Consider the following 72,089-nt stretch of genomic DNA (forward strand, 5'->3'; position numbering starts at 1 on the left):
GAAATAATTTGGGGTTAGTTTATTAACAACACCTGCCCTGCCCCAACTGACAATAATGAATTAGGGGCTAATTATTGTGTCACTGAATTTGAAGTTCCAGCCTGGCACCTGCTTGTCTGCTCCCTTAGCTGTAAATCAGGACCTTTGTGGCATACAGTTAAGGTCAGAGCAGGGTCACACAATAGTTGCAAGCAGGCAACCGAATTCTGGAGGGCCCCCTCAGGAAGCACAACAGGGAATCATTACAAATCATGAGATTGACCTTTTGCACCTGCTCATTTGTTTTGCTTTTGCAAAAATCGTTTTTCGGTAATTTCGCGCTATTTGCGAGGCTCGGCGTCGTGCGAAACCGACCACGGAAGCCGCCAATTCGTGCGAATGAGCTTTATATTTTTTTTGCGGCGTGTTATTTCGCAAGTTTTTTTGCAGTATTCACGAGCCGCTTGCAGCGCAACACGCGAATTTACCCCAAGGTTGAGTACGGGCGCGGCCATTTTGTTTGCGTGACGTATTTCCGTTTCCGGCCGCTATGTATAATCTCGCGAAGTAAGCGCATTGCGAGTACAAGTTCGCACGAGATCGCGAGGAAAATCGCGTGCAAACTTACTTTCGCGCTCGTGAACGGGCGGCCATCTTGTTTTTCATTCATTTCCTGTGTCTGGGCATGGTGTTTATCCTCTTGCTATCTTTGCCATCCTTTGCTTGTTTTCAAATTTTCGAACGATTTTGCTTCTTATCTATCCCTCTCTTTTCCTAGCTGTATATTTTTGTCTTTTCTGCTATTTTTGTTTACTTTTAAACTACTTTTTTAAAATCTTTTCTTTTCTTCTTCCCTATCCTATTCTTTCTTAATTTTCTACTTCCTACCTTACCTGCCCAGACCATGGTGAAGCCAGGCGCCGTGAAGCTGCCCAGGCACTTGAGGGCCGCAGCGGAGGCGGGGAGGAGGAGTCCTGGACCCCGTGCCAGGACAGCATGCGGGCGATTGAGGGGGGAGCAGGTGACGCGACGGGAGATCTTCAGCCCGGAGGAAGTGGGCGCGCTGGTCTACTTCGTCCAGCGCCGCCTGCCCAGGACCATCGCAGGAGGCGGCAGGATCGCGGCCGGCGGCTACAACATCCGGGAGCGCCGGAAGCAGTGGCAGAAGGTGTGCTGGACCATGTCCCAACTCTCCGGGGTCCAGCGCACCTACAGCCAGGCCACCCACCGCTGGACGGACCTCCTGGACCGGGAGCGCGACCTGCTGGACCAGCTCGGCTTGGAGATCAACGGGCTTGGTGAGTAGTAGTAGCTATTTCATCACTCACTACTATGTTTTCTCCTGCTCTGTGTTGTTGTATTGCAAATATTTGTTTTTTACATGGAGCAAGCCAATAATGCTGCTGACGAATACATTGTAGTTAAATTATATTTCAAAATCTTCTGTGCATTCCAGGTGCACTGCTCTCCTTCTCAGTGGCGTTGCTACTATGCTTATTTGTTTTCTATTTTGTGGTCTCATTGGCCTGAGTAACTATTATGTATGAGTGCACTTTACAGAACTGCGTAATGCTAGACACTAGGGGGCAGATTACATTTACAAGCCCCTTGCGCCACGTTTACGTTGCCTTGCATGATGCAACAGCGGCGTAAACGTGGCGCATCCCTGCGAGTCATTTACAGCGTGACGCATCTAGGGAGATGCGTCACGTTATAAAGCCATGGGCCTGCTCCACAATGGGTGCGTTCCTAGTACGCAGGGTGGGCGGTCCGGCGGCTGTGCGCCTCGCAAAAGTGCCTGCGTGAAATCTACAAGATTTAACGCAGGCACTTCTGCGACGCTGCTACGTCAATTCAATTCCTTATGCCTGATTGAAGCAGGCGTAAGGACTGACACAGCATGTTAAGTATTGGGTGGCCCTGAGCATTACTGGAGTTGCATTGCGTTGGCGACGTGACTCCAGCGATGCGCCGCTCTTACGTGACGAGATGCGTCACGCAAGTGCCTACCCTTGCGCCAGGGCGCGCCGCATTGTAAATGAGGCGCATCTGCCGTGTTGCAAGGGTAGTTTTGCGTGACGCATTTGATCTGGTGCATCTCTGGAGATGCGCCAGAACGCGTAAGTAAGTATGCCCCTAAGGGGCAGATTTGCAATTACCGTCGCATCCCTGCAAAGTAGCAGGGATGCGCCAGTAATTGTGCGGCCCGCTACCACCACCAAACATGGTGCGCCGTATTTGCAATGCGGAGCACCATGGGCCCAAAAAGTCACCGAAGCTTTACTGCTGGAGTTGCGTCGCGATGGCGCAGCTCCAGCAATGCTCTGGGGTACCCTATCTCCCCAATGCTGGGTAAAGCCGTACGTCTGCTTCAAGCAGGTGCAGGGTTTGTGTGACGCATCATTGTCCTAAAGGTGACTGATTGAAATTTTGTAGATTTGCCTCAGCCACTTTTAGGATGTGTTCCAGTGCAGGAATGCCCTCCCTTGCGCCGGAACGCCCCCTGATGGCGCAGGGCTTTATAACGGGATGCATCTCCGAAATGCCTCACGTTGTTATAATATTATACGCCGCACCATGGCGCCTCTTTTGTTTAGCTGCTGCATCACAAAAGTCACGCAAGAACGGAGCAAAAGAGCCGCAAGTGGCTTAAATCTGCCCCTTCCTTTGTACCCCTGAAAATAAGAAAAATAGTGGCGGTGGATTGATAGTTTGACTATTTAAATGACTGGTTATGTAGCAGGCAACTGTTAGTGTTGTCACTGATCTGACTGAAATCAAAATGGAGTTTGTCTGTCACTTTGCGTCTTGCCTGCGGACTGCTGCCTGCCAGTCCTAGGTGAACCTTTCAGTACTTTGTTTAGTGAGTTACGTGACTTTCGAAGTCGCAGGTCCGCAAATCAATGAAAACTAACCCTAATCAATATAATTTCGCGGAAATATTTTGTTATTGTTGTTTTGAAATGTTTGATTTGGTTGACATTGACAAGCAACAATCATCCATGTTTTCTGTTCTTTCTTTCATGTTGTACGTCAGCTCCCCCCAGGGGCGAGGGGACACAGGAGCAGCAGGCGGCGGCGGATGCTGTTGAACAGGGCCAGGATCGGGCAGGCGAGGGCTCCTTTGCTGGCCCAGTAAGTTTTCATTTTAGACTAGTACCTATTTTTCCTAGCGTTCCTCATTTGATTTTTTCAAAATCGTCTTTGATCTTCTTGTAGACTGTATCTAAATTCTTATCCTGCCTCTACTATGACTCCCTGTGGTATTACTAGATTATTCTTATTAGTCTGTCTGTGTAGCTAACTAAGATTGCACAGTTGGCGAAACTCCCATTCTAGTCAGCAATAGCTCTATCAACTTAGTGCAGTCCTCTGGGATTGTCCATAATGTCTTTTGAAGTGTTCTATCTGCTTTGAAAATTCCCAACTATAAAATGTGAATGACCACCAAGAAAGAATAAGATACTACCTTTTGGTTTGGATAGGAGGACAATCCATACCACTGCTGTTGCGGGGACAATTCTTCTGCAGAAACAGAACTATGGACAATAAATAGTGCATTGCTTATCAATTATAATAGGCTCTGTTAGAGTTTCCACATACCTCTGTGATAACAGACTTTGAACCCCCAATGTCCTTACTGACTGACTACATAGTGTGGCACAGTCATTTACCTCCCAAATTCATCGATGATTGATCCCCAATGATGATTATCCAGCGTAGCTCAAGAGTACGGAGTCAGAGTCAAGAAGTGTCAGAGGCACGGACTCATGCTTGCAAAAATTGCAAAACCTTTCGCTCAGTCACTCTAGTCTGGACCAAAAAACGATGGGTCCAATTCACACAATGAACTTAAGACTCAATACTAAACTTACTACTATTTTGGTATTCACAGAATGCACTTACTACTTTTGGCATACACAGAATGCACTTACTACTTTTGGTATTCACAGAATGAACTTACTAATTTTGGTATTCACAGAAGTTAGGATTTTGTCCTAAGTTTGTCTTAAGACAAACTTAAGACAGACTTAAGACAGACTTAAGTTAGGATGTTGTCTTAAGTCCGTCTTAAGTCTGTCTTAAGTCAGTCTTAAGTTTGTCTTAAGTCTGTCTTAAGTCTGTCTTAAGTCTGCCTTAAGACAAACTTAAGACAAAATCCTAACTTCTGTGAATACCAAAAGTAGTAAGTTCATTCTGTGAATGCCAAAAGTAGTAAGTGCATTCTGTGAATACCAAAATAGTAGTAAGTTTAGGATTGAGTCTTAAGTTCATTCTGTGAATCGGGCCCACAGAGTCTATTTAAGTTTAAAAGCTTTATTAAAAGTAAACACATTTATTAAAATGAAGTCATAATAAAAAAACGAAACGTTTAACTGAGAATGGAAAAGTGGTTAGTGCTGACGATTAATTGAAGACATTTCTTGTGGTCGAGCCGAGCTCTCACCTGGTTTCAACTTGATCTTGTTGTTAGAAGTCCATCTTCTGTCTGTGTGGAGAAAAATGGTGCGTGTTAAAAAGCCAGCCTTCATCAGTTGTGCCAAAAAGTGCAGCAAGACAACACCCTTCCCTGGAAAAAGGGACATTTTTTTTACTTTAGAGTAGACAGTCACAAATTACATTGTTTTCACATGTCTTCATTCCTAGACCAAATACTAGTGAGTGGTTTATTCTAACATTCTTAAATGTACTTTGTAGGTCGAACATCTGGTGGCGGGGCCAACGCGGAGGTGGTGGTGCTCGACACGGAGGCGGAGGGCAATTCTTCAGGGGAGGAGGCGGCTGCTCCAGTGCCGGCTGTGAGAGTTGAGACGGTGGTGGTGGCGGGCAGAGGTAAGCTCTTATATATTCCTTACTTATTGAGATTGAAGACGTGGCTGGGAAGGAAAGAATATGAGATGCATTGCTGGGTGAATGATGAAGCAATGATTGGTGGAAGGACAACAGCCTGGGTGGGTGACACAGAAACTGTATGTGTCCATACACCTGGATCATGCTACTATCTGACTCTTAGATAGCATATGTGTATTTAGAGCAGGGGTACTCATAGTACGGCCCGCGGGCCGGTGGCGACCCGGCAAGCCTTCCTTGGCGGTGCGCAGACCTTGCAGACAATCACTGCTCCCCCGGCCCCCACAGAGCAGGGTGGAGATGCAGGGCCACAAAGAGGTGAAATATAACAAAGCCTCTGCTCTGTGGGGCCGGGCAAGCAGTGATTGTCAGGGTGGAGATGCAGGGGCGCTACAACAAACAAAGCCTCAATAATATGTTAATGGTCTTTTAAAGACCTGTTAAGTACTTTGGTGTGGCTGTCTGTGTGTGCGCGTTGAGGAAGCTGTCTCAGCCCGGGCTGAAGGCTGACACAGACAAACACACACACAGTGAGACGACAGAGGGGGAGGGAGAGGGAGGGCAGGAGGGAGAGAGAGATGGAGAGGGAGGGCAGGAGGGAGAGCATGAGGGAGAGAGATGTATGTAAATGCTGGGTCTGGTGGCTCAGTGGATGAAGGCATCTGCTGCAGGGACCTGTGTGCAACCTCATGGTCACAATTTTTTGTTTAGCTTTAGCCCCGCCCCCTATGACTCCGCCCCCACCATAGCGGCCCTCGGCCACAAACTATACTGTAAATTTAGCCCCTGAGAGAAAGTTTGTGAGTACCCATGATCTAGATAGAGTAGACGGTCAGTGGATGAACTAAGTGTAACTTTGAAGAGCATGTAACACTGCACCCGCACGTCCGTTCCAGTGTAGGAAAGGCAAGGAAAAGAAGTTGTAATTTTGTCCAAATACTACCATCAATAGTAGCAGTGGTTTGTATTGCAAGCACAGCATAGATCCGGTTATTACGGAGGCAACTCCCTACCTCTCTTAATAAGTTTAGTAGTACTCAGTCATTCATGTGTGGATGTATCACTGGTCACTCAATAAAAAGCAAAGCACTTAAAGTCATCCCATATGTAAGCAAAAACATCCCATGTGAAGTGATAGATAATCAGATTATTTATCTTCTTCATTTTCCATTTCTAGTACTCATTTGCACTGTAGGGTGAAAGTTAAATTAATTAAGCAGTAGCCCTTGTAACAGAGTATTCTCAGTGCCACCCGTAATAGAAAAGTAATAGCTTCACCACCTGCATGTACTGGACCGGTACAGTAACGCAAGTCTAGGTCACTCATCATGGCTTGCGTCTCTTTTTCTCGGGTGCAAGTTCACTGCGCTGGCATTATGCCGGCTTGCAGAAGATAATGTACCAATTTTCCTAAACAAGAGACAAGAAGAAGAATGATAATAATTTCATAGTCAACTCCAATGGAAGTCCATAGTGCTCGTAGAATTTGTTCCTTAAACTCCCACTAATGTTAGAGCAAGGATGAAGAAGTGGGAGGTTAGATAGATACTGGCCTCAATAGTTATGTAATGCGCTTGCAAGTTGCTAGTTGTACTGCAACACAAATTTCTGCTGAATGATTGAGTTAATCTTAAAGAGCATTGGTTACAGACTATGTCTTTCTTTCTTCATATAGATGCTCCTTCCAAACCAACAAGGAGGAAGGAGCTGGTTAGAGCGGCCCGGCAACGGAGGATCGTTGCCACTGTTGCAGAATATCGGCAGCTGGTGGCCCTGGAGGATGACGAAAGTGCGCAGTCGACCACGACAACAACGTCGGCTGCATCGGCCTCCGTGCCCCAACGGGCTGCCACCCAGCACAGTGCTCCAGCCAGACTGAGCCGGGCTGCCAAAGCCAAATGCTGACGCCGAGCAGCAAGGACAACAGCTGCCTCTCACAGCCATTGCAACTGCAAGGCACGCCTGCGCCGCAGTACCCTGAGGGTGTCCCGCCTTCAGCAAGAGCTCCACCACTTTACAAACGTGTTGGAGGGGCTCCGCGTAGAGCACGCCTTGCTCCGCGAGGAGTATGATCCCCTGGTCCAAAAAGTAAACAGCATCCACCCATAGTGTCCCTTGCCCCTTTTTTAGAGACTTTTGGGGGGTGGGAATCGGGAGTTGGGTTTGGGACTTTTGAAGAACAATCGTTGGGGTTAGGGAGGGTATTGCGGGAGATTCTTTTGTTAGGGCTATAAAAATATACTTTTTGAAACTTTATCTGACCATACATGTTTTTACTGCTTGCCTGGTGGTGGGGGTTTAACAGTAACTTTGTTTTCCTGAAAGTTTAGTTTTCTTCCTTTAAGTGTAATGCCCAAACAAGAGTCCTAGGACTTTAGTAGTACTACCGTCAGTCTCTCCTAATACTCCATTATACTCCCTCCCACCAAACGCTTATCTTACCTGGAATTTGTGTTTCAAAGTAGGGCTAGGCACAGGGCTGGCTCCATGGGAAATGGCGATTAAGGTTGGCAATCCTGGGCGGATGAAATTTCCTCATAGCGGTGGTACTAGTGGTGTGACACAGTGGCAGTTGCATGCCTATGAAAAAAAAGAAAATGAAATCTGGTTTGTCCTCCTGAGCAATACAACGGTACAATAGAGAATATAGCAGGTGACAGTACACTAGAACAGTGCCACATTATAGCCTAACAAATGGTAAAGTATAACTACTAATTCGGTTGAAGTTCTTTGACATTAGCCATGGGTCTTTGTCAAGCAGAGTAAGAATATATCCTCGGATTTCTTCACCAGCCTGTTGCTATCACCTTATCCTCCCCAGCAAGTGTGTGGATTTATTGCTGTAATTTAGTCACACATCAATCAAAACCACACAGCCCGGGGGAAGAGGGTTAGGGTTTGAAAAATGGATGGGTACGGGGGTTTTTGGGAAAGGTTTTGGGAGACAAGAACAAATAGCACAGCATGGACAAACAATTGTGTGCATAAACAAATCTTTGGGTACAACCCTATCCATCAATCTTTGAAAGTGCATGCACTACTGCATGCATGTCAGTGAAAAGTAAGTAGTACTTTCGACAACTGTGGAAGAAAGAATGCGACAGTACAGGGCGTGTGGAAATATTGATAACTATATTCAACATAAGGTCTCTGTTGCCAGATACCTGAGAGCCTTGCTGGTCACTATAAATCCATTCACAACCCTCAATGGGGTTGGTCTGGAAGGTATAGTAGATAGAAAAGGAGAAATTGCTCTTTTTCTAGGTGTCCCCTCACTCACCAGGGTTGCCCCTTGGTGACATGCTTCATCATTGGGGCCATCCCAGTCCTCTATGGGCTGGGGCGTGCTGCGACTTGCAAATTACGTAGGAGCACTTACAAATGACTATGTGTGGTGCAGATGTGATGGTGGAGTGGACTAAGTGATGTGTTAAGGGATCAATTTAGAAGCAGAGAGAGATCCAAGAAATGCAGTCACAGTCATAGAAAAAAACAATGGATACTGTATCTGTATGTTGTTGTAGTTGTCCTGTTGAAATTGGTAAGTAAGTTGCATGCAGAAAAAAATTCCTCTTATTAGCGGTACTCCTCCATTGCAGCTGACGCTTCGTCCATCAATGTTGGTCACCAGAAGACACCCTGTAAAAAAAGCACAGGATGGACAAACAATTGAACATGAACAAATCTTTGGGTACAAACCTATCCATCAATCTTTGAAAGTGCATGCACTACTGCATGCATGTCAGTGAAAAGTAAGTAGTACTTTCGACAACTGTGGAAGAAAGAATGCGACAGTACAGGGCGTGTGTGGAATTATTGATAACTATATTCAACATAAGGTCTCTGTTGCCAGATACCTGAGAGCCTTGCTGGTCACTATAAATCCATTCACAACACTCAATGGGGTTGGTCTGGAAGGTATAGTAGATAGAAAAGGAGAGATTTCTCTTTTTCTAGGTGTCCCCTCACTCACCAGGGTTGCCCCTTGGTGACATGCTTCAACATTGGGGCCATCCCAGTCCTCTACGGGCTGGGGCGTGCTGCGACTTGCGAATTACGTAGGAGCACTTACAAATGACTATGTGTGGTGCAGATGTGATGGTGGAGTGGACTAAGTGATGTGTTAAGGGATCAATTTAGAAGCAGAGAGAGATCCAAGAAATGCAGTCACAGTCATAGAAAACACAATGGATACTGTATCTGTATGTTGTTGTAGTTGTCAGTTGAATTTGGTAAGTAAGTTGCATGCAGAAAAAAATTCCTCTTATTAGCGGCACTCCTCCATTCCATCTGACGCTTCGTCCATCAATGTTGGTGACCAGAAGACACCCTGTCCACTGCCTGCCTGGCGGATGCTGAATTGCGGCTCGCTAATGTGAAGCCTGACTCCATCCTTTTTTCCCCATTGCACAGACTGAAACCCGGCCTGTAATTATTCAACGAAAAACAAGAAGTGATATAATATTACAACACCACTGATAAATAAATATAAGGTATGTAGGCTGTGGAGTGCAAAAAGTCACACTTTGATTTTCCTAGTAGACAGTACAATATTTTTGAAAGTGCGTACTCTGTCTGAGTCACCTTTTGAAGGATAAATAAGTATGGGCAAATTAATGTAGCGGATCTTTCCCCTCAAGCTAGGTGTACTGTAAACTGTGTTTTAGAACAAAATTAGATCTTCCCAGCAGTGCTCCCACCCAGACCCTTACTAAAGCCAGTTGCAAAAATGTAGAAGACCCCCAATCAAATCTCAAAAAACGAGGCCCAGCAGAAAACTGGTGACAAAACGTACTTTAAAAGTAAAAGTAGGCCCAAATACCCCCTTACCCACCGGGGATTGTATTCAAACCACTTGCAAGCAACCAAGCAAAAGTATCCATAGCCAGCAATGCTCCAAGACTCGAAACCCCCCCACCCAAACACATGCAATAGAAATACTGCTAACCCTAACGAACCCTAAGTTAAGAATAGTGGCAAAGGCTTTCTTTAACTATGCCAAATCCCCCATTTCCCACCATGGATTTTCTTCAAATGACTTGCAACCAAAATTACACATTCTCATGAGTGCTCTAAGACCCCAGAACTCAGTTGCAAAAATCTAGAACACCCCGAAACACATGCAATCCTGCTGCTAGGGCTAACCCTAACAAACCCTAAGTTACAAAAAGTGCCAAAAGGCTTTTCCGCGTGGATTTTGTCCCAACCACTTCTACCCGGTATTAGACCTTCCCAGGAATGCCCCAAGACCCGCCAACCCACCCGCCAAAAAGCATAACACCCCCAAACAGGCCAAAAGCAAAATCTCATACTTACAATATTTCTCGGCCTTCGGTCCAAACGCGCTGTGTAGCTAGGCCATAAGTCCGGTTTACCACCACGGATTTCCTGAAAAGCAAATGCAATCAAGATTAGAGTGTCCCAGCAGTGCTCCCAGACCCCGAAACTCACCCACAAATAGCCGGAACCCCCCCAAAGAGCACCTCAAAGGCAAGCAAGTCAGCAAAAACACCAAAAAATGTCCGCCTCGGATTTGGTCCAAACCATTTTTATCCGGTATTAGAGCTTCCCAGCAATGGCCCCAGAGCCGTCAACCCAGGAGAAAACGAGTAGAAGACCCCCAAACAGCCAAAGAGCAAAAGTACAAAAATGGGGACTTAGTCATTTTTTTGCCAATTTCCCAAATCACTCCGCGCGCGCTCTGCAGCTAGGCCCTAACTCCCTTCTGCCACCATGGATTTGCTTCAAACCTCTTGCAAAGTAAATTATCCATAGCCAGCAGTGCTCCCAGATCCCGAAACCCACCCACAAACACCAGGAAGCCCCCGAAACAGCCCCCCGAAAACGCTACATTGAGCAAAATGTCAGAAATAGCAAAAAAAAAATCAGCGTGGATTTTGTCCCAACCACTTCTACCCGGTATTAGACCTTCCCAGGAATGCCCCAAGACCCGCCAACCCACCCGCCAAAAAGCATAACACCCCCAAACTGGCCAAAAGCAAAATCTCATACTTACAATATTTCTCGGCCTTCGGTCCAAACGCGCTGTGTAGCTAGGCCATAAGTCCGGTTTACCACCATGGATTTCCTGAAAAGCAAATGCAATCAAGATTAGAGTGTCCCAGCAGTGCTCCCAGACCCCGAAACTCACCCACAAACAGCCGGAACCCCCCCAAAGAGCACCTCAAAGGTAAGCAAGTCAGCAAAAACACCAACAAATTTCCGCCTCGGATTTGGTCCAAACCACTTTTATCCGATATTAGAGCTTCCCAGCAATGGCCCCAGAGCCGTCAACTCACCCGCAAAGAGGTAGAACAACACCCCCACAAGTGCTGAGTCTTTCTTCATTGGGCGTAAACCAGCCCTCTGCTTTGATGGAAATAGGAGTCAGGAGGAGGAGGATAGAGGAGCATGTTCTTTTGAACTTGTGAACCTGAGGAATGCAGACTGCAGCACCTTCAAATCAATAAGCAAACAAGTGAAGACAGTTCTGCTGATGGGCTTGTTTTTGTGATTAGGTGATTAAAGTTTGAATTATATTAACTGTGCACAACAAAGAAAGACAGACACACAGGAATAAAAGTGAATAAGGACGAAAAAGAAAGTTATTGATTCATTGTCTCATTTTCAGGGCTCGGCGTCACGGTCCACAAATAAGAATAAGGCTTCGTCATCATACTCTGCGAATTCAGGCAGGGTGAGTTCAGTGTCACTTGACAGAGAAGAAATTCCCTCATCTATGTTGCTGTCCATCTCGTCTTCATCCGGCGCGCTTTCTCGTACTCTGTAATCTGGTGGTATGAGGTGCTGATTCATCTTGATCATTGTTAACCTCTCCACATTTTTGGGCGAGAGGCGGCTCCGTTTGGAAGTTACAATGCCACCAGCAGCACTGAAAACACGTTCAGAAGACACACTTGCGAGTGGGCAAGACAAGTAGTTTAAAGCCAGGTTGGAGAGCTGTGGCCACAATTCTTTTTTCCCATGCCAATACGCCAATGGGTCAGCATTAACATAGACCTCTGTTGAGTCATTCAGATAGTCCTTCACCATCGACTCAAGGTTCTCCTCCAAGGTTCCTCCACTTTGCTTAGCTGTTGCTGTGACCTTTTGAGAACCAAACCCAAGCCGAGCTAGCCAATCCTCTTCAGCCTCCAATGTTACTGTTGTGTCTGGTGGTGCAGATGATCCGGTTGCCGGTCTCTTTAACGGCTGAGAGGTCACTTGTGCCGCAGCCACAGGTGCAGAAGTGGATTGTTGTGCCTGGGGATGGCCTGCTGATGCTGATGTACTGCCTTTTCCTTCAATTTGCTGCCGTTCTCTTTCAAACCTCTTGGCTGAGGAGGCTAGCCACTGTTTGTACTTTGTAACATCTTCATCAGCAAAAGGAAAGAATGCTTGCCCTGCCAGCGCCTTTTTGTAGCGTGGATCCAGAATAGTAGCACAAATGTAATGCTGGTTTGAGTGGATCATTTTAAGACGTTCATCACCTTGTAGGTGCTCTAATAATTTCTCCGCCAGAACAAAAGGGTCTTGGTTTTCTTCATCTTTTTGAAACACAGAACACACCTCCTTCAGTTGGTGCTCCAGCATGTACAACAATGGGATAGCTTTTCCCAAATTACAGTCCTCCTTGCTGACTGCACGCGTGAAGAACTCAAAAGGACGAAGCATGCGTGTCAGGCTTTTAACTATGTCCCATTGCGCCGCACCCATCCTCAGGTCCTCCTTCTGAGCTGTACCCTGTGTTAAGAAATAGTGATCGAGTACCGTATACTGCTCATACAGACGCTCAAGCATGTAGAAGGTTGAGTTCCAACGTGTTGCCACCTCCTGGATGAGTGCTTTCACTGGCATTTGACGTTCATATAGCAGGCTCCCCAGATGCTTCCGGGCCTTAAAAGAATGGCTGAAATGTTTGCACATTTTTCGGCAGGTGTCCACTACCCTGTAAGCTGCACTGTCTTTATCACTCAAGAATTTTTTGACAACCAGGTTTATACAGTGTGCCAAACACGGCACTCTGAAATAGTAACCCAGCTGCATGGCCTTAACTACATTGGCGCCATTATCCGTGGAAACATAACCAACCTGGCATTTTTTTGGGGACAGCCAGTCAAGGACCTTTGTGTTAAACACATCCAAAATGTTTTGTGCTGTGTGACGTTTCTCCAAGCCAAACATGGCTAGTGTTGCATGTTTCCGAGCAGCTTTAAAAACTTGGTCCGGGTTAACACCTGCGTTTAGCTTTGCTTTAACCCCTGAAAAAGAGACCCAGTGTGCAGTGATGCACATGTAATCAGCGCCTGCGCCACTGGTCCACATGTCTGTTGTCAGATGTATAGTGTGAACAGCACTCTTCTGCAAAGCTGCCCCAATCACCTCCAGAACATCTTAATGTAGTGCTGGAACCGCAACTCGGGCAAAATAGAACCGGCTAGGAACCTTCCATTTAGGGCAGAGCGCTGCCACTAATTCGAGAAAACCAACCCCTTCTACAAAAGAAAAAGGGAGAAGGTCCAGAGCTAGCATTTTAGCCAGCTTAGTGTTATACAGACGCGTCAGTGGGTGGTTGCGTTTATATTGCGCTTCTGTAAACAACATCTTTTTAATGTTGCCCTGGACCAAGGATTTACGGGATGATGATGATGATATCTTCGACCCAGTTACGCTCGCTGATGAACTTTTATCACTCTCTCCTACACTCTTAGTGTGGCTCACATGGGGTGTGCTGCTGACAGGGGTACTGGGTGTAAGTGAAGTGTTTGACACGCCTTCTTCCTCCTCGTTATCATCAGATGAAACATAAACGTTTTCATTACGTGCAATTCGGGCTTCCTTGATCGCCTGTACATGCGCAAACCATTGGACAGCCTGCTGTCTCTCAAGATGACCTCTCTGGCCTCCGGTACCATAGTTGGTACCAAACTTACCACGACTAACTCGAAGCTTACAAATGCTACAAATGGCTACATTTTCCTTTTTTGGGCAAACACTAAAGAAGTCCCAAACTGCAGACTTGAAATGTCTTTGGGGGCCGGAGGAGGCGGCGATACTGGTGGTGGTGGTCCTGCTGCTAATGCCAGATGAAGTGGAGGATGTGGATTGCCGAACTTCAGTGCGTTTTGCACTTTCAACACCACTAATTGAGGTCGAAGTGGATGGAGGTCCCTTCTTGCGAGGAAGAAATATGGAAGCGGTAGGTGTTGGTGTACTAGTTAACTCCAAATCCAATGATTGTTGTGTTTCCATTGCCTCCTCGTCGACATCATCATCAAGCTCAGCAGCTTCTCGGGATAGGGTCAAAATGTCTCTTTGCTGCATGCCCGCTGGGGCTGCAGTGTCCTTTATGATGACTGGCTCGTCGTCGTGAGAGGCTTCATCAGCAGCAGTATCCGTCACTTCTTGTTGAGCCTCATCACACTCCATAGCTATGAGTTTTTCGACAACCTTCCTTTTATGCTTAGGTATCTTTGTCAGATCATGGTGTGCCTCACTCTCAGATGGCCTTGGTGGTTCCCAATCTTCATCCAGATCATCAGAAGAAGGTGGGCTTGAAAAAGATGTAGACACCCCCCTTGATCTTTTCCTTGCTAGGGATGTGGAAGACAATGAATGATCATCAGGAGGAGTGGCTTCCTCAAATGATACCTCGGTTTGATTGTCAATTTCCTGATGTGCCCCTACTTCCGGAGGAACAACTATTGTGGGCACTTGTGACCCTCCATGCACCTCTGCTTGCGCATCTCCTTGCGCTGCCTCTCCTTCCACATGTAGTTGGGCTTGTACTTGCACAAGTTGTTGATGTTGTTGCGGCTGTGGTTGTTCAACACTTGTCAGATGAGTTACAACAACCTGTGTTGATTCAGGGACATTGCTGCTACTTTCTTGCGATGAGCCAACATCACTGGTCGATGGTGATTGAAGAAGTACACTGACTGCCTCGGAAGCACTCAAGGGCTTTGACTTAAGTTGGCGTGGTGGTGGAGGCACTGAGCCCAATGGAGCGGGGGTGCTGCTCCCAGCTTGGTCCCCAGCAGATCCCGCTGCTGCTGCAGGCGTTCTTTTTTTTTTTACTCCCAAAATACGCGGCGGCTGGCCCACCAGCCTCCTTGGTAACTTGCTTCTTCTGCTCCTTACTAGCATCTTTCTTGCTAGAGGAGCTACGGAGACCTTTTTTTGGGGCCATCTTCTTAAGAGCAGGTCAGACAGCAGGCCGCAGTTGCACGAATTGCAGAGTTGTCTGAGGCCAGACGTGACGTCGCGTGACGTTATGCTGCGCACACACACACCGCTGCAGGACTTCTTCCTGGCACTGGTGGTTCTCTTGAGTCTTGTGCACCTAAAAGCAATGGAAGACAGAGGAACATCAGTTCAGTTATAAACCCCAAAAAAATCGAAAAAAACAGAAAAATCAGCACAATCCCATGCCCTCCATGATGCTTAAATTCAAGACACCCCACAGAAAGACTAGGCACATGCAACACTCACTAGTCACTACCCCTGGTGAAAAGGCCACAACAACAGGCCAAAAAAACGAAAATCACAGAAAAATCAGCACAATCCCAAGCCATCCAGCCCCTCCATGATGTTTAAATTCAAGACAACCCACAGAAAGACTAGGCCCATGCACCACTCACTACCCCTGGGCATAATGGATGAAAGCTAGGCAAAATGGGTGCAGGCCTGAGAACACTGCCTGCATTCAAAATGCCCCCCTCCCTCACAGCACATGGGCAGGGCCTGTAGCAGCACTCAAAATGGCCCCCAACCACATGGCCTGTCCACAACAGGCCAAAAAAACGAAAATCACAGAAAAATCAGCACAATCCCAAGCCATCCAGCCCCTCCATGATGTTTAAATTCAAGACAACCCACAGAAAGACTAGGCACATGCACCACTCACTACCCCCTGGTGAAAAGGCCACAACAGGCCACAAAAACGAAAATCACAGAAAAATCAGCACAATCCCAAGCCATCCAGCCCCTCCATGATGTTTAAATTCAAGACAACCCACAGAAAGACTAGGCCCATGCACCACTCACTACCCCTGGGCATAATGGATGAAAGCTAGGCAAAATGGGTGCAGGCCTAAGAACACTGCCTGCATTCAAAATGGCCCCCTCCCTCACAGCACAGGGCCAGGGCCTGTAGCAGCACTCAAAATGGCCCCAACCACATGGTCTGTCCACAACAGGCCAAAAAAACGAAAATCACAGAAAAATCAGCACAATCCCAAGCCATCCAGCCCCTCCATGATGTTTAAATTCAAGACAACCCACAGAAAGACTAGGCACATGCACCACTCACTACCCCCTGGTGAAAAAGCCACAACAGGCCAAAAAAACGAAAATCACAGAAAAATCAGCACAATCCCAAGCCATCCAGCCCCTCCATGATGTTTAAATTCAAGACAACCCACAGAAAGACTAGGCACATGCACCACTCACTACCCCTGGGCACAATGGATGAAAGCTAGGCAAAATGGGTGCAGGCCTGAGAACACTGCCTGCATTCAAAATGGCCCCCTCTCTCACAGCACATGGCCAGGGCCTGTAGCAGCACTCAAAATGGCCCCCAACCAAATGGCCTGTCCACAACAGGCCAAAAAAACGAAAATCACAGAAAAATCAGCACAATCCCAAGCCATCCAGCCCCTCCATGATGTTTAAATTCACGACAACCCACAGAAAGACTAGGCACATGCACCACTCACTACCCCCTGGTGAAAAGGCCACAGCAGGCCAAAAAAACAAAAATCGCAGAAAAATCAGCACAATCCCAAGCCATCCAGCCCCTCCATGATGTTTAAAATTCAAGACAACCCACAGAAAGACTAGGCACATGCACCACTCACTACCCCTGGGCATAATGGATGAAAGCTAGGCAAAATGGGTGCAGGCCTGAGAACACTGCCTGCATTCAAAATGGCCCCCTCCCTCACAGCACATGGCCAGGGCCTGTAGCAGCGCTCAAAATGGCCCCCAACCACATGGCCTGTCCACAACAGGCCAAAAAAACAAAAATCACAGAAAAATCAGCACAATCCCAAGCCATCCAGCCCCTCCATGATGTTTAAATTCAAGACAACCCACAGAAAGACTAGGCACATGCACCACTCACTACCCCTGGGCATTATGGATGAAAGCTAGGCAAAATGGGTGCAGGCCTGAGAACACTGCCTGCATTCAAAATGGCCCCCTCCCTCACAGCACATGGCCAGGGCCTGTAGCAGCTCTCAAAATGGCCCCCAACCACATGGTCTGTCCACAACAGGCCAAAAAAACGAAAATCACAGAAAAATCAGCACAATCCCAAGCCATCCAGCCCCTCCATGATGTTTAAATTCAAGACAACCCACAGAAAGACTAGGCCCATGCACCACTCACTACCCCGGGTGAAAAGGCAACAACAGGCCAAAAAAACGAAAATCACAGAAAAATCAGCACAATCCCAAGCCATCCAGCCCCTCCATGATGTTTAAATTCGAAACACCCCACAGAAAGACTCAGTGCACCCACCACTGAGTACCCCTGGGCAAAAGGCCCCAAAACAGCCCAAAAATCGAAAATTCCAAAATTGTAGTGGCAGCAACTGTAATGCCCCAAACAAACTTACTTGTGAAATTTCTAATCCAAAAGTGATCCAAAGAAAGTCAAAAAGGCCTCAAATCCAAATATCCAGCAGCATCCACAAAAAGTAATCCTTCCAGCTCCAGATCCAAATGAAAAGTGACCAGGAGATGGACAAAGCACTGGGAGGAGCCTGCTGGACAGGAACAGGAAGTTAAAGACTGTGGGGCACTTCCTTCCTCCCACCCCCCCCTCCCCAAAATGGACTCCTCACAAAAAAAGTGCAGGCAAATGTCAACCTGAGGAGTTATTCAGATAAAAATCATCATTTCCAGAAGGTTTATGCTGCTTGCTGGTGGATTTCTTGTGCAGAATTGCAAATTTTGTATTTTTGCGAGTGCGAGATTGTTGCTGCTCGCCGCATCTCAAAGCTCGCAATTGCGAAGTACCGCGATACGTGATCACGGCGTACTCGCGTTGACAAACTCTCGCTGTACAAGTTGGCAAGCCGCGATTACGTAATCGCGCTTGCCAAATTCCCGCGGGATCCCGCAGCAAGATCCAAAATGGCGCAGCACTCGCAAAAAATCAAGAAAAATAACTCGGCAAATGATGAATGACGGGAAGTAAACACCGCGCGCCGCAAAATTGTATCACCAAGAAAAAAAAAATCCGCTCCGTGCGAATTTGCGGATTTTGTGGGAAATTCGCAAATCTCGCGGATTGCGAATTTACCGAAAATCCGCGAGCGGAACGGATTTTACGCCCATGCTTAATTTGGAAGCTCGCCGCAAGCAGACGGCGGATAAATTGTTTTTCGCAAATACAGTACCCAATGCGGATGATACCACAGCGGTGCCGAGTATCAGCATAGAAATTAACTTACAAACTTTACTGGTGAAATTGGAAAAACTTTACAAAAAAGAACTTTCCAAGTGGTGGGAAGCAGAGTCCCTACAGCGCTATATAGATGTTAAGCGGGTTCCCAGGGGCCTCCGTATCTTCACCATTCCGACGTATGAAGAACCAGATACAGACATGCTAGAGGAATAGTCAGACAATTCTGCCTCATGTTCTATTACCATGATGAGGATCTTGGTGAAATATGCACTCAAAGATCGTGCAAAAATACTTAAAGAAATTGAAGAAATCATGACAGAAATAGAACAATTAATGACCAAAGAGGCTATAGATGACTTTATGAAAAAACTCCTACTAAGAATGGAAAAGCTAGAAGAAGAAATCACTGCAAAAAAACAGAGACAATTCCTTCGTGACTATAAAGACTATCAAACTGGTCGTACGCTAACATTCCATAAAAAATATGATCATCTATTCACGAAGAAAGGTGCAGCTGTGGTTCAAATGTCTAAACCCGATGCTAACACCAGTGAAATTCCGGAAAGTGACGTTTCCGATGGGAATATTTCAGATGCCTCAACTTCAGGCTTGAATCAGGAGATAGTAAGTGACCCACAAAAGAAGAGTAATAATTTTTTATTACAGTTCCAAATGATAAATCAAAATCGGACAGACTCCCAGGGGGAAAGGGGGAACCCACAAGGACGGGGTCGAGGAAACAGAGGAAGAACAGGCGGAACCAGCAAGCCAAAAAGAGGAGGATGAAACGCCAGCCACACCCCAGTGGGAATGGAAACCAGGGGAAAGAAAAAACAACAAATATGACTGTGGTGAATCTTTCACAAAGATCATTATCTACGTCTGAGATTGAAACACTGGAGTTAGGCCTTTCCTTTTGCCCATCGTCCAATTTCAACTTTGCATAGACGAGGATAGATGTGTTCCTCTTTTCGAGGAAACTGAAATGAAAGAAGTGGTTCAATACGAAACCCAAGGACTCTGGAACTGTAAGTAAAAGAACGATGGAGAGTAATCTTATTGTTTGCGATATTGAACTGTTACACGCATTAACTGAGGATCACAATAATGTTGAGACTATACCTGATTGGGAAGCTTGGGGCACCGATGTGGGGGCCAATTTAGGCACAAATTTTAAACCGAAATCGGTATTTTTGCCTCAGATACAATGTGATGCCATTGAGGTATTTGAGAAGGGTGTCCTGTCTGATTTTCAGAAAATACGTCACAAAAAATTGCCTAATAAACAAAAGAACCTGACAGAAGAACAAATTGCTTCCATTGACAGTCTAAAATTGGATAAAAGTATTGTAATACGCCAATCTGACAAGGGTGGCAATGTTGTCATTTTGAACAAAGACATATATCTAGCAGAAGGATGTAGGCAATTAAGTGACAGTACTTGCTATATTAAAACTAATCATGATGAGACGCTGAAATCTAACATCTTGTACAGAGCACGCCTTGTGGACTGGAGGGAGAAGGGTTTGTTAGAGTGGGAGGAATTCTACTATTTGTACTGTGCCCACTCTAGAATCCCCGTACTCTACCTTCTCCCGAAACTCCACAAAGATGCCTCAAACCCCCTGGGACGACCTATAGTGTCCTCCATTGGGTCCCTTCTGGAACATACTTCGAAATACATAGACCATTATCTCAGATCTTACGTGATGGCCCTTTCTTCTTACTTGAAGGATACAACCCACTTTTTGACTGTCATTAATGGTATCCACTGGGAAAGCAACTTCTTATTGGTTACTCTAGATGTTAGTAGCTTATATACCAGTATCCAACACAAGCAGGGTTTGATAGGTACTCAACACTATTTAAAAATGAGATCCATATCTTTGTTGCATCATTCCCAAATGATTCTGTTCATGATCGAGTTTTGCTTAGAGAACAATTTTTTTATTTTTGATGGAGTCGTGTACAGACAGTCACAGGGCACTGCCATGGGGAACGGCTTCGCCCCCAGCTATGCAAATCTTTTCATGGGCTGGTGGGAGGAGCAGGTCGCCAGTGAGATGGCAGAATTTTCCAACGTTGCCCTGTGGCTGCGGTACATTGACAACATCTTTTTATTTGGTCAGGGGACATAGCATCGGTGAATCAATTCATCGAGAAACTGAATAATAATACTTTGAATCTGCAATTTTCCCAACATGTCAGCAAAGAAAGAATGGAGTTTCTCGACGTGTTGGTGGAAGTGCAGAATGAAGCACTAACTACCAAACTGTTTCGCAAGAAAACTGCGGGTAACAGTATTCTCAGTGCTAAGAGCTGCCATCCAAAAAGCTTGGTGCAAAGCATTCTGTATGGTGAGCTTATGCGCGCCAGAAGGAATTGCAGCACTTTTGCAGCCTAAAAAGATGAAGAAAAATTGATGCACAAAAGATTCCTAGAGAGAAGATACAGCAGAAAAATGATTACTGAAGCTGCAGTGAGAGTAGAAATGAAATCTAGAGAAGAATTGCTTTATCCCAATAAAGATCAGGAGGACTCCAATAATGTAAGATTCATCACTACATTCTCGGGTCAAGCGAGTGAGATACGTAGAATTTTTTATAAACATTGGCACATACTCATGACTGATGACCATTTGAAGAAAGACTTAAGTGATAAGCCACAGATCACTTTTAAAAAAAGTAGATCCTTACGAGATGAACTGAGCCACAATTATGTGACCAGTACTGACCTTGATGTAAACACCAAATTTCAGGGTTTTAAATGCTGTCACAAATGCAAAGCCTGTAAGAACAGTAAGGATGTCAAAACATTATCAGTTCCCAACACTTCTAGGGAATTTGTAATAAGAAAGAGATTATCGTGTTTTGATTTGTCCTTGTGACAAATAGTACGTTGGAAGCACCAAACATGAAGCGAAAAAACGGGTGCTGGAACATCTACGTGCCATAAGAAGTTTCAACAAACAATATCCCATTGCACGCCATTTCAGAGAGATGCACATGCAAAATGAGAATTTGGTGCAGATGGTTGTAATTGATTGTGTCAATCTGGGTATGCGGGGTGGCAATAGAGAATTGTCACTTCGCAAATTGGAATCACGTTATGTAATTGACTTTGACTGTTTAACACCTAAGGGCCTCAACGTAAGTGAGGAGTTAGCAATCCACCTGTATGAGTAACTGTATTTAACGAAGGTGTAAATTACTATTGTAAAAGTCTGCTTGTTTTTAACACATGTTTTTAATTATTTTCAGAAATTGGTCACTTCTTTCTTTTGTTGACGGACTTATTGGTATGATGCCGGGTTGTATTGGATGGAAATCGATCGCTTGCCCACTGGGGCGTGGACCTAAGATAATGTTACCAAGTAACAAACCAGCCATGATCAAAATATTGGTATTTGGATATGGACTGACATCTTGTTTGAAAGCCAACTTGGGCATGGACTAAGTTTGAAATGACAACATGCAAATTGTTTTGAAGAGCAAGCCCACTTGGGCGTAGAAGCATTAATATGGGTGTATATATCATTTGAAACCATGGTAACAGACAGCGTGTTATCAACAAACAAATCTCCCCATTAGCAAGAGATCGAGATAACACAACCAATGAAAACGTTATTTATTTTGGTGCGATCACGTGACATATGATTTCATGCAAACTACAATTTTGAGATTTTGCCATGAATTACTTGATTTTCCATGCCAGAAATCCACCCCGGCTGCCTGGAATCAAAATATCTTGCCATTGTATCGCATTTTTTACAATTTGCAAATATTTTGCTGTGAATTTGGTTTTGTGGCTAACATTGGTACATATGCTGTAATATTTCGTACCGCACATGTGAATGAATTATGATTTGATGCAATAATATGATTGGAATACACATTCATATATGTAACAACTGTTTGCACACAATGCCAAGATGTCCGCCATAATTTTCATTGTGCACATTGGTGTTTTTTAACTCACGTATTTAAAGATGGCGACTGAACTAATTCGGCGAGCGTGAACAAGCCGTAATGGCGAAACGCGTCGTTTCACTATCTGCCAAATAAATCTCACTTGCAAGGCAACCCGGGTGTCCGAGTATAATTTCTCACTGGGAAGCGTTTCTTGGAAAGAATATATATATATATATATATATATATATATATATATATATATATATATATATATATATATATATATATATATATATATATATATATATATATTATATTTATATATATATTCACTGAAAAAACCATAGGTTATAGACCATATATAGTTAGGAATTAGCATTTACAAAACCTTGAAAATTCACTGTAAAAAACATAGGTTATAGACCATATATAGTTAGGAATTCGCATTTACAAAACCTTATTTTACTCACACAAAACCATTGAAATTCCATATATAGTTAGTTGCACTAACTATATATCGCGCACCCGCAATCCACTGCTGATGATGTCACATATTACATCATTCATGACATGGTCAGTGACATCACTGATGACATCACTGATGACATCTCAAATGACATCACTGATGACATCTCAAATGACATCACTGATGACATCACTGATGACATCTCATTTGACATTACTGATCACATCACTGATGATATCATTCATGTGATAATACGATGAACCTCTTCAGACTCTAATATAACCTTAGATACAATCAGTGTAAACAGACACTCACAGACTGTCACTCATCCATGGAGTTACTCACACACCTAGTCAGTCATGCAAAGAATTAATCACACCTCCATTTCCTCAACTATACAGTTATACAAACTTTACTTATTCAAACATATACTAACACATATTTACTCTCTTATACAATCCCTGATACAAGTTCACAATGATCCATACAGCCACTCACACATTCACTGGCTCTTATGCACAGTTATTTATATATGTCAACTCTCACATGTACTGTGTTTTACATATGTACTTACTTTGACATGTAGCACTGAGATATCCATTCACTCACCAATACACTCATGCACACAGTCAACCGCCCATACAGCTGTTTCCACATGCACTTTTGAAACCATACATCTAGTGAATCAACTGCTCACACATCTATGCACAGAGTCATACACCTCCCAGCCACCCACACACACACTCAGTCTCCCATACAAATACTTGGGCAACTAATCAATAACCCATATAGTTACTCATATAGCTACTTATCAACACATGCAACAGTTTACAGAACAACAGACATAATGATGCACAAATTAAGACAGTTTAGTCACTAACCCATGCACTCAGTGAGACACATTTAATCACTCACTCATACAGTCAGTCATGCACCTACTAAATCCTTCATCCAGACACTTATACATACACTCATTCTTCAATATGTAAGACATATTTTAACTTTACAGAAATATACAGTCACTGGATGTTGTCATCAGTGATGTCATCAGTGATGTCATTTGAGATGTCATCAGTGATGTCATCAGTGATGTCACTGACCATGTCATGAATGATGTAATATGTGACATCATCAGCAGTGGATTGCGGGTGCGCGATATATAGTTAGTGCAACTAACTATATATGGAATTTCAATGGTTTTGTGTGAGTAAAATAAGGTTTTGTAAATGCGAATTCCTAACTATATATGGTCTATAACCTATGGTTTTTTCAGTGAATTTTCAAGGTTTTGTAAATGCTAATTCCTAACTATATATGGTCTATAACCTATGGTTTTTTCAGTGAATTTTCAAGGTTTTGTAAATGCTAATTCCTAACTATATATGGTCTATAGACTATGGTTTTTTCACTGAATATATATATATATACATACATATATAAACATATATCATCTGTATATCTATATAAATACAAACATAAATGCATGCATACATATACTTATATGCATACAGATGCATGTTATTTAAATGAAAGTTGAAAAAACACTAATAAAAGCAAAGCTAAAAAGCCACCTCATTACAAACAGAATGGCTTTAACTTAAACGAGGGCGAGATCTATTGCATTTTCAATGCTTGTTTACTTTGGTTCCATCAAGAAGGCATTCAGATGTGTCACACATTTGCCATAAATTCTGAATGTTAGCACTCTAGTTGCACATTAGATCACTGTAGTAAAGCTACTGCTCACCAGGGACGTCTGCTGCTGGTATTCAAAGTGCATGTTTCAGTCTGCATGTCAGAATTTTTTTAAGGAAATAGAAGAGGATTTGAGAAGTCACTCAAAATGATCCCTAATTTTTCTTTCTGAAGCACTAATCATACTTTCTATGGCAAAATTAACCCCCTCATGTTGTTCCTTTTTAAATTGAGTGTTTTCAGACTTACCACTTCATTCCAATCAAGATGGCTTCTGGTGTGCCATACTTTTGTCATAAGTAAGACTGTTAGCGCTCTAGTTGTTCTTTAGAACACTCTGGGACATTCTGTCATTGGGCTATACTTGGGGTACATCTGGGTGATATTTGGGCTACATTTAGGCTCTTTTGTCTCTGGTGGCCATCTTGGGAGACTGTATGTCAGAATTTTTTAATGAAATTGAAGAGGGTTTGAGAAGTCACTCAAAATGTGCCCTAATTTTTCTTTCTGCAGCACTAATCATACCTTCTATTGCATAATATACCCCCTCATTTTGTTCCTTTTTAAATTAAATGTTTTAAGAGTTACCACTTTATTCCCATCACGATGGCTCCAGGTGTGCTATACCTTTGTAATAAGTAGGGCTGTTAGCGCTCTAGTTGTTCTTTAGAACACTCTGGGACATTCTGTCATTGGGCTATACTTGGGCTACATCTGGGTGATATTTGGGCTACATTTGGGCTCTTTTGTCTCTGGTGGCCATTTTGGGAGACTGCATGTCAGAATGTTTTAATGAAATAGAAAAGGATTTGAGAAGTCACTCAAAATGTGCCCTAATTTTTCATTCTGCAGTACTAATCATACTTTCTATGGCAAAATATACCCCCTCATGTTGTTTCTTTTTAAATAAAATGTTTTAAGAGTTACCACTTTATTCCAATCAAGATGGCTTCAGGTGTGCCTTACCTTTGTAATAAGTAGGACTGTTAGCGCTCTAGTTGTTCTTTAGAACACTCTGGGACATTCTGTCATTGGGCTATACTTGGGCTACATCTGGGTGATATTTGGGCTACATTTGGGCTCTTTTGTCTCTGGTGACCATTTTGGGAGACTGCATGTCAGAATGTTTTAATGAAATAGAAAAGGATTTGAGAAGTCACTCAAAATGTGCCCTAATTTTTCATTCTGCAGCACTAATCATACTTTCTATGGCAAAATATACCCCCTCATGTTGTTTCTTTTTAAATTAAATGTTTTAAGAGTTACCACTTTATTCCAATCAAGATGGCTTCAGGTGTGCCATACCTTTGTAATAAGTAGGACTGTTAGCGCTCTAGTTGTTCTTTAGAACACTCTAGGAGGCTGCAGTAGAACACAAAGGAATCAACTGACAGTCTCTGTCCTTGTTGGATGTACATGTTTTACTGAGAATGTCAGACTTCATTTTCACATGACTGAGAAAGATAATGCGAATTTACAGAAAATATGCTTTCAGTTTAGCTTATAGATCCCGTTCCAAACCACTGTGGGAAAATCATGAGATATTAGTTTTCTTTCAAACAATATTCATGATATCACAGCAGAAGGTTTTTTCACATGGTAAAATCACCTTAGAACCCACCACAATTCCTAAAACGAGTATGGTAACATCAACAAATGATTTATAATGTAACTAAAGTCCTAAAACCCTCTATTAACTACAATGCTTTTTAATGAGGTGCTATCATGTATATTGGTCCCAAGATGGCTGCCAACACTTCTTGGATGAAGTGCTGACAGCCAATCAGATCAGATGTGTGGTTAGGCTCCGCCCAGATATATATTTTTTTTGAACCTAAATTACTCAAAATCCACTGGAGCACATATATTGAGACCTAGCAAAGGCACATCGGGCTAACAGTCCCTACAATTTTGCCAAGTTTCGTGCAAATCCATTCAGCCGTTCGAGCTAAAAGTGAGGCCAACCGCCCTATGGAAATTAACATGGGAAAAACGCGTTTTGGGACCCCCCTTTTTTCTCAGCCCCCCCTTGATGAAACCCCCCCAAATTGTCAGGGGCTGCTCAGAAACAAAATGTTCCATTTTCCTGAAAATTTCAGCCAATTCCGTCCACAAACGCCAAAGTTATTAGACATAGAATTTTCAAAAATCCCATAGAGAAAAAATCCTAACTATATATACCTACTGGCGACCGCCAGTAGGTAATATATATTACCTACTGTATTACCTACTATATATATATATATATGTATGTATTACCTACTGGCGGTCGCCAGTAGGGAGTTATAGTTAGGACCTAGTTTCCATAGGAAATCGGCAACATTCTATTGGGAATAACTTTGGCGCCGGTGGACGGAACTTCGCAAATTTCTCAAAGAAGATGGCCCGCTCCGCTCCTTCACTAAAAGTTTTGGAGGGATTCGTCAAGTGGGGGCTGAGAAAAAAGGGGGGTCCCAAAACGTGTTTACCCCATGTTATTTTTCATAGGTCGATTAGACAAGGCTACAGCCCGAATGGCTGAATGGAATTACAAGAAATTTGGCAAAATGGTAGAGTCTGATCCGCAAATCACGCTTTTGCGTAAATGGTGTAAATCCCTCCAGTAGTTCCTGAGAAAATCAAAAGAAAAAAATATATATCTATAAGCGCGCACCGTACGCGCACGAGTCCGCGTACCGTGCGCGTACGTTTGCGTACGTGCACGGACCTTCGGGTGCGCGAGCTGCATGCTGATTGGCTGCCACTGTCTGTCAACACTCCAAAACAGAAATTGTTGGCAGCCATCTTGTGCCTCGGTAGATTGAGGCACAAGAAAGCAGAAAAATAAACGTGTAGAACTACAAAAAGGGGGCAGGGTAGAAGCACCCTGAACCCCTAGGCCTGCTCAGGGGGTCCCACAAGGACCCCCAAGGCCCAAAATATATATATATTTTTTTTTTAAATCGTGGGGTGCGCGTACCGTGCACATACGGGTCCGCGTACATATGCGTACGTTACGTGTACGGTGCGCGTACCTTTCCGTGAAAGCTGCATGTTCATTGGCTGTCAACACCTCAAACCAGGAAGTGTTGGCAGCCATCTTGTGCTCAGTAGACCGAGGCACAAGAAAGCAGTAAAACAAACCTGTAGAACACAAAAAGGGGGCAGGGTAGAAACACCCTGACCCTCTAGGCCTGCCCAGGTGGTCCCACAAGGACCCCCAAGGCCCCAATTATTTTTTTTTAAACCCAGTATGTTTTTTTCAAATTACCCCCCAGCGGGACAAAATCGTGGGGGCATAGTGATAAAGAAGTGTGGGGGGGCCCAATCACACTGCCCCGGGGACCGCCACCCCCCGGGGCAAAGCAATGCAGCCCCCTGGCATATACTGGAGGCTCCTGGTGGGCTAGTTGGCCCCCAGGGACCCCTAGTATGCAAGAGGAATTAGTTCTCCCTCTGCAAACGTGCCAGGGGGCTGCGTTGCAGAGAGGTGTAAAAAGGGGCATAGCCTCATTACACCTCCCTGCAATGCAGCCCCCTGGCGCATACTGGAGGTTCCATTTGGGCTAGTAGACCCCCAGGGACTCCTAGTATGCAAGGGTAATTAGTTCCCCCTCTGCAAACGCGCCTGGGGGCTGCGTTGCAGAGAGGTGTAAAAAGGGTGTGGCCTCATTACACCTCTCTGCAATGCAGCCCCCTGGCGCATACTGGAGGTTCCAGGTGGGCTAGTTGGCCCCCAGGGACCCCTAGTATGCAAGAGGAATTAGTTCCCCCTCTGCAAACACACCCGGGGGCTGCGTTGCAGAGAGGTGTAAAAAAGGGTGTGGCCTCATTACACCTCTCTGTAATGCAGCTCCCTGGCGCATCCCGGAGGTTCCAGGTGGGCTTGTTGGCCCCCAGGGACCCCTAGTATGCAAGGGGAATTAGTTCCCCCTCTGCAAACGCACCTGGAGGCTGCGTTACAGAGAGGTGTAAAAAAGGGTGTGGCCTCATTACACCTCTCTGCAATGCAGCCCCCTGGCGCATACTGGAGGTTGCAGGTAGGCTAGTTGGCCCCCAGGGACCCCCAATATGCAAGGGGAATTAGTTACCCCTCTGAAAACACGCCAGGGGGCTGCATTGCAGAGAGGTGTAAAAACATTTTCAATTTATATTAAAAATATGTAATGTAATTTAAAAAATAATATATCTAAAAATAAATAATTTATAATAATTTAGTAAATCAGTATAAAAAATATAACAATTATTACATTTAAAAATTATCATTTACAAAACCATTGAAGTTCACTGAAAAAACCATAGGTTTCAGCCACGTTATAGTTAGGAATTACCATTTAAAAAACCTTTGAAATTCACTGAAAAAACCATAGGTTTCAGCCATGTTATAGTTAGGAATTAGCATTTAAAAAACCTTGAAAATTCACTGAAAAAAACAATAGGTTTCACACACGTTATAGTTAGGAATTAGCATTTTAAAAACCTTCGAAATTCACTGAAAAAACCATAGGTTTCACACCAGTTATAGTTAGCTGGTCATTTTACTCATACAAAACCTTTGAAATTCCCCCATTATAGTTAGTTCAGGTAACTATAACTTGCGTGCCCGCAATGCACTGCTGATGACGTCACATATTACATCACTCATGACATGGTCAGTGACATCCCTCATGACATCACTCATGACATCTCAAATGACATCACTGATGACATCATCCTTGTGAAAGAGTGGCAGACCTCCTCTCACTCTAATATAACCTTTGATACACACATTCAAAAATGGAAACAGAAATATTCAAGAAAATGGAGATACCAATACCAGTTACAACAACCTATTCCAACATCTTCTTCCACATCCACTCATTTACCAACAGTTCTATATAGTCACTCATACATGTACTCAATCATCATATGTACTCATACACCTATACATCCTGTTACACACCGATACTCATCCATAGAGTTACTTACACATATACTCACACATGCAAATACCCATTTACTTGCATATACAGCTATATACACAAACATACACATACTGACTCTCTTAAACAGACCCTCCAGCATTTCGCGATTTCGCGATTCACGGAAAAATCGCGAAATCAGCTGGCAATCGCGATGGCCGCGATATTTACCAAAACGGCCGCAAAAAAAGGTCTCCCGGCAGGTCAAAAAAAAATCAAGCATTTTTATTGGCTGTAAGCACCTACGTCACCACGTGAACGGCGCTGTACAACCGTGAGAGCTGCCTGCTTCCTCCATTACACTATTTCTGAAAGGCGAGCGAGAAAAGGAAAGTGTTGCTTCTCTGCGCTCCAGCTTGTAGGCTCGACTGCTGTCCTGTAATTGCAGTAAAGAATGTAAAATAAATATGAGGATCCCAGCCCGGGAAAGGGCGGAAGAGCAGAGAAAGAAAAGGACTCTTCACTTCTGCTCTACCGCTTCAGCAGCCCTCCCCCTTTCTTTTTTCACCCCGATTATTCCCTCCGTTTGTCTAGCATCTCCTCATCTTTTCCTGAAAACCATCTCTGCAGTCCTTCCGCTGAAATTTTCTTTACCAGATCCGCTTTTCATCAAGTTTTTTTGTTTACTGCTGAGGTATATGCATCTCAGAAGCCCGCTTTTTAAATTATTATTTCCAGCTTGGCAGGAACATAAAGTGTGGCGATGTATATCTCCTGCACACAGGACACCCCGGCTCTTCACAGGAGGCCTTGATATTAAAACTACAATCGCCAAGCAGGCCTCAGAAGCCGGCGGAGTCATTGTAGTTAAAATTTATTTACTGGACTGTATCACCGCATCCCCCCAGCGAACACCCCAGCCAGCAGGCTGTGCCAGTCCGTTCTCACCTGCAAGACAAGGGTTTTCCTGAGCTGCCCCCCACCCTCTTTCCTCCAGGCCCCTCACACTTCAATTCTCGGCTGCAGGGCACAGACTTTGCAGATCAGACCCTCCTGTTTACCCCAAACTCCCCAACCTGTTCTGTCACACCACTCACATACACTCAGCAGCTCACTCTCACCTGCAGAGCACTTGCTTTCCGGAACAGACCCTCTCCCTTCCCCAAACTCCCCCTTCAGCCCGTGCTTTCACACCTCTCTACATTCCCACAGTAGGCATCGGGCAAAGTCTGAGTGGTTGTCACACACCTCCCAGCTTTCCCACACACAGACCTTTGTATCCAAGCAGCTAGCACTGCACACACATGTGTGCACCTGTTAGTTGGATGAATTGGATTGGAATAGAGAAAAGTTGTGAAAGAATGTTTGGGAGTTCACTAGTCCAAAAGGTTTGGGATGATTCAAGAGGGGAGCGAAAGGTAGAGTTGGAAGCTTTAAAATAAATATATATATTTTTAAATAAACCATACATTCGTTTTTACAGGTATGGATACATCTAAACATATACATATATGTATACATATGTTAATACATGTACACACACCTATATATGCTATTCATAATATTGCATTTGTATTTATATAACTCTTGCCATAACCCTCGTCAGGCCTAAAGCACTTTCTGGGTGGCTAGATGGCATTATTTATATAGCTCTTATCCCTAGAGAGGCTGGTACATGTTCTGGTTCTAACAGATTCCTGGGTGCCCATTGGAGTGCACAGTAGTAAAAGTGGTTTGGCCTCTAACTAGCATACTGGGTGAGGTGTGTGAGGTTTGATGATGTGGTGGAAGTTTGGATGTGGCCTAATGGCTGAAACCAGAGAGTGAAGGGAGCTGTGTGACTGAAACCAGGGAATGGTGAAAGTGGTGCCCCGCCAGGGGTGCATACATGGGTGCTAGAACATCCCAGGGAGAAATATGGCCTGCTCCCACAAGGTTAGTAGATTTGAGCTGTGCTTCCGCAAAAATGCAGAAACTAAATATGCCTATTTCGAAGTGGAATACTATGCTAAAACAGGTTCCATTTTAGGGCTGAAAAGGAATGATTACGAGTAGAAAAAAGTGCCGCAATAATGCCGCTAAATTTTGTTCTTTGTGCCGCTAAATTTTAATTTTTGTGCCGCTAAATTTGCTAATTTAGGCCGCAATATCCTGGGGGGTCTGCTTAAACGATCACTTATAGAAACACATACTTAGTTATACAGGAACTCTTCAAATATCTAAATCACATATATACTCACTTATATACACCAATACTCACATATAGTAGTTTAACACATATGTACTTAGTCATAAAGACAGTAATGAGACAGTCATTCACTCACTAACACACCTATACACACACTCATCCACCCATACAGTCCTGCACACATGCTGTCTTCAAAACACATATAAACAGTGAGTCACTCATTAATGCATCTATGTGCTAAGTAATATCCCCTACCAAACCATATAAACACTCAGACACTCATACTCATTCTAAAAAAAACAACTAATAACCTATATAGACACTCATGTAGCTAGTCACCAACCCATGCAGCCACTTATTCAAAAAATGCGTGAGATTGATACAGATATTTACCTATTTAAACTTTACTAACTAACCTATGTATTCACTAAGATACAATTAATCAGTCAGTTATACAATTAATTTTTTAAAAAGTCATCCATTTAGACACTTACTTACCCATTTATTCTTCTATCGACCTTTAGATATAGATATATAAAACACACTTAATTTTCAGAAAAACACCTGTTCACTGGATGATGTCATCAGTGATGTCATTTGAGATGTCATCAGTGATGTCATGAGTGATGTCACTGACCATGTCATGAGTGATGTAATATGTGACATCATCAGCAGTGCATTGCGGGCGCGCGAGTCATAGTTAGCTGAACTAACTATATTGGGGGAATTTCAAAGGTTTTGTATGAGTAAAATGACCAGCTAACTATAACTGGTGTGAAACCTATGGTTTTTTCAGTGAATTTCAAATGTTTTTAAAATGCTAATTCCTAACTATAACGTGTGTGAAACCTCTGTTTTTTTCAGTGAATATGCAAGGTTTTTTAAATGCTAATTACTAACTATAACGTGGCTGAAACCTATGGTTTTTTCAGTGAAAAAAAATAATATATATATATATATATATATATGATGGTCCAGTGGAAGGCTAGAGTAGCCGAAACGCGTAGGCCGTTTTTTGATGCTTTGCATCCTGCACATGGTGTGTGAATAAAGAAATATTTTGAAACCTACCTACTGCTGCTGTGCTGTGACTTCTGCCGACGAGTGGGGGGCAAGGAGAATCCAGAAATATATATATATATATATATATATATATATATATATATATATATATATATATATATATATATATATATATATATATATATATATATATATATTACCTACTGGCTATCGCCAGTAGGTATATATAGTTAGGATTAATTCCCTATGGGATTTCTGAAAATTCTATGTCTAATAACTTTGGCGTTTGTGGACGGAATCGGCTGACATTTTCAGGAAAATGGCACATTTTGTTTCTGAGCAGCCCCTGAAAATTTGGTGGGGTTTCGTCAAGGGGGGGCTGAGAAAAAAGGGGGGTCCCAAAACGCATTTTTTACATTGAGTTTTCCGTAGGGCGGTTGGACTCACTTTTAGCTCGAACGGCTGAATGGATTTGCACGAAACTTGGCAAAATTGTAGGGACTGTTAGCCCGATGTGCCTTTGCTAGGTCTCAATATATGTGCTTCAGTGGATTTTGAGAAATTAACGTTTAAATCAAGATATATATCTGTAACAGCGCTCCGGGCAGCGATCCGGTCCGCTTACTTTTCGCGTTTCGGAACTTTGCGCGCAGAAAGCTGATTGGCTCTCCGGTGTCTGTCAACATTCTAAACAGTCCGGAGCGGCTGCCATCTTGTCTCTCGGTAGGATCGAGAGAGAAGAAGAGGTGAAAAACGAAAGGGGAATTTAATGAAAGGGGGCAAGGTATCCCCCTCTTGACCCCCTAGGAATGTTGTTGGGGTTATTAAAGGGTCCCGTGGGGAAAAGAAAAAAAAATGATTTTTCACGGTAGAAGCGCTTCACGGGCCGCGAACTGGGCCGCAAACTGGTAGCGAAACGGGAATTCGCCATTTTGTGCTTTGTTAATTAAATTACTAGGTATAAGGGGGTGCGGGAGACGTATCCTAATCCCCTATGTTTCCTGAGGGTGGCTGAGGAGGCTGATATATGTTGATACATCTCTTCCAGCGGCTGTGCGTGAGCTTTTTTTTTTTTTGCTGCGTGACAGTCCGGAGCGGCCGCCATCTTGTCTCTCGGTAGGATCGAGAGAGAAGAAGAGGTGAAAAACTAAGGGGGAATTTAATGAAAGGGGGCAAGGTATCCCCCTCTTGACCCCCTAGGAATGTTGTTGGGGTTATTAAAGGGTCCCGTGGGGAAAAGAAAAAAAAAATGATTTTTCACGGTAGAAGCGCTTCACGGGCCGCGAACTGGGCCGCAAACTGGTAGCGAAACGGGAATTCGCCATTTTGTGCTTCGTTAATTAAATTACTAGGTATAAGGGGGTGTGGGAGACGTATCCTAATCCCCTATGTTTCCTGAGGGTGGCTGAGGAGGCTGATATATGTTGATACATCTCTTCCAGCGGCTGCACCATCTTGCCTTTTTTCCAATGCCACAATTTTGTCGTGCACGGCAGCCATTTTAGATGCCAGGCTGGTCCCAGGCTATCACCTACCCCTGCGGATGTAGTTTATGGCCCCAGCTGTAGAGAATTCAGACATGCCAACCCTCCCGATTCAGGCGTGTGACTACTGATTTCAGTGCTAGTCTCCCGCCTCCCGATTTCTGCAAGCAAAAACCCGGGGGCATATTACGAACAACTAGCGATAATTTTTGTCTCTAACTTGTTTAGAGACAAAAATTATCGCCGCACATCGGCGATTTTTATCGCAGATAAACCTTGCTATTATCGCAGAAAAGTCAGCGATATTCATGTATTATCGAGCAAATGCTCTTAGCCATGTTATCCACCTCCCATTGGATAACATGGCTAAGAACTGCTCAGGGCAGGTGTTAGATTTTGGAGATATTCGCGCTTAGCGCGAATATCTCCAAAAGTTGGTAATAGAAGATAGCGATGTTAGGGACTGTTTCCAGTCGCTAACATCTTGGCACGCCACTTTGCATGTCATTAGTGATAAGTATCACTGACATGCAAAGCGGGGCCCAAGATGGTCGCTATCTCCTTTTAGCTGTCACTAACTGGTGTTAGCGACAGCTTGGTAATAGGGAGATAATTTTATCTCCGCTTTCATGGCTTTTAAAGCCAAAAAAGCGGAGATAAACCCCCTTGATAATATGCCCCACGATTCCTTGGGGGTTTCAGCTGACAGGGCTTGGTATTGTGTTACATGGTAATTTTTCCAGGAAACGTCAGAGGGTCGATGCAGGGGTTCTAGAAGAGGTGATAAACCATTTAAGCCTCATGAACAAGCGCATGGTCTTTTAAAGATTTGTGAAGTACTCGGGGCGGCGGTGTGTGTGTGCCCTCTTTCAGGAGCGGGCGGGGGGGCACTGCCAGCAACTTGCCAGGTCAGGTAGTGTTCAACACGTGCATCACCCTTTCTCTGCCTGCTATTGCGCTCCATGCTTCGGAAAGGTAAGAAAAAGAACGTGCATTTGAGTTTGAAATGTCCGATCCTGCAGCAGCACACTTCCAAAGCCCACACATGACAATAACCCGATTCAAGGCCCCATTCACCCGTTTTTAAAAAAATAGATAACACTCCAACAAAGTAAGATTATAAAACTTTATTAACTATTAACTATAACGAACGGAACAAAAACTAAAAACATTTAAACATTTTTCAACACAAAAAGCAACAATGGTTAGAAGCTGTCTTTTGTGCGAATAGTCCCAAGGCAGCACAACGTGCAGAGTTCTGGACGGCACCCAGGTGATGTCGCCTGGGTGCCGCACTGGTTTTGGGATCCTACAATGCAGCACAGAAAAACAGCGTGGGGCGTCCCGGGTGGTGCGGGGGGAGGCCTCGTCAGTAGCGGTCTGTTGTGCGAATAGTCCCAAGGCAGCAGAACGTGTTGAGATGTTGATGGGACTGTGTCCAGTGTCACATGGCTGACACAACATGTACGACAGGCACCCAGGTGATGTCCAGTAAACTGCCGCACTGGTTTTGGTATCCTACAATGCTGCTCCGAAAATTGGCATGCGGCGGCCCGGGGGTGGGGGAGGCGGCGTGAACAGGCCTCCCCAGGTGGCGGCCATCTAGCTGAGTTGCGCCCGCTCTTGCGGCTACAGCGTCTCGCTCACCATGTTGTTGAGTTGCTCCCACTCTTGCAGTGCAGCGATAGGCGGCTGCCACATGGCTCTTAAAATGGCGGACGGCTCCTCGGTTTTGGGCCTGGTCCACTGAAATGGCCCTGGGACACCTTGGAATTCGGACGCTTGCCTGCTAGGGCTTGGGCTCCATTCTCGAAAAGCGTCCCCTCAGCCGTGAAGATTCTACAAAAGTCTTGGGGGCCCCCGACTCCCGCAGGCTTCCGGTGGGGAGCGGCTGCCATGATTGCTCGCGGAATGACCACGACGGAGCCACGAGATGGTGGTGCTCTCATGCTGACGCCAGCTTCAGTCTGAATGATCCAGAAACAAGGTGGGGCTTTCATCGTTTGGGAAAAAAAAATGTTCTAAACCAATGAAAAGTGTTATTTTTAGGTCATATGACCAAGCCTTCCATCTTTAGGAAACCAAAAGTAAAATGAACCAATGAAAAGTTTTATAAACAAGTCACATGACCTGTTATGCGGCATAGGGCTACAAAAAGCGTAGAAAATCCGTTGGCACGTGAGGCGGCGTCTGTAGCGGACCGATGTGCGAATAGGCCGAAGGCAGCACAACGGGCCGAGATCCGGATGGTACCGAGGTGGTGTCCAGCAAATTGCCGCAAGGTGTGGCCATCCTACAATGCTGCGCCGAAAGACGGCGTGTCCAGCTGAGTTGCGGTCACTGTTGCGGTACAGTGACTCGAACGCGCCGAGATCCGGATGGCACCGAGGTGGTGTCCAGCAAATTGCCGCACTGGTGTGGCCATCCTACAATGCTGCGCCGAAAGACGGCGTGTCCAGCTGAATTGCGGTCACTGTTGCGGTACAGTGACTCGAACGCGCCGAGATCCGGATGGCACCGAGGTGGTGTCCAGCAAATTGCCGCACTGGTGTGGCCATCCTACAATGCTGCGCCGAAAGACGGCGTGTCCAGCTGAGTTGCGGTCACTGTTGCGGTACAGTGAGTCGAACGCGCCGAGATCTGGATGGCCCCGATGTTGTGTCCAGCAAGTTGCCGCACTGGTGTGGCCATCCTACAATGCTGCGCCGAAAGTTGGCGTGGGGTGCCCCGTTGGCTTATGAGGTGATGTCAGTAGTGGACCGATGTGTGAATAGGTCAGAACCAGCACAAGGCGCCAAGATCCGAATGGCAAGTCCTGGATGTTGAGTGCCTCAGTTGAGAGTTCTGAGCAGTGCTTGTAAGACTGTCTGAAGCTTATTTGCACCTGCTGCAGCTTCACTATTGCCCTGGTGTGGCCAAAGGTCGCACATGACATGGGCGGCCGGCTCCCGAGGTCCGGCGGAACTTTTTTCCTTTTCCTTTCTGCTTCTTTTCCTACAATCCGTTTCATTTGAAGACACGACCAGGTCCCTAAATGTGTGCAGGGGGACGCTATTGATTGAATGAAAATGGCGGCTTGACACAAAGCTGACTCAAGCGTTACTGTTGATGCTATACAGACAAAAATTGGTTTTCAGTTTGTACATTCTTCAGGTTTTTTTTTTCCATCCAAGTCTGATTGAGAGTTTGTAGAAAAATGGCTTCAGATTTTCCACATACTACTCTTCAACATTCTTCCTAAATGTAACAATGTGAAACTCACTAGGAGAACGGCTGTTTCTGTTTCCTTTCAAAATGCTGCCAACAATATTTTCTGAATGGAAGACACCATCTTGTAGCATAAAGGGCCGAAAGGGGTTCTGGTCTGGCCGATGGTTGGTGGAGACATTTTGACTATATCTTGGACCTGCCCGGCCTCGCCCAAAATGGCGCCGGTATAAATGGGACTCGTAACTCCTTGCCCGCAAATGTATATCTAGAAAATGTTATTGTAAGTGGCCCTGTCCTATTTTAATTACAAAATGTATGTCCACCGATTCCGCAACTGTTAGACACCTTAGTTCTTGCAACCTAATGGCCCGCTTGTTACGTTCCTCTACAGTGTAAATGTCTCCTCATCATATACGATTTCAGTTTGCTCCGTGGCCGGCCCACGTGGTTATAGGCCCGTATTTGTATACTGACATTTTCACAATAAAGGTTTTTAAAACAAAACACGGTAGTAGTATTTACATTGGTAAAGTTTTTACTTTTAGTCACTGTTTTCGAATCAGTAAAAGGCAAGTGAAATAAAGCAGTCCAATTACATGACGGATAAAAGGTATAATATGTAGGAACGCAGTAAAGATAAATGGTCAAGGGCAGTTGTGTTTTTCATGTCTGCAACATAAAGTGATCGATAAGAATCTGATAATCAGGCGTATCGGCGACTAAGACAGCAGGCCGAATCTCTTTTACTCAACGGCTCCGTCATGGAAGGAAGAAACGCCCATTTTCTCGAAAAAGGAATATATTTTACTTGCAAGACAGTTGTAAATTTTCCGGGTAAGTACATTAGCCTGGAATATTATAACATATGTTTGAAAAAAAAATATTGTTCGAAAACAATAAAAAGCGTAATTTTTAGGTCATATGACCAAGCTTTTCATCATTAAATTAACAAAAGTAAAATGAACCAATGAAAAGTTTTATTAACAAGTCACATGACCTGTTATGCTTACGTTACGCGCTGCGCGCCGCGCCTCGGATCACTTCCGGGTGCGCTAACGCGGCGTGTCATATAACGCATTACGCGACAACGTAGGTCAAGAATATAGTCAAAATGTCTCCACCAACCAGCGTTCAGAACACAACCCCTTTCAGCAGTCCAAAAAGTTCTGTTAAATGACAACAGAGGGGACAGGCAACAAGAACCATCAGTCAAAGAGGGGAGGGCAAGTTCTTCTCTTCCGGGTCATGTTGGGGCGCTACTGGAACTGATCGAATTGGTAGTCTACAGTGTTTCTGGATGTTTCAGACTAAAGCTGGCGTCAGCATGAGACCACTACCATCTCGTAGCTCCGTCGTGGCCATTCCACGAGCAATCATGGCAGCCGCTCCCCACCAGAAGCCTGCGGGAGTCGGAGGCCCCCAAGACTTTTGTAGAATCTTCACGGCTGAGGGGACGCTTTTCGAGAATGGGACCCAAGCCCTATCAGGGAAGCGTCCGAGTTCCAAGGTGTCCCAGGGCCATTTTAGTGGACCAGGCCCAAAACCGAAGAGCCGGCCGCCATTTTGAGAGTCCTGTGGCAGCCGCCTATCGCTGCACCGCAAGAGCGGGAGCAACTCAACTACATGATGAGCGAGACGCTGTAGTCGCAAGAGCGGGCGGTAAACAGCTGAATGGCGGAAGAGGCACAGTGTAGCAAAAGCGGGCGGAATGGCAACTAAAACGGTAAAGGGGCGCCCCACTACAGCTTGTCTTCAGGTCAAACGGATTGTGGGACAAGGTCCAGAATTGAAGAGTCATCAAAAGGCAAAAAGTTCCGCCGGACCCCGGGAGCCGGCCGCCTATGTCGGGGGCGATCTCAGGCTACACCAGTGCTATAAGACTTGGGGAGGGTGTCGGAGCCAAGCGTCTTCTCCGAGTCCATGGCCATCACACCGCCCCTCAGGGGCCTCCGTCAAGCTGTTTAGGAAGCTAACATATCACATTGTTTTCTAATGCAGTCATGTCCACAAACGACACTCACTTACTTTGAGAATAGTGAAGCTGCAGTAGGTGGAAATAAGCTTCAGACAGTGTTACAAGCACTGCTCAGAACTCTTAACTATGGCACCCAACATCCAGAACTTATGCTATTTGAGAATGGCAGTGACATCGAAGCATCTCAGGGACCAAAACCATTAACGTACTTTCACGTATGAAAATCTTACTTGGGGAGGGGGCAGGAGCGAAGCGCCCCCTCCCAGTCAGCGCCACCACACCGTATGTTGAAAATTTGAAGCCATCGTTCTACAAAGTCAACCAAACTTGGATTGAAAAATCTAGAAAAATGTACAAACTGAAAACCAGTTTTGGTCTGCATAGCATCAGTAGCAACGCTTGAGTCAGCTTTGTGTCAAGCCGCCATTTTGATTCAACAAAGCACAGGCATTGAAAAAGGCTCAAATTCAGAACTCTAAACTATGGCACCCAACATCCAGGAGCTTGCCATCCGGATCTTGGAGCCTTGTGCTGCTTTCGATCTATTCACACATCGGTCCACTACTGACATCATCTTATAAACCAACGTTAAGTAAATAGTTTTTTAATAAAATGTTTTACCCTGTTTCTTTGCTGGTGTGTTGTCTATATTTTTAATATTTGCATAGGGTTTGCCGTTATTTTGTGCGGGATGGGTGATGGAGCCGAGCTGTCTTGCAGCCCTCATGGTGTGGAGCTCAGTTCATCTCACTATTTTCGTATTTCTCATGAAGGGTTGTTCCTAATATTTCTATTTTAGCGAGGTCAAAAAGAGATCCAATTAGTGGCCTACTGATTTTGCTCGATTACTTTTATTTTTTTTACACGATTTTTCACTATCTGCAAAGACTAAACAGAGTATTGCGACTTTGTGCTTGTTTGTAAATAGAGAATGATCCAAAGAGAACCAATTCTAAAACAGTAAATGCTTGGACAACAATCAATCAAATGGAGAGACAAGCAGGCACGACGGATTACAACGGGGGCAAAGGCTTGCGTTAACTACCGTTCACTATCTGCAAAGAGAGAGTACTACTAAGACAAAAGAGGGGAGGGGGGGTGCAGCGTTCAAAGCACATCAGCGTGCATAAATACGAAAATGTTTTTATCTATCACGTACTTGACATTTTAAAGCTTTTCATATTTGCTATTAAAAAACCAATGAAATTCACAGAAAAAACCATAGGTTATAGTGGATATATAGTTAGGAATTTGCATTTACAAAACCTTGAAAATTCAATGAAAAAACCATTGGTTTTAGGCCATATATAGTTAGGGATTTGCATTTACAAAACCTTATTTTACTCGCATAAAACCATTGAAATTCCATATATAGTTATAAGCGCTAACTATATATCGCGCACCCGCAATCCACTGCTGATGATGTCACATATTACATCATTCATGACATGGTTAGTGACATCACTGATGACATCACTGATGACATCTCAAATGACATCACTGATGACATCACTGACATCTCATTTGACATGACTGATAACATCATTGATGATATCATTCATGTGATAATACGATGAACCTCTTCAGACTCTAATATATCCTTAGATACAATCAGTGTAAACAGACACTCACAGACTGTCACTCATCCATGGAGTTACTCACACACCTAGTCAGTCATGCAAAGAATCAATCACACCTCCATTTCCTCAACTATACAGTTATACAAAATTTACTTATTCAAACATATACTAACACATATTTACTCTATTATACAATCCCTGATACAAGTTCACAATGATCCATACAGCCACTCACACATTCACTGGCTCTTATGCACAGTTATTTATATATGTCAACTCTCACATGTACTGTGTTTTACATATGTACTTACTTTGACATGTAGCACTGAGATATCCATTCACTCACCAATGCACTCATGCACACAGTCAACCGCCCATACAGCTGTTTCCACATGCACTTTTGAAACCATACATCTAGTGAATCAACTGCTCACACATCTATGCACAGAGTCATACACCTCCCAGCCACCTACACACACACTCAGTATCCCATACAAATACTTGGGCAACCAATCAATAACCCATATAGTTACTCATATAGCTACTTATCAACACATGCAACAGTTTACAGAACAACAGACATAATGATGCACAAATTAAGACAGTTTAGTCACTAACCCATGCACTCAGTGAGACACATTTAATCACTCACTCATACAGTCAGTCATGCACCTACTAAATCCTTCATCCAGACACTTATATATCCACTCATTCTTCAATATGTAAGAGATATTTTAACTTTACAGAAACATACAGTCACTGCATGTTGCATGCATGAGTGTATTGGTGAGTGAATGGATATCTCAGTTCTACATGTCAAAGTAAGTACATATGTAAAACACACTCCATGTGAGAGTTGACATATATAAATAACTGAACATAAGAGCCAGTGAATGTGAGAGTGGCTGTATGAATCATTGTGAACTTGTATCAAGGATTGTATAAGAGAGTAAATATGTGTTAGTATATGTTTGAATAAGTAAGGTGTGTATAACTGTATAGTTGAGGAAATGGAGGTGTGATTGATTCTTTGCATGACTGACTAGGTGTGTGGGTAACTCCATGGATGTGTGACAGTCTGTGAGTGCCTGTTTACACTGAGTGTATCTAAGGTTATATTAGAGTCTGAAGATGTATTATCACATAAATGATATCATCAGTGATGTAATCAGTAATGTCAAATGAGATGTCAGTGATGTCATCAGTGATGTCATTTGTCATCAGTGATGTCATCAGTGATGTCACTGACCATGTCATGAATGATGTAATATGTGACATCATTAGCAGTGGATTGCGGGTCCGCGATATATAGTTAGTGCAACTAACTATATATGGAATTTCAATGGTTTTGTGCAAATAAAATAAGGTTTTTTAAATGCTAATCCCTAACTATATATGGTCTATAACCTATGGTTTTTTCAGTGAATTTTCAAGGTTTTGTAAATGCAAATTCCTAACTATATATGGTCTATAACCTATGGTTTTTTCTGTGAATTTCATTGGTTTTTTAAAAGCTAATATCTATAGCTGTAAAATATATTCTTTATTAAGTGACGTATCACGTAGCCTGTGAGACGCCTCATGATGCATCGCATAACCGTGACGTATCATCTCTGCAGCGCAAACCAAACCCAAAACGTAAGCGCGCCAAAACACGCTTAAAGATATATATATATTTTTTTAACCTTAATTAGACAAAATCCACACGTGCACATATCACAAACGTTCAAAAAACACAATATGTCGGACTCCCGTTACGCTGCCGGTTAGCTGCCCGGTTAACGTACCAGGAAGCACCTTTACCGCGAAAAATCGCATTTTTTTTTTTCACCCCCCAGGGAACTTTAATAGCCCCCTCATCAATCCTAGGGGTTCAGGAGGGGTCTGCCTTACCCCTTTCATTCATTTACACCTTTTTTCCACCTCTTGTCTCTCGATTCCACAGAGAGGCGGCCGCTCCAGACTGTTTACAATGATAACAGCCAATCAGCTTCTCCTCAGACTCCCGTTACACTGCCGGTTAGCTGCCCGGTTCGCGTACCAAGACGCGTCTCTACGGCGAAAAAATCGGAATTTTTTTTTTTGGGCCCAGCGTGGCTCTATAATATCCCCTCATCAATCCTAGGGGGTCAGAAGGGGTCTACCTTGCCCCTTTCCTTCATTTCCCCCTTTGTTTTGGCCTCCTCTTGTCTCTCGATCCTACCGAGAGACAAGATGGCGGCCGCTCCGAACTGTTTACAATGTTGACAGCCAATCAGCTACTCGTCAGACTCTCGTTACACTGCCGGTTAGCTTCCCGGTTAGCTGCCCGGTTCGCGTACCAAGACGCGTCTCTACGGCGAAAAAAACTGATTTTTTTTTTTTTTTTTTTGTGCCCAGCGTGGCTCTATAATATCCCCTCATCAATCCTAGGGGGTCAGAAGGGGTCTACCTTGCCCCCTTTCCTTCATTTCCTCCTTTGTTTTGGCCTCCTCTTGTCTCTCGATCCTACCGAGAGACAAGATGGCGGCCGCACCGGACTGTTTAGAATGTTGACAGACACCGGAGAGCCAATCAGCTTCGCTTCGCAAAGTTCCGATAAGCGAAAAGTACGCGAACCGGAGCGCTGCCCGGAGCGCTGTTACAGATATATATCTTGATTTAAACGTTAATTTCTCAAAATCCACTGAAGCACATATATTGAGACCTAGCAAAGGCACATCGGGCTAACAGTCCCTACAATTTTGCCAAGTTTCGTGCAAATCCATTCAGCCGTTCGAGCTAAAAGTGAGTCCAACCGCCCTATGGAAAACTCAATGTTAAAAACGCGTTTTGGGACCCCCCTTTTTTCTCAGCCCCCCCTTGACGAAACCCCCCCAAGTTTCCAGGAGCTGCTCAGAAACAAAATGTGCCATTTTCCTGAAAAGTTCAGCCGATTCCGTCCACAAACGCCAAAGTTATTAGACATACATATATATATATATATATATATATATATATATATATATATATATATATATATATATATATATATTCACTGACAAAAACATCGGTTTCACACCAGTTATAGTTAGGAATTAGCATTTAAAAAACCTAGTAAATTCACTGAAAAAACCATAGGTTTCACACCAGTTATAGTTAGCTGGAAATATTACTGACATAAAACCATTGAAATTCCACGTTATAGTTAGTTGGACTCACTATAACTTGCGCGCCTGCAATGCACTGCTGATGACGTCACAGATTACATCACTCATGACATGGTCAGTGACATCACTCATGATAGCCAATGCGTACGAAGTACGCATGTGCTAGGAAAAACCTAATGAGTATAGTATGGAGCTGGGAATCCGCCCCTGTCTTCCATTGGCTAGCTCCATAAATGGAGGCTAGCCATTGGAAGACACATCGGTCCGTCAATGCCGAACCAGATTCAGGGTCGTTCCTGAGATTTTTTGGCTTTTGGCTACGTCAGCCGAAAGCCTGTTCTCGGGAACGCCCCTGAATCTGGTCCGGCGTTGCCGGCACCCGCCTGAAGGAGAAAGAGCCTCACTTACATGGCTGTATGGTCTGAGCTGCCCTTTAACATCCTTAGCACTCTATGGTCTTGAGGTTAGCACTCTAGTTTTTCACTGTAACTCTACTTTCTTTCCTCAAGCTCTATGGTCTCTGATCAGTAAACTCTCTAGTTCACACTCTATGGTCTGCGCTGCAGACATTCCTCAGACTCTATGGTGTGAGCAGCACAGTAACTTCCTTCTCTCTCTATGGTCTGCGCCACAGACATTCCTCGGACTCTATGGTCTGTGTTATTGATGCCTGCAGCCTTTCCTGGTTTCTGACAGGGAGGCGTAGGTGCGGAGCAGGAGAGAGGAAGCGGGCAGGTGGGGCGGCTACGAAGCGAGGCCGAACGGAGGCGGCCGCTGCCTAGTGCAGTCTGTCAGGCTCACCCTCGTCCGGGGGCGCCTCGGGAGCAGCTTGGAGGCGATCGCCGCTGCTCCCCTTCAAGATCCGACCTAACCCCGCAGCAAGACCAGGCGCGCCCTGCCACACGCCCACAAGTGGACCAACTAACCCCTGCCGCCTTCTCCCAGCCGAGCCAAGCCCTCTCCAATCCCAACCATGCAGCCCAACCAGCCGAAGCTGGCTGAGAAGCTCACCAGCCTGAACGAGTGCGGCCTGGGCATGCTGAGCCGCCTGTACAACATCAAGAAGCAGGGCCAGGTGTGGAAGGCCTGCAGGGCGGCCAAAGCCAAGGCGCCGGGCCCCAGCGACATGTCGGTTTCTGTATATATATTGATGTCCTGGAAGGTGAAGACAATGGTGCAACAGTGAACAGTCAAAGTATGTTGGTATGCAGTACGGATACCAGTGGCTAGTATATAATATTAACTTAGGAAGGAGAAGACGGACACAGGCGTAGTAGAGAGTGAGTTGTCCCAGTGTAACACGGGCAGTGATCACAGAAGGGGGAGATACTGATGCAACAATGACATCATTGACCAGGCTTTATATGATTTTTAATATAATGCGATGTTTCTTTAAGATTTCTATGATGCTCCTTTTGGTATGTCCACAGCATGAGCTATGAATGCAGCGTGGGCGGTCTTTGCATGCCCTCATGTTATTATTGTAGAGCTCTATATTTATCTTTGAATCTATGCTTGTCATGTTGGCATAGTGCAGTGTTTACTTTGAAATGTTCTCCACATGCGCTTTGTGTGCAGTTAATTTGTTTCCTGTGACTGAAGCCAGTAAGCTGTTGGGATCTGAGGATTACTGGAACAAGCGACAATTGGTTAAGTTAACTTCAGAACAGGTTGAGATTATGTCTAAAAGGAGAGATGGAGTCATGAGTGCTGATTGGGCACACTGGCTACAACCCTCTGTTTAAACCTCAGGTGAAAGAAATACTTGTTTGAATTCCACTCAGGGAAGCTCTTGTGTAAGTGAATTTCTCCTGTGGGCGTCCACGTATGAGCTTGGTGGGTTCACGTGCCAGGAGAATGTCAAAGCAGTTTGAGGATTTAGTGCTTTCCTGAGCATTCACACGTGTTGTTTTAGTTTCTTGTTTTAGTTTTATTTCGGATCAAAAGGGAAAAGATGGTGTAATATAATGTGATGTTTGGCTGTGTGTGTGGGGGGCTCTGTGTGGGTGTGTGTGTGGGGGGGCTCTGTGTGTGTTTGGGGGGGCTCTCTGTGGGTGTTTGTGTGTGTCATTTGCGAGATAAAGCTAGTGGCATTGTAAATGACAATGCCATTTATTTATGTTAAAAAAAAACATAAATAAAAATAATGTCAAGAGCAATGCCAATAGCTCTAACTTTAACAAAAGCAAAACCATTGCATTGTAAATGCTTGTTCTTTATTCTGACTTTGTCCTTTGACTGAGGAAGACCTGTTTGGAGATCTGTCTCTAATATATTCTACTTAAAAATGGCTACAGTAGCAGCAGCAGCTGGAGCATCTGCCCCACCTACACCACCACCACCATCAAAAAGACCACCAGAAGATCACATTGGTGGTCAAGAAGAAGAGGAGGAGGAGGAGGAAGAGGAGGAACGCTCAAGGCAGTTCCTGCAAGAAGTTCATCAGCCCTACAAACCAAAAGAGCACTTCGTATGGCAGTTCTACAAAATCCTAAGGGGTTTCAAAAAAGTCAATGCTGCGAAGGTGACTTGTTTGATTTGTGATGCTGAGCTGTCCAGGGGGAACCCTAACAAAAAATATTCCTTCGGGAATCATACCATGTTTCGGCACATGATCCGTTGGCACCCAATCAACTATTCTGCTGCAGAGGTAAGGGACCTCTGCAGTAAGCTACCCCCATCATCATCTATACCCTCAACATCAAAAGAACCAACTCCATCGGGTTCAGAGGCAACAGAGACAATGCCTATCATACAACCCAAATTTAACGATTTTAAAATCATGTGCAAATATTGTGGTAAGTTAATTTGCTATGGTTAGCAAAGTGTTAAACTTATCATCTGTGCTGGGGATAACCATAAGTGCCCGAAAAAACCCAAATTTTTTGCAGAATTTATTTTGCTCCAGTTGAGCCATTTACAATTCCCTGTTTTTTGTTTCTCCCCCAAGAAAATACAAAAAAATATATAAAACTGTTCAGAAAAGCTATAAAAAGTAAAAAATGTTCAAAAAACAAAAAAAATGTATAAAACAACAAAAAGAAAAAAAAAACAGTTCTTTTTAGAACTACCTCCCATTTATATAAAATGACTTACATTTTTAAACTCTGCCATTCTCTGTTCTCCCCGGTGCGCTCCCCGGTACGCTCCCCGGTGCGCGTACCGGGCGCTCCCCCCGCGCAAATCAAATTTTTTTTTATTTTTTTTTGCCCCGCGGGGCCCTTTTATAGCCCCCACATGAAACCTAGGGGGTCAGGGGGGTCTACTCTGCCCCCTAATGGTCTTTTCCTCCTTTGTTTTGGCCACCTCTTGTGTCTCGATCCTACCGAGACACAAGATGGCGGCCGCTCCGGACAGTTTGGAATGTTTACCGACACCCGAGAGCCAATCAGCTTTCCGTGCGCAAGTTGCGTGGCGCGCCCGGTGCGCTCCCCGGTGCCATAGATATATATATTTTTTTTAACCTAAATTACTCAAAATCCACTGGAGCACATATCTTGAGACATAGCAAAGGCACATTGGGCTACCAGTCCCTACAATTTTGCCAAGTTTGGTGGAAATCCATTCAGCCGTTCGGGCTAAAAGTGAGGTCGACCGCCCTATGGAAATTAACATGGGGAAAACACGTTTTGGGACCCCCCTTTTATCTCAGCCCCCGCTTGACAAATCCCTCCCCCCAAACTTTCAGGGAAGGACCGGGGCGCCGCGAGGCCATTTTGAGGAAATTTTCAGGCAGATTCGTCAACCGGCGCCAAAGTTATTCCAAATAGAGATTATGTCTAAAAGGAGAGATGGAGTCATGAGTGCTGATTGGGCACACTGGCTACAACCCTCTGTTTAAACCTCAGGTGAAAGAAATACTTGTTTGAATTCCACTCAGGGAAGCTCTTGTGTAAGTGAGTTTCTCCTGTGGGCATCCACGTATGAGCTTGGTGGGTTCACGTGCCAGGAGAATGTCAAAGCAGTTTGAGGATTTAGTGCTTTCCTGAGCATTCACACGTGTTGTTTTAGTTTCTTGTTTTAGTTTTATTTCCGATCAAAAGGGAAAAGATGGTGTAATATAATGCGATGTTTGGCTGTGTGTGTGGGGGGCTCTGTGTGGGTGTGTGTGTGGGGGGGGCTCTGTGTGTGTTTGGGGGGGCTCTCTGTGGGTGTTTGTGTGTGTCATTTGCGAGATAAAGCTAGTGGCATTGTAAATGACAATGCCATTTATTTATGTTAAAAAAAAACATAAATAAAAATAATGTCAAGAGCAATGCCAATAGCTCTAACTTTAACAAAAGCAAAACCATTGCATTGTAAATGCTTGTTCTTTATTCTGACTTTGTCCTTTGACTGAGGAAGACCTGTTTGGAGATCTGTCTCTAATATATTCTACTTAAAAATGGCTACAGTAGCAGCAGCAGCTGGAGCATCTGCCCCACCTACACCACCACCACCATCAAAAAGACCACCAGAAGATCACATTGGTGGTCAAGAAGAAGAGGAGGAGGAGGAGGAAGAGGAGGAACGCTCAAGGCAGTTCCTGCAAGAAGTTCATCAGCCCTACAAACCAAAAGAGCACTTCGTATGGCAGTTCTACAAAATCCTAAGGGGTTTCAAAAAAGTCAATGCTGCAAAGGTGACTTGTTTGATTTGTGATGCTGAGCTGTCCAGGGGGAACCCTAACAAAAAATATTCCTTCGGGAATCATACCATGTTTCGGCACATGATCCGTTGGCACCCAATCAACTATTCTGCTGCAGAGGTAAGGGACCTCTGCAGTAAGCTACCCCCATCATCATCTATACCCTCAACATCAAAAGAACCAACTCCATCGGGTTCAGAGGCAACAGAGACAATGCCTATCATACAACCCAAATTTAACGATTTTAAAATCATGTGCAAATATTGTGGTAAGTTAATTTGCTATGGTTAGCAAAGTGTTAAACTTATCATCTGTGCTGGGGATAACCATAAGTGCCCGAAAAAACCCTAATTTTTTGCAGAATTTATTTTGCTCCAGTTGAGCCATTTACAATTCCCTGTTTTTTGTTTCTCCCCCAAGAAAATACAAAAAAATATAAAACTGTTCAGAAAAGCTATAAAAAGTAAAAAATGTTCAAAAAACAAAAAAAATGTATAAAACAACAAAAAGAAAAAAAAACAGTTCTTTTCAGAACTACCTCCCATTTATATAAAATGACTTACATTTTTAAACTCTGCCATTCTCTGTTCTCCCCGGTGCGCTCCCCGGTACGCTCCCCGGTGCGCGTACCGGGCGCTCCCCCCGCGCAAATCGATTTTTTTTTTTTTTGCCCCGCGGGGCCCTTTTATAGCCCCCACATGAAACCTAGGGGGTCAGGGGGGTCTACTCTGCCCCCTAATGGTCTTTTCCTCCTTTGTTTTGGCCACCTCTTGTGTCTCGATCCTACCGAGACACAAGATGGCGGCCGCTCCGGACAGTTTGGAATGTTTACCGACACCCGAGAGCCAATCAGCTTTCCGTGCGCAAGTTGCGTGGCGCCCCCCCGGTGCGCTCCCCGGTGCCATAGATATATATATTTTTTTTAACCTAAATTACTCAAAATCCACTGGAGCACATATCTTGAGACATAGCAAAGGCACATTGGGCTACCAGTCCCTACAATTTTGCCAAGTTTGGTGGAAATCCATTCAGCCATTCGGGCTAAAAGTGAGGTCGACCGCCCTATGGAAATTAACATGGGGAAAACACGTTTTGGGACCCCCCTTTTATCTCAGCCCCCGCTTGACAAATCCCCCCCCCAAACTTTCAGGGAAGGACCGGGGCGCCGCGAGGCCATTTTGAGGAAATTTTCAGGCAGATTCGTCAACCGGCGCCAAAGTTATTCCAAATAGAATTTTGAGATTTAACATTGAAAAACATCCTAACTACAACTACCTACTGGCGACCGCCAGTAGGTAATATATATATATATATATATATATATATATATATATATATATATATATATATATATATATATATATATATATATATATATATCTAAAGCAATTTTTCCCCTAAGCGAAAGTTTGAAGAAGGCATTCACTCGTCTTGGTTTAGGTGATAGGCGGTTTTATTTGAACAGTTATTGCCATGCCCTACGCATTTCGGTCAGGTGACTCTGACCTTGATCACGGGAATAGGTTGTACAGAGTAAAGTTCTTCTTTTATTGCGGTTCCCCTTGCACATGGCTACTTCCTGTTCAGACAGTTTAAGTGAATTGTGGGTGTTGTAATGCTTAATGTTCATTGTGCGTGAAATTTGTGCAATTGTGAAAAAAGTGTTCTTCTCTCTGTCACCATTTTATTTTATTTACAATTTAGAGGATAGTTTTGCATTCCTGTCCTTCTTTCTTGGTTTGTTAGTTATTCTTGTCATTTTAGCTCTCTGGTGAGCTTTTGTTATGTTGTTATTTCTCTTTGTAATCCCAGTATTACTAATTCGTCTCATTTTCACAGCTTTACTTTTTATAATCTCTGGTGAGTTGATTTGCTTACTTCTCAGATTTACAAATGCACATCAAGTTCCTTATCTGGGTTAAGACCCCTCGAATCCAGAGTTCGGAACGCCAGTATGTGTTTAGATTCTTTCTGACATAGTATGCGCTCTCGGTTGCCTCCTCTTTCCAGTGGTGATACCTGTTCAATGGCCCAGCACTTGAGACTTTCCCATTGACTTCCATGTACTTTCTCCATGTGTTTAGCTATTGCGTTGGAGCGGTCATTGTTTTTTGTTGCCCGAATGTGCTCCAAAATCCTCTTTTTAGCCTCAAAGATAGTGCTGCCTATATAACGTAACTTGCATGCGCACTCCACCATGTACACAACATAATTGCTTTTGCACGTTAGGTGTTGCTTTATTTGCAATGTGGTGCCCTTCTGAGTAGCCAATTCCTTTTTGGGTACTGCAATTTTGCACGCCTGGCAGTGTTTACATGGCCAAAAGCCCTCTCTCTGTAGCCATGCCGTTGTCGGTGTATCTTTTAAGTGGCTATGTGTTATTTTGTCAGCGATGTTTTAGCTCTCCGGTACGTCACACTTGGATGATCTCCCTTGATGTTCACTAGGGTTGGGTCGAGTCGTAATATGCCCCAATGCTTTTTGATGATCCTATTGAGGTCATTATTTTCCACACTATTCGTTGTTATTAATCTGGTCGGTTGGAGTGTTGATGATATTTCCCTACTTCCCTTGATTTTGTATAGGATGTCACCTCTTCGTTGTTTCTCAACCCTTTGTAGACTTGTTTCCAAAACTTTTCTGGGGTATCTTCGTTTCATAAATCTGTCGCAAGTTTGTTTGCTGTGCATGTTAAATTCAGCCTCTGATGAGCAATTCCTCTTTAGTCTTAGGAATTCCCCGTAGGGGATACTCCATTTCAGTCTTTCCTGGTGGAAACTGTCTCCATGTAAGATTGCATTAGTTGAGTTATTTTTCCGGTGCAATGTTGTTTGGAGAGTAATATTTTCCACATAAATGGTGGTATCAAGGAAAGTTACTCTCTTTGTGCTGATTTCATAAGTGAATTGCAATTTTGTGGTGTTATTATTCCGTTTTTCAAAGTATTTGCTGAATTCTTTCCCAGTACCGTCCCAGATGATTAGGAGGTCGTCAATTAAACAAAGACATAGAATGGTTTTGTTGAGAAATTCATCATTTTCTGCAGTCCAAGCGATTTGTTGTTCGAACCAGCCCATTGTTAAGTTGGCATAGTTTGGGGAGAACGAAAAGCCCATGGCACATCCCTTTATTTGCTTGAAAATGTGTTTGTTGAACATATCGATGTTGTTATCCATGCACAGATGAATCATTTCCAATAACATCACATTGTGTTGGCAATATTGGATGTTATGTTTTCCCAGAAAGTAAGTGCAAGCTTGGAGTCCATTCTGATGTTCTATATTAGTATACAAGGACACCACATCCATTGTTACTAATTTAAAGGAAGTTTGCCATGTCACTCCTTCCAATTTTTGTAGGAGGTCTGAGGTGTCGTGTAGGAAGGACCTGAGGTTTCTTACCAAGGGCGCGAGGAAATGATCGATGTAATTCGATATGGGTTCTAAGATGGAGCCATTTGCGGAGACTATAGGTCTCCCCGGTGGCTTAACTCTGCTTTTGTGTACTTTTGGCAGGTGATAAAAGGTTGCCATGGTTGGGTGATCGCTCTTGAGGTATTTGTGTCCATCTGTGTTTATCATGCCTTGGTCTAGCCACATCTGTAGATGTTCTGTGACTGTTGTTGCAATCTCCATAGTGTGGTCCCTTATTAATAGTTGGTAACATTCTGGATCTCTGAGCTGTCAATTGACTTCCGCCACATAGTCTCTTTTATCCAGGACAATGACGTTTCTGCCCTTGTCAGCAGGCTTTATTTAGATGGTATGATCCTTTTGAAGATTGTTCAGTGCTTCCCTTTTGTTTCGAGATAGATTGTGATTGCAATTTTGATGTTTTATTTTATATAGGTCTTCTATGACAGCATCATGAAATCGGTCTATTTTGTTCCCCGGTGGTAGTGTTGGATAAAATCTTGATCTTGGTCTTAGGCAACTTTGCCCAGCTCTGATTGAAGGCTGTAGAACTTGTAGTGCCCTAAGTTCCTCCTCTTCTTGTGAGGCTGTTTCTGTCCCCATTGTTAGCAGGGTTTGTAGTCCTTCGTTGTCCTCTGCCAGGAGAGTGTTAGTCACAGTTATTCTGGTTGTTTCCTGATTTGTTTTAAGTTTTTATGAGTGTATTTTTGCCAACTTTATCTTCCGGGTATATTTATATAGATCTATCCTTGTTTTGAGCAATGTTTAAGTGTGTTGTCGGACAGAAGTTCAGACCTTTTTTAAGAACATTCCCCTCAGTCGTGGTTATGATCTTATCAGATAGATTGATCACATTCAATTCTTGTGGGGTGGAGTCCCATATTTCTTCGGTTGTCTCAACCGTTCCTTTGTCCATGTGTCCATTTTCGGTGTTTCCCCTGCCCCTCTGGCCTCTTCTTGTCTTCCTCGATTTCCTCTTCACCGTCCCCTTCCATTTCCTCCTCGTTTTTTTGTTGCTGTTGTTCCAATGCCATCCTCATTTCTGTTAAAAATCGGTCTTTTTTCTTTCTTCTCTGATGTCTGAGTTTGTCGCGGGATTGTTTTCTGTGTCGCTTATATCTGTGCTGGTTAAGGAGTCAAAACTAGAGAATTCTCTGCTAGTGATTTCTAAGCGAGCCTTGTTCTTGCGTATTTCATGTTGTCTGCCAAAAGTAAAAATACGACCTCACTCAAAGTCTATTGTATCCCTTTGAAATGTCTGCTGTTTAGGCTGTTTGACTCTGTCCTCAGATTTTTCAAAATAAAATTTTTCAATTTGGTTTGATCTTCGGCCAGAGTCATTTTTTCTATTTCAATTCCATCCTTATATCCTTTAGGGCTTTTTCTATGTGTTTTATTAAAATTAATATTAGACCCATAGATGATTCTAGTAGGTGTTCGCCCCATTCTTGTAACAATTCCCCGCTTGAATCTTGATGGCTTGGCATTAGCATCAATTGTATTCCTCTGGGTACTATTTTCACCTCTGCATATTTTTGTAATTAGATTAGCACCCACCATTTGTTTATCTCCTTCTTCGAGAGTCTTTCCCAATATCTGAGGATGTCTTTGATGTTGCTTTGGTTTGTTATTTGACCTCTTTCAGGTCGTTGTGCCTGTGAGGCTGTGAATAAATCGGACATTTCTGCATGTCGTTTTGCCTCTCTTCTTTCCATGGCAAGTTTGTTAAATCACTTTTGATTTTTGTTTCCCTTCCGCCTCCTTTGTTGAGTTCCCCTCCCTGAAGATGTTATTTGCAGAAGACACTCCTGTTTTGTTGTATCGTTACTGTGCCTTTGCCCTTTGATCTGTTGTTTTGGCTTTGGCTCATTAGTTTGTGAGCCTCGCTTTGAAACAGTGTCTCACTCAATCAGGCTGTCTTTGGGAGCGAAGTAACTTCACTGTTTGTCCCTGGGGAAACCCCTTTCTACCTCTGGTAACGACCTTGCTGTGTTTGTTTTAACGAGAGTGGTGGAGATGGGGGAAATACGGTTTACCTTACCTGGCGATTGCTTCTAGCGACGTCCTCTGCCCTCCGGTCGATGCTGCCACGGTCTGCCGCCACCAGGGTATTGAGCACCGCTCGTCCCTGTCTTTTCATATATATATGTTCCCAAAATATGCCCAGCATTAAACACGCACTTCCCAGCCGGTGATTTTCACAATCCTTTAGTTCAAATGGGAACAGGCATTTCATTCCGATCTTTTTCCATCCCTTCCCCTAATGCATTTCAGAGTTTCATGATCCTTTCTCAAAGGCTCCAGAACACACAACCATTTCGCGCTGCCACAGTTCCAACTTCCTGCTTTCAAATTAATTAGGCCTCCGGTGTGCCTTCCTTAATAGTCTCCTTGCAAAGCATTCCGGAACTTGTGGTACCATTTTAACGCTCAATTATTTCCCTCCAGTGGGCTTTGTGTACTGATTAATAAAAGTTTAAAAAAAAAGAATAAGCATATATCTTGTGTTATTAATTTTTCACTGTATCATTGAATGTAAGTCTGAGTGATAAGCGATTATGACCTCATTGATGTCCTAACATATAGCTTTACAATAGCATTCATATCATTTAGTTATTTGAATGCTTCTTCTCTGTACATTGCATTAGCCATAAAGCAATATTACCCACTTTATCTGATTTACGAATGACCACATCTGAGCTCTTTATCAATGTATACAGGAGGGCATAGTACTTTGCCTGCTGACCAGAAGAGCTGGTCTTGTTCTTAAACATATTATCGTGTAAGATTTTCAAATTCTGTATCACCAAATCTGAACAGATATCAATAGAATCCCTTTGCATGATCACCATGTATGTGGATGGTGGTTTGAAGGTTGTTGACATTCCCTTATAAACATCCAATTCCAAAAATTCAATTAATTTGAATTCTGGTCAATGTACCTTGGATGCCCAGAATATCTTTCTCCAATTGGTCAAGCTCCATCATCAACTTAATATCAGATCCTTGAAGACTGCTGTCTATCAGGGAGTCTTTATTTACAGGTTTTGCCATTTTCTGTTTGTTTGAAAACTACTTGCAAAGTGTGAGCTTCCTGACAAATGAAAACAGGTCCTTCTGCATCTGGTTGTAATTGCTAATTTTCAAATACTGGGGCACCTGCAAACAAGATGTCTTTCTAAGCGCAGGGAAAAATCCAAATCTTTAAGAAACAGACTATAGCAAAGATGGAAATAAATGAACAGGTGTAGGCGTATGACAATGCAAAAGAATACACAAAACATTCAGATGATGAAAAAATAGTTAACATCAATTTATATAATAAGAAAAGAACACCTGTTGTTTTATCACAAAATATGTTTTTAATTCTTGTGTAAATTATTTAGAATACAATGTCTAAAATTGTAGAAAAATAGTCGTCACTGTGGATTATTTACACATACAATGTCCTAAATACTGGTCATTCTTTGAAGTCAATCATAAAAACATTTAAAGAATGAATTGTTACTATTCAGTCTATAGATAATGGGTACACCTGACTGAGAATAGGAAATATTAATTTATGAAGATATGGTTCATTATCGATTCACACCACAAGATAAATCGATAATGAACAATGTGTTAAAGAATGAATATTTCCTATTCTCTATTCTGAGTAAGATATTTAAATTGCATGAACACATTTTCCAATTTATTTATTTATTTAGGAAGCTTATAAAGCGCGCAGCTACCCCCGTCGGGGATGTCCCGGCGCTGAGAGAGCAAGAATATCACCAGAGGAGGATACCAGGGTCCTGCCATCCAGCCCAGTGTAGCAGAGGCCCTCCTACTCAAGATTGGGTAGGAGAAATAGAAACAGAATGGGCAAAACCGTTTGATGCATCTTAATGTAGATATTTTCTGTCTATGTGTTTTGTGGTTTTTTTATGCACAAAAGCACTTAAATAATTTTTAATCGACGGTCTTAGAATAGGGAGTCATTTCAACAGCTTTCATTAGTATATGTGGATTAGGACTGCAGTAGACCAATATCATAGCATGAAACATATCCTTCCAAAGACATAAGGTTCTTTTTGCAAACATTTACATTCCCTGTGTTGGAGGTTTACATAAAGTTGATAGCTTGCACATACATGCATATTCGCACAAATACTTTGCACTTTTGGAAAACGAGGCCCTTGCCCACAATGGTCTGTGCTTTTCTGTTGACTGGTTGCTCTCTGATGAAATGAGCTCTCCGTTGCCTTGGATGAACAATGTTGTGTTGACAAAGGACATTTTTTGCCCTTCATGCACATTTTTGTACATTATTCTGCAGCAGTTTTGCACAAAATAGAATGTTTGTATATCATGCCAATTTGTACAATGCACATTGCACCTTAAAGAGAATGGGCACTGTCCCATGATGTCTCTGTGCTGATCGATTGTTTTTGATTGAAAGAGGGATTCTGACAGATTCGAATTTGAAGTGTGATCTGTTATCCAATGGTAGAAGACTGGCCTATGTTTATGGTTCTGTGTGACCAATGTTCTGTAACGTTTGTAGAAGTCATATTTTATATTGTATATTGTTTTGTTACACCTGTAATGAGATGTAATGGAACAAGAATGGTACTGTTTAATGTGGTGTATTTTGTTATTGTGCATGTTATAAACTTGGACAAACAATGTCACTCTAAGTCAAATGAAGGTTAAACCCATGGGTGGGTGGTTAAAAATAACAAATTGGTGACTTGCAGTTGTTGTGAGAAAGACTGCGTTGATGGTAGAAGCATGTCAACAGACCAACAAATAAAGATTGCTTGATTGTGAACGCGAGCTGTTTTTGGAGTGGGAATGTGTGTGTTGAAATATATACATATATATATATATATATATATATATATATATATATATATATATATATATATATATATATATATATATATATATATACATACATACATATATATATATATATATAAACAGATTCCTGGCAGTCAAATCGCTAATAAATCAGCATAACACCAGAGTCGGGGGCCAAATGTTCGTTCAAGGTGCAATATTTATTGGCACACGGAAAACCCAACGCGTTTCAAAGCTTTCGCCTCTTGTTCACGGGTAAAGTGTTACGGTGGCCATTCAACATTTAAAGTGATACAAACATGAAAGATGTGCACGTGACCAACAATAGACATTAAAGAGATACTTTGTTACTTTGTTGCAAACACAGGTTTTCGTTATCGTATTACCGAGTTGCACAGCATAATCCACATTTGCATGTAATTGGAAAAAATGAAAAGCGTATTTGCCTCAATATAAAAGGAACCACCATTTCATGGAAATGCATTTTTAAGCAACACAGAGTCAATTTCTCTATGGCAAATGAAATCAAACTGGTTTAGCACGAAAACAGTTCATGAAATAAAGATTTGTGAATAAATGCGCATTGATGTCACGCCCCAGTGGGCACAGTATGGACAATACTGCCAATTAATGCGTGAAAATGAAAAAAATATATTCATGTCCTGAATCGATGTAAATACATTCGAATGGTAGATGGGAATTTCACCCCATTTTTGGGAATGGTGGAATTAGTCCATATTTCAATATTAGAAGGTGTCATGCCCAAGTGGGCTCGATAATTCCAAATATCTTGTGTATATGCTGCACACCTACAAAATTAAAGATTAGAAAAACAATGTGTCAGTGATTTGCTATAACTTTCTGGTCACGTGATTAAAAAGTGCATTATTTTAAAAACAATCAGAATGGAACAAATATATGTACAGGAAAGCCGACATCTTATTATGATTTATGATTGTAAGTGTACTGACAATTCTTCCCCTATGTTATGCCCGAAGGGTTGTATGGTGTTATACCGGATGATGTATTTGGATTCCAGTTTGCGTAATTCAAGTAACCTGTTGCCACCCCTCTCATTTCTATGGACGCAATCAATCACATAAAATTGCACAAGATTGGGATTTTGTTGATGCTCAGTTGCAAAATGTCTTGCCACAGGGTACTGTGGATTAGCATTTTTAATGGCACGAAGATGCTCTAGTGCCCGTAGTTTAGCCTTCTTAGTGGTCATTCCAATGTAAAATTTGTCACATGGGCACTTGAGCGCATATACTGCATACTCGGTATTGCAACCAAGCATTTTGGTGATTTTGTGCTCAGTATGATCTTTGCAAATTTTGAGGCTCTTACACTTCTGGCTGTTTCTACATGCTTTGCATTTAGTGCAAGGAAAAAATCCACTCACTTGGGGGGATTTTATGGGGTGTTGTAGTGTAGCCTTACTTAGAGAGTCCTTCAATGACCGTGCCTTTCTGAAGGTGAGTGAAGGATTATCACTAAGTACTTCATTGAGGTCATGATCCAATTTGAGGATGCCCCAGTGTTTCTCTAGGCTCTTCCTAAGCTGCCAGGTTTGGCTGTCATAACAGGTTATAAACCTGATCTGTTCAGATTCTTTTCTTTCTTTAGGAACTAGCAATTCAGACCTTCGCATGTTATCAACTTTGGAAATGGCCTGCGTGATGACTTTGTTGCTATAGCCTCTCTCCTTAAACCTATTGCACATGGTGTTTTTTTCTGCTTCAAAACTTGCCTCAGCACTGCAGTTGCGTTTAGCTCTGATAAGCTCCCCTAATGGAATACTGCGTATTAATGATGGTGGATGGCAACTTTTGGCATGGAGCAAACTGTTCCCAGCAGTGGGTTTACGAAAAAGGGAGCTAATTAGTGACCCGTTGACAACTTCAAGACTGACATCTAGAAATTCCAGTTTTTTGGTGCTCATGTGGCTAGTGAATTGAAGATTCAATGAGTTATTGTTCAGGATGTTTTCAAAATCAATGGCTTGCTCTAAGGTTCCCTTCCACACGCAAAAAATGTTGTCGATGTAGCGTGCCCAGAGAACTACGTGGTCAGTAAAGTGGGAGATGTTGTTCACCACTTGCTCCTCCCACCAGCCCAGGTATAACCCCGCAAAGCTGGGGGCGAAGCAACTGCCCATCGAAGTTCCCCGGGTTTGCTGGTACATCTGTTTGTTAAAAATGAAAAAATTATTTTTCAAACAAACATCAATCATGTCCAGTAACATGTGCGTGTGGAGAAAGTGGGAAACAGATCTCTTGCCCAAAAAATGTTTGCAAGCATCAACTCCCAGGTCATGGGGTATACAAGTGTATAAACTTGCAACGTCAAAGCTGATCAGTAGGTATTCCTCTTGCCATACCAGGTCACTAATGACTTTCAAAAAATCAGAGGTGTCCCTGATAAAAGATGGAAGGGACTGTACAAGCGGCTGTAGGAAATAATCAATATACCTGGAGGTGTTTTCCAACAGGCTGCCATTTGAAGAAACAATGGGTCTTCCTGGGGGCACTTTCAGGTTCTTGTGCAATTTTGGGAGGAGATATAGTGCGGGAATACGAGGATATTTGCATGTAAGAAAATTATATTCTTCAACCTCCAGTAAACCTCTATCTCTCCAGTCACTTAGTTTACAGTAGTACATTTCTTTTGATGCGTTATATTCATGCATTGTAGACATTTTGTAATTTTCAGTATCATTTAACTGCATCAACCCCTCTTTTAAATACATATCCAGAGGCCAAATAACTACATTGCCTCCTTTGTCGGAGTTTTTGATAACCACGTCCGACCAATCTTGCATTTCTTTTAATGCCACATACTGTTTTTTCTTTAAGTTAAAATTGCAATGGGAACCTTGCCTATCAATCTTTCTCATCTCATTAATCATTCCTGTTTCAAAACATTCAATGCAGTTGCTATTTAACTGAGGAACAAACAAGGATTTGGGTTTAAAATTACTCCCACTGCTTGCCCCAATGTCAATGTCACACAAGATATTTGGAATTATCGAGCCCACTTGGGCATGACACCTTCTAATATTGAAATATGGACTAATTCCACCATTCCCAAAAATGGGGTGAAATTCCCATCTACCATTAGAATGTATTTACATCGATTCAGGACATGAATATATTTTTTTCATTTTCACGCATTAGTTGGCAGTATTGTCCATACTGTGCCCACTGGGGCGTGACATCAATGCGCATTTATTCACAAATCTTTATTTCATGAACTGTTTTCGTGCTAAACCAGTTTGATTTCATTTGCCATAGAGAAATTGACTCTGTGTTGCTTAAAAATGCATTTCCATGAAATGGTGGTTCCTTTTATATTGAGGCAAATACGCTTTTCATTTTTTCCAATTACATGCAAATGTGGATTATGCTGTGCAACTCGGTAATACGATAACGAAAACCTGTGTTTGCAACAAAGTAACAAAGTATCTCTTTAATGTCTATTGTTGGTCACGTGCACATCTTTCATGTTTGTATCACTTTAAATGTTGAATGGCCACCGTAACACTTTACCCGTGAACAAGAGGCGAAAGCTTTGAAACGCGTTGGGTTTTCCGTGTGCCAATAAATATTGCACCTTGAACGAACATTTGGGCCCCGACTCTGGTGTTATGCTGATTTATTAGCGATTTGACTGCCAGGAATCTGTTTATGTTTGGGAGGTGGCGATCCCGCCGGGAGCCTGCTGAGGAAAGCGGCGAGAGTTAAACGCCAAACAAGTGTGTATTCATATATATATATATATAATATATATATATATATATATATATATATATATATATATATATATATATATATATATATATTTTCCATAGGAAACACATTTTTTGTTTTCACAATAACTTTGAAGCTGGTTGACGATCTTTGCGAAATTTTCAAAAAGTACAGCCTGCTTCGGTCCGCTCCTATCTTGAATGTTGCAGGGTGATTCGGCAAGCGGGGGACGAGTAAAAAAGGAGGGTCCCAAAACGTGCTTACTCCATGTTTATTCCCAAAGGAAACTTCAGACATGGCTGCAGCCCGAACTGCTGAATGGAATTACACTAAATCTGTCAAAAAGGTAGCCCTTGGTTCAGAAAGAACTCTTTTTGTTAAATGGTGTAAATCCGTTCAGTAGTTGCTGAGAAAAAAAAATATATATAGATCGATATATAGAGGCCCAGTGGATCCACACACCCTACCGATCATGAGCTGCATTCTAATTGGCTGTCAACACTCCAAACCAGAAAGTGTTGGCAGCCATCTTGTGCCTCGGTTAGAAAAACTAAGGTGCAAAACAAGAAAAAGGGTCAGGGTAGAAACACCCTGACCCCTTAGACCTGCTTAGGGGGTCGCACAAGGACCCCCAGGACCAATAAAAAAAAAAAATTAAATTGCGACATGCGTGGAGGATGCCCGGAGGATCCGCGGATCCGGAAGCGAAAACAAAAAAAACGAAGCGCGGGCTCCCGTGCTTCGTTATTAAGTAGCCCCGGGGGCATCTCAAACAATATTTGCGGGGGCCGAGGTGTATAAAGGGTCATGGCCTCTGAACACCTCTCTGCAACAAACCTCCCTGGCGCATACTGGCGGTACCTGGTGGGCTAGTTGGCCCCCAGGGACCCTCAGGATTTAAGAGGAATTAATTCCCCAACTTAAAATGCGCCACAGGGCATGTTTGCACATGTCACCTCAGGCCTGCTCCCTTCCTTCGCCACTGTGCAAACACACCCCCTGGTGAGTTGTAAGTTGGGGAATTAATTCCCCTTGAATACTGATGGTCCCTGGGGACAAATTAGCCCACTGTGCAACGCAGCTTTGTGGCTCCTACTTGAGGTACCTAGTGGGCTAGTTGGACCCAGGGACCCTCAGGATTCAAGGGGACTTAATCTCCAAACTTAAAACAGCCACAGGGCGTGTTTGCACACATGTCACCTTAGGCCCCACCTCCGTACACCACTGTGCAAATGTGCCCCATGGCACTTTTAAGAGGAAGTTTTAATTCTCCTGTCCTATTATGTACTATGGCATTACAGAGGAGGCCATGCTAATCACAGGGGTACCCTAACGCATAGTGTTCCCTAGTGTATATAGGTGTTTTCTTAGCATAGCACTGACTCTAGGCCTGGTTATTCAGAGTCAGTTACCAGCAATACCGGTCTGAAAAAGTTGTGGGCACAGGATGATTTTGCAATAAGGCCTTTTTCTGCTCCACTGTTGGTTCTTTCTGCAAATGTCTTGCTTCTTCCTGCACTTTTCTTCGTCTTTTTGGACTTCTGTTACCTCTTTCTGCATTTCATTTGCTTCTTTCTGTGTGTTTCTTCTTCTTTCTTCACATGTCCAACCTCTGTAGGGATAGATAGAAAATAGCATTTAAAAAACCTTTGAAATTTACTGAAAAAACTATAGGTTTCAGGCACGTTATATTTAGAAATTAGCATTTAAAAAACCTTTGAAATTCACTGTAAAAACCATAGGTTTCAGGCACGTTATAGTTAGAAATTAGCATTTAAAAAACCTTAGAAATTCACTGAAAAATACATAGGTTTAAGGGTTTTCACTCTTACAAAACCATAGAAATTCCCCCATTATAGTTAGTTCAGCTAACAATAACTTGCATACATGCAATGCACTGCTGATGACATCACATATTACATCACTCATGACATGGTCACTGACAACACTCACAAGATCACTGATGACATCTCAAATGACATCACTGATGACATCATCCATGTGATAGAGTGGCAAACCTCCTCTCACCGTTATATAACCTTTAATACACACACTCAAAAATACAAACTAACATTTTGAAAACAATAGACATACCAATCCCAGTTACAACACACCTATTCAGTAATTCCAAGATTTTTTTTTTTTACTTTTTTTTATTGCAAACAAGTCAGATTAACAAAAATCTTTTTTTAGCTGTGAGATTTATAAAATTTACATTATAAAGCATAGCATTAAAAAGTAAATCAAAGGAACGGTCCTACATTAGAGATAATAAAATGAAATTTAACAGATATAACATATCATGTATTATCAATTCGTTTCCCCTTGAATCCATTGTTGAATCGGCGCCCAGAGTTTCATCCCCAATTGTTTTTTTTCTTCGTCCTTTTGCATAAATAGCGAGTTCAAAATTAAACTTAGCTAACAAACGAGCCCTCCACATGAAAAAAGAAGGTGGTTCAGGACAAATCCATTCTTGGGTGATACATGCACGAAGTTCAGACATCATAATAAAAATCAGAGACCGTCGTTCCTTTTCTAGAAAGTCTGATGATAGTCCAAATAAAATCAGTTCCGGGGTTAGATTTACTGTAGATCCTACTATAATCTGCATACATTTCTGAATTTCTGAGAGTAAAACAGTAAGCTTAGACCAGAAACAGAACATATGTATTGCATCTGCTCCTACCAAAGTACAACAGTTACAGCGTATTCCAGCAATAGCTCCCCATTTCATAACCTTAGCTGGCTTATAATAAAGATCAAACAATACCATATAATGCTGTGTGCGTGATCGCCCAGTAAATAAGATAGAGTCAGCTAGCTCAATTGATTCTTCAAACAAAACATCATTTACTCCCAATTTCACGGACCATTTCTGTTGAATCACAGATAAATCATCTGGGAGGAAAGTCATGAGTATATTATAAAAGTAACATATTTTTCTTTTAGAATAAAGGCTGTCAATCAATAAAATCTTTCGGAGGCCTTGTCGATCATGAGACGATATTGAGTTTAGAAAGCTATATAACTGCAGATATTTAAAATAGTCACGGTTCGTGAGTTTAAATTTGTGATTATGCGATTATCTATCCATAGATCACCCAGATAGGTAATATCATTATTCTTCCAATTGTTCATAATAGGGTCTCTAAATATAGGGGGGAAACAATGTGGTGAAGTTAAAAGAGTATATCTTAATAATTTTGGTATCCCAAAAAGTCCCTTGATAATTTTCCATGTTCTATATGCTGCAGTTACAATCTTAAATTTTGTTTTTTTGTAATAGCTCGGTTCTACTATTTTTAGGAAATAACCTTGTGCTTCAGTACCTAATGCAAATTCATAAATCAATGGGGTGTGTGCTGATGAAGTCAGGGCTTTATTGCCTACAATTAAAGGGGAAATAAATTGTAGTACAGCTGCCAAATAATAAAACAAAAAATGTGGGATGGCCCACCCTCCTCTAGACTTTGGTAGGATAATTTTTTTGTAAGCTCTCCGATTGCCCTTATAGCCCCATAAGAATCTCCCTGTCATCTTTTCTATTTGTTTAAAAAAATCTAACGGTAATTCAAGCGGTACTGTTCTAATTAGATATAACAATTTGGGCAGGATTAACATTTTTAAAACATTTAATGATAAATGTAAATGATCAATTTGTTCAAGAGTGGAGTTTGCCTTTTTCAAGATTAGAATATAATTAAGTTTGGGGATGTTGGAATTGGGGTAGTTAACTTAATTCCCAGATATGTCGCTTCAAAAACTATGTTAATTCGGGGCAGGGGGGGGGGTTTGTCCAACAAAAAGTATTTGTGTTTTGGATAAGTTTAATTTGTATCCTGAAAAGGATCCAAAGGTTGCTGCCAATTCCTCGATCTTATTAAAAGCTTTATCAATATCTTTAGTTACAACCACCACATCATCTGCATAAGCCAAGGCCCTGTAACTAACACCTGCAACCTCTACTGGAATTATATCCTCATCCTGATTTAATTTATTGAGAAAAATATCAATATATATGGCGAAGAGAAGTGGAGAGGACGGGCATCCTTGACGGGTTCCTCATTGGATAGGAAATGAAACAGATTTATTAGCCCCCAGTTTAACACAAGTTGTCGGATTTTGATAAGGGGCCTTCAGGGCTGTTATTGTACCTGGACCGAATCCCTTCATATAAAGTAAATCCCAAAGATAGGGCCAGGCCACCCTATCGAATGCCTTTTCGGCATCCAGTAGGGTGATCCCGATTGGTGTGCTGGTGCCTTCTGCCCAATCCATCAGAGCAATGATTCTCCGAATATGATCTGATGTGTCTCTATTCGGAATAAATCCATGCTGCCATCGAGATACAATTGTGGATATGATTTGTGATAGTCGAGAGGCTAAAATTTTTTAATATACCCTGCTATCGGTATTTATTAATTAAATTGGCCTATATGATGCAGGGTTTAGAGGATCTTTGTCCTTTTTGAGGAATGTAATAATTATAGATTGACCCCAAGAGGATGGTGGTGCCCCTCTCTGTGCCTCAAGAAAAGTAGTCAGAATATCTTGTTTTATAACATTCCTGAATATCTTGTAAAATTCCAGCGGAATGCCGTCGGGTCCCTAAGCCTTCCTTATAGCTAGTGACAATAGAGCTTTTTCAATTTCTTCCCATGTAATTTCTGATTCCATAGCCAGCATTTGAGCATTAGAGAGACAAGATGAGTGGTTTGTCCTCCCAAAATTCATAAAAAGGTCTGACGAGTAAGGTACAGTGTCATATTGATAAAGTTTAAGATAGAACTGACGGAAAACTTTTAAAATTGACTCAGGTTTGTTTTGTATCAGACCTGTTTCATCCTGTAATGAGTTTATGGTGTTAAAAACCTCTTTCTGTCTAGTTTTTTTGGCCAGTATCCTTCCTGAGTTCTCACCCATTTCATATATCTGAGAACGAAAAGTTGCTATCTGTTCCGCTAGTTTAGACGCAAATGTTTCATATAGCCGTGCTTTATAGATAGCTAAGTTAGTTTCGATATCCCTTGCCTCCTGTGAGAGAGCAATTGCTGTTGCTAACTTCCTCTCCCAATCCAAAACATTCTTATAATTTACATCTGTTTTTTGCCGAATGATTTTTTGTTTCTTAATAACATAGGTTAATGATTCTCCACGTACCCCTGCTTTAAAAGCGTCCCAGATATTCTGAACCAATGCCGTTCCCCTATTAATTTCAAAAAATTATTTTATCCATTTTGCCATATATTCTAAATATTCAGAATCTACCAACAATTTCCGATCGAATGTCCAGGTTCTGAATTGGGATGTGGAAAGCACATCAGTTTTAAGTTCAATCATTATTGGATTGTGGTCAGAAATTATACGTGGATATATCTCAAATGTAGTATCATTAAGTAGTGCAGATTTAATAAAAAAATAATCTAAACGCACACATTTTTTATGTGGAGAAGAGAAGACTGTAAACTCTGGTGCTAAGGGATTTTTTACATAAGCTACATCAAATAAGCCATAATCTAGTATCATAGATATAATTGCTTTATATGATTTTTTTTAACACCTTGATAAGGTATATTACCACGTATATTCACATCAGCTTCTATATGAAGGTTTAGATCTCCACATAGTATTAAGGAGGGTGACCAATTGGCTAATTCTAAATTTAAAAAATGCAGGTTGCCTGGATCATCTATGTTTGGAGCATATATTGAACAAATAGTCCATAATTTATTATTAATACTCATCTCGGTAATTACCCATCTGCCATATTGGTCCGCCTTACTGCGTATGGAATTTCCTAATCCTCTCCTTATTAGAATTGCCACCCCTTTTGTAGTTGTCCCTTGACATGTACATGCCAATAAATTCATTCCCAGATCCTTATACATCTGTCTGTCATTCCACGTAATATGTGATTCTTGGATACAAAGGATATCAATCTTCATAGTCTGGATAATTTGCGCAGCAATCCCCCTTTCTTTTTGTTTTTTAAACCACAAATATTCCAGGAGCATATTCGTAATTTCTCCATCTTAATCAGTTATTAATCGATTATCTTCATAACATGCACACCCTTCAATACATTTATCTTCATACAAGTAGGTATTCCCAAAAATATATGAATCTCTAATCTTAGACTGTTGGCTGCTATGCATCAAATTATTTTGTTTAATATGAAGTCGGAAAAAAAATAAACAGATTGGACAAATTACTACATTTTCTGATTTTGTTTGCAACCTCCCTTCCCCCCCAAACCACCGCAGGCTCAGCCCGAGCCAACCCACCCTCCCCTTCACCCCCACCCAAACGGGACAAAGGGATTTACTAGTCCCTAGAGTTGATGACATGAGAAACGCTGAGTGGTTCGCATCTCGCGGTTCACTTTTACGGTTATTGTTCATTATATACAAACCAGTATATTATTAAGGAAGATGATTATAGCTATTCACGCCAAGTGAAGACACTGGTTAGTCTAATAATAAGAGAGCAAAAAAGAAAAAAAAATCCTAATAATAAAGAAGTATCCATGCTCAAGAAAAAAAAACAATAGAACAATTTAGAACCCCTTGAACCGCATCAATAATCTCCTAAACAGTAATCATATCAGAAAGAAGCTAGTAGCTCTTTGGCTGCCCCGTAAGAAGTTAGAAAGTAGGAGCGTTCTTTATGGATTATTTTAAGTTTAGCAGAATTCAAAAGGAAGGCTTGGGCGCCCTTCGCTTGAAATAGAGGTATAAACTGGCGAAACTGCCAACGCAGTTGAACAGTGGCGTGGCAGTAATCTGGGAGTACAAAAAATTCCAAGCCTTTTCCCTTGCGCTTCCTGTTAGGCCTAGCTAAATCATAAAGGGCCTCCCTAGCCAAAAAATTATTTAGAGAAATCAGAATCGCTCGTGGTTTATGATTTAAGTCTTGTCGAACATTTCTTTGGAATGGGAATCTATGGGCCCTCTGAAGTTCAGTTTCCCATTTCCACTGACTTACTTCTGGAAAGGCCTCTGTAAATAACTCTGTCACGAATTGTCGAACATTCGTCCCCTCATTCCCTTCTGGTATGCCTAAAATTCGGATATTGTTCCGGCGTGACCTATTTTCCAAATCCACGAGCTTCCAATTAATCTCTTCCTTTAATCCTTCCATTGCCGATATTTGAGTCTTTTGCTGGGCCATGGAGTCTTCGATTACTGAAATCCTGCTTTCTGTCTCTGTTACTCTAGCAATGGTTTCGTTAGATGCCTTGACCACTTTCCTTAAATTATTTTGTACTTTTCGCACTGCTCCCTGTGTGCGAAGATTCTCTGTTTTTGTTTCTTCTCTGTGATTGAGCATAACCTGATATAGAACATCTAAAGTAAATTCAGGTGTCTCTGACCCCTCTACGACGGCTTTTGATGCTCCAGGTGATGTAAATGTAGATGTAGATGGAGAGGGGTGACCATTACCACCTTGCATAATGAGAACTGAATTTTCCTCGGCCCCCCACTCTGGTCTACTTCATGAGTCTTCAGCCTCAGATTCCTCTTCATTAACAACAAAGTTCCTTAAATCTTGCCCAGAATCGGATAGGGATTTTTCAGTTTCGCTCAAGTCTCTCTCTCCATCTACACTATCAGAGTCTAAGGCTTGATATAGGTCTGTCATTGAATAGAAATTTCCAGCGGAGTCAATAGACTCTGTGTCTTCCACAGGAATCAGTGAGACTGATGATTCTGGCACCCCATATATTTTATTAGAGACTGGATTTATATCATCTATTGGAATTACTGGTGCAGTAGCTAATCCATTATTAGAGCTTGTGGCTATCTGCAGCTGTTTATCCTGTGTATTCCTTTGGTTAATTACATTTTTAGATGGTGATAGAAGTATTTTATCGGGAACAGGAATCTTTTTGGCAAACATCCCAGGAATCTTAGGGATAGCACCCAGCCTACATGTCCCCGAGTTCACCAGGATTGTATTGTCTGAAGACGAAGAGCTAGCTGTAGCAGGAGCTGTAGGGGGGTCTGAAGGGGTAATCTCTACATCCTTTGTATGAGTATTCACAGTATTCACATTATTAGCAACAACCCCTTTTGTCTGACCTGAGTCTTGTGCTGTGGCTGTGACCGCTCTCGTCTTCGGTTTTTGCGGTTTGGAAACCGCTCCAGCAGTCTGTTTTTTTAGAGCCATTGCAGTTGAGCAGTTTCCCCTCCATCTCTGGCGTAGTCGATAGAGGAACCGTTTATCCCGAGTCGTAGAGTCAGATTTCGATGTCTCCTGCCGTTCAATCTGCATTCGCCGCACTGACTGCTCCCGTTGCCCTCGAAAATCGATCTGCGAAACCAGTTGATTCACATCAGGTGTGTGCAGTAAGGGTGTAGGTGGACTCGGCCGCAACCACGCCAAACAAAGCGTCCTTCAATAGCTCCTCTAAAGATCAAGCCTCATACTAGTCTCATCCCAGTAAGTTATACAGAGCAAGTTTTCTCTCCGCTTCTTACTTCATCGAAGAAACGCAGTTCAGATTCAATTAAGTGGCGGTTTTCGTATAGTAGAAGTGAGCCGGACAAGAGCCCCATTCTCAGTGCTGCTCACTCGGACGCTGCTGCGTCCGCCATCTTGCCCCCATCACAACCTAATTTCCTGTGATAAATCAGATTTCCTTTGTCGTGCTTTACCAAACATCCTTCAGATCCAATTACAGCGTATTTTCCTTCATTTATATTTTCTGTGACATTTTTTTTTAAACTATAACATTGCAGTATTTCATATGGACATATGTTTTCCAGGTATGGACTTCTATGTGGATAGAACGTATCCAACATATTTGTTTTCAGAATATCTGTACTTTCCCGTTCATTCAGTGCCAAGTATTCAATTTCTTGTACAGATTTCAAAACTCGATTTCGTGCTTCAGGAAGACAAAGACTTATCCAGATGATCCCTCTTGACTTTGAATATAAAGATGTCAATGGATCCTAACATACATAGGAACCAATTTCTCGATGTGAAAGTATCTTCAAGCTGAAGCTGTACAATTTTTTGCTAGGTGTCCTGTCCTGCGAAATTTCCTCCCACATTTCTTTCAATTCTGAGTTGGTAATATGTGACGTGACTTAGCAAGCAACAGCAATGGAGTTATCTGCAACATATTGTATGTCCATATTTGCATTCCACATCTTCAAAATCACTGGATTGTAATCATTAATGTAATTCAATTCGTCTGTTTTTCTTAAATTATAGGTTAAATCTGTAAAATCTATGCTTACCAAACTGGGACAGCCAGATCTTTTTCATAACTCGGATGGGATTAGAAAAGATAATGTGAAGTGGGTTAAGACGCAATTTTTTAATTTAAAGATGATGGAACGGGAGGAACAGGAGCTTCCACAACCTATTGTTAGGGCCCATTACTTGATAAATACCTCTCCATTAATTGAGGCCTATTTAAAAATTGTGACCAACCACTTCCATTGGTGGCTCCTGACTAGGTTTCGATTGAATATGATTCACTTTATTTTGGGGGATAGCATAGGGTGGTGTAAACCAGAAGACGCCGGCCCATGCAAGTGTGATAATTTCTCATCACAGGACACCTTGCATTTTATGCTCTTTTGTGACTTTTTTACTGATATTCGGAGGAAGTTTGTAGTCCCACTCCTGAGGAGAAAAGGATTTTTGCAGGCTAGACCAGCACTACTCTATCTTCAATTATTAGATGAACCTTGGATCATGTTTGATGTTACTAGTTTTCTTGCTTCTGCTATGCGCCTTAGGAAGAAAAGATCTTTTATACTTGGTGTCATATGAATTGCTGATTTTTATATTTTTAATTAAATTGTTCTTATCTATTTTATATGGATTACTGATTTGATTCTGATGTATTTTATCTAGTATTGCCCATATGTACATACTAAGGGGCCGATTCCGATTCGGTAAAATCTCGCCTGAATCGTTGTACGGAGCCTTATTCCCGTACGAATCGTACAGAGAACTGTACCCGGACGTACGATGTAGTACGATGTGTACCCAATGAAGTTCTCCGTACGATTCGTACCAAAGACCGTATGACTCAATGATCCGTACAAATCATATTCGGAACACGCAGTACGCGACGTCCATACGGTTCGAAGCAGCTTTTCCCGACCCAGCAAGTACAAATCGTGTCTACAGCACTCCGTACAACGCTTTTGCTACGGGAGTTTAAAACATCTGGAAAACCAGATTTCGTCCCGAAATGCGTACGGAACGGACCCCCCGTGTACGGTGTATACACCCCGGCATTGCAGGGGTACAGTGCATCGGGGTACGGTGCGTACATCCCTGGATTACAGGGGTATGGTGCGTATGTCCCAGTGTGTACCCCCATGAATGTAGGTGTACGGTGCGTAGGGGTATGGTCCGTAACCCCCAAGGTCGTACGTGGGCGGTGCGTACACCCCCCTGCCTACTCCCCTTGAATTTAGGAGTACTATGCTTATGGGATAGTGTAGATCTCCGTATGAATTGCTCATACCCAACGTATCTGTACGAATCGCATCTCCATTACCATTCCGGATCGTACTTGGCGGGTCGTACGGCATGTTTACGATTCGTGCGGTTTACTGTGTGGGTCTATGTCGTGCGGACTCACCCTTGACTTTCGTACGGTTCACAACGATTCATTCGTATTTCGAGCCTACAGATCGTACTACGCGATTCGGACGGATTACTACGATTCGTACGGAAACGGCTACGAATACGAATCGTCGTATGGATTTGTTTCCCGAATCGGAATCGACCCCTAAATGTTATCAGTTCTGTGTCGTTTTGTGCGTCCGTACTTTTTATGATTTTAATTAATCGAATAAAGTATTTTTTGACTGACAGACTGACTGACTGAAATTATAAGTATTTTTGGGTGACTTTGAGTGATGGTATGCCTCACTGCTGACATAAAACTGTTCACTCTTGCTTTGGAAATTACTGGACGTGGAAAGCCAGATCGACATTTTGTGTAAAATGTATCCTTCAACTTATATTTCCGTTGGCATTACTTTGCACACAGTTGACTTCTATATGCAAATACGCCTCACTAATCAAGGGGAGGCTGGTGCTGTGGTCGCTGCCACAAAGTTAGGTTCACTGCCATTCAGGACTCAGGACACAGTTCCACATGGGCAATCGGCTTGGGTTGAACAGGGTTAGTGCCACCACGTGTCGCCGGCCTTGCATATGAAAATATGCCTCACTGATCAAAGGGAGTCTGGTGCTGTGGTCGCTGACACGGACTTGGGGTCACTGCCATTCAGGAGTCAGGATACAGTTCCACATGTAGGATCGGTTTGTGTTGAACATGGTTAGTGGCACCACGTGTCGCCGGCCTTGTGTTGTACAGGTTTAGTGGCACCATGTGTCGCCGGCCTTGCATATAGAAATATGCCTCACTGCTTGAAGGGAGTCTGGTGCTGTGGTCGCTGCCACGGAAGGGGGTTCACTGCCATTCAGGACTCAGGACACAGTTCCACATGTGGGATCGGCCTGTGTTGAACAGGGTTATAGGCACCACGTGTCGCCAGTCTTGCATATGGAAATATTCCTCACTGATCGAAGGGAGTCTGGTGCAGTGGTCACACTGCTACAGACGTGGGCACTGCCATTCAGGACTCAAGACACAGTTCCACATGTGGGATCAGCATGTGTTGAAC

This window comes from Lissotriton vulgaris, chromosome 8 (assembly GCF_964263255.1).
Source record: "Lissotriton vulgaris chromosome 8, aLisVul1.2, whole genome shotgun sequence".
In the NCBI taxonomy this organism is placed as follows: domain Eukaryota; kingdom Metazoa; phylum Chordata; class Amphibia; order Caudata; family Salamandridae; genus Lissotriton; species Lissotriton vulgaris.